This window comes from Pleurodeles waltl, chromosome 6 (genome assembly GCF_031143425.1).
Source record: "Pleurodeles waltl isolate 20211129_DDA chromosome 6, aPleWal1.hap1.20221129, whole genome shotgun sequence".
NCBI lineage: Eukaryota > Metazoa > Chordata > Amphibia > Caudata > Salamandridae > Pleurodeles > Pleurodeles waltl.
In genome coordinates, this window is record NC_090445.1 from 667,744,032 (window position 1) to 667,816,120 (window position 72,089).

Below are 72,089 nucleotides of genomic sequence, written 5' to 3' on the forward strand. Positions count from 1 at the left end.
GAGTCATAGCTCTTTCTGCAGCAAGTTCAGTATCCATCAGGAGTATAGCTCCTGTAAAATTTGTCAGCATGTTATCCACAATAGTAGACAACTTTTGAATTTTCATAGAATTCAAGATAACCCCTACTGATGGGATTATGGCTCCAAATATATCACCAATGACAGCCGCCACTGATTCTCGTTTTTGTCTAGAATGTTGTAATTCAGACGTTTTAGGTATTTGTTTTAAGTCATCAATCTGGTATATCTTGGGAAATACTATTCCCAAATAACATGTCCCATACCATACCTTAGGAAGACGGTAATATGCATTTAGTCCACAAATATAATAGATTCCAGGGATTGCTGGATCTTGTCCATTTAACATAAAGGTCCATTTACTCTGAAACAAAAACACATGCCTACATTCACTCGTACCCACAAACAAATTGTCTTGATTGTATTTTGGTCTGTATATACAGAGTCTACCTACGTGTAATGCATCTATAGCTAATTTGCCTTGTGTTTTAATTCCAGTATAAGCATAATCATTTGCATAAGTACGTTTTTCTAGGCCTTTTTCTAACCTTTCTTTCAGTGCTTTGCGTCTATCATCTGTGTGATCTAAAAAGCTTTTCTCTACAGGAGACAATAAGCAAGTCAAATTATTGCGATGTGCATAGGCAGTTCCAAATGTAAGTGTTGGCTCAAAGAATCCTCTAACTATTTTAATATCATGCTCTTTCGCTAATTTATTTCGGAATTCAATCACAGGCACAAAAGAAAACACAACATCCAAATTTGAATAAAAATATTGCACATGCTCTTGATTATAGAATCTTGTTAATAGCAAGCTGCAACTAATTCCATAAGTAAGAGGGAGGCTATGATAAGTGACTCCCTCCTGCACAGACGAAGGAATTTTAGTACATACATAAAAATCTTTTGCATCCATAGTTTCCACATACTCATTTAATAAGCGATAGAAGACATTAGTAGAAAGTTCCCCTTTTGCATTAGTTCCCTCATGCATATGTCTTGCGTCTTGCTCAAATCTCTCCCACGGTGATAGTTTAGTAGTGGTAGTTTCAGGTTTCGAAGTTGCATTAATAGTTTCTTTCTCTCTCCATGGCATTCCCACAATCACTCCCACAATCACTACTGCACGTACAACACCTATTATAAGACCTAACCAACCACACACCTTACTTCCTTTACTACTGTGAGCCATGTTTGTATAGAATCAGAATAGCAGATCAACAATCAACTTGAGAAGAAAAACTCTTTTTGCGTATATTACAGCGTCTTCACTCACTCCAGGACCCTTTTCGTCAATTCAGGTTAGCAGCTTGTCGTAATCCGGTTTCTTTAAAGTCAAATCCAGGTTTAGTGTCACTTTCCGGTAGTTTCTAAAGACTCTTTCTCTTTTCAGCTTTCACGAATTCAATTTTATCCAAATTTCTCCTTTGAATATCTTCAGGTACCGTAGTATTGGCCTGGTATTTCTCGATCAAAGCAGAATGCTAAAAATTCTTGTTGCCATTCAGAGGTTGTAGCATATGCCCATTCAGGACCTGTATATCTCCTGTTTGCTATTCTCTTCCTTTTCAGCCTTCGTTCACCTTGTTGTTCTCCTTCACTCAGATCATCTGCTTGTGAAGTATCACTTTCTTCTATTATTGTCTCGTTTGATACCTCTCTTATTTTAGGATGTGACTTGTCTGGCCAATTATCGCCTCTGTGTGTCTTGGTTCGATGTTTCCCTTCAGGACGTTGGACAGCACCCTCCTCTTGTGATATGGTGTTTTCTCTTGACGGACCTGCAACTGGTTCAGGAGACTCTGACTCGTTTTGATTTGTATCTACAATTTCTCCGTCTCTTTCGTATTCCTCTTCTATGCTGAGTTCAGGCTCTAAATCGTATTCGTCTACTTCTGGGAGAACCTCTCCTTGACTTAGTTCTCCTGCTGCCTCAACTGAGATAGGCACTCTGGGGAAGTCTCCGCCGCCCGCCAGACTTCCCCCACCAAAATACCGCTCCGCGGTCGAAAGACCGCTGAGGGTATTTTGGGATTTGCCCTGGGCTGGCGGGCGACTGCCAAAAGGCCGCCCGCCAGCCCAGGGCAAATCAACCTTCCCACGATGACGCCGGCTCAGAATTGAGCCGGCGTAGTGGGAAGGTGCGACGGGTGCAGTGGCACCCGTCGCGTATTTCAGTGTCTGCAAAGCAGACACTGAAATACAAAGTGGGGCCCTCTTACGGGGGCCCCTGCAGTGCCCATGCCATTGGCATGGGCACTGCAGGGGCCCCCAGGGGCCCCGCGGCACCCCCTACCGCCATCCTGTTCCTGGCGGGAGACCCGCCAGGAACAGGATGGCAGTAGGGGGTGTCAGAATCCCCATGGCGGCAGAGCGCGCTCCGCCGCCATGGAGGATTCACAGGGGCAGCGGAAAACCGGCGGGAGACCGCCGGTTTTCCTTGTCTGACCGCGGCCAAACCGCCGCGGTCAGAATGCCCTGCGGGGCAGCGCCGGTCTGTCGGCGGTGCTCCCGCCGACCCTGGCGGTCAGAATGACCCCCTCTGTCAACTCTCTCGAACTCATTGACAGTTTGAGGGACAAGGCTGTTCTCAGTGGGCTCTCTGGTAGTCTCGGTCCCTTCTTGACTGACCTCTGATTCTGAGAGTTCTCTTCCTGAAGTTGGTGTACCGGAAACTTCCAGTTCCTCTTCAACAGGACTCGTTACCTTTTTTGTGTGACTGGCATGAATCCAGTTGGGAACCCCGGCACACTTCACGCAGTGGTGGTCGTCAATATTACTTGATACGGCCCCTTCCAGCGCGGTTCAAGACACGACTTTCTCACGTGCTCCTTGACAACCACCCAATCTCCAGCTTGCAGAGAATGTCCTGGTTCGCCAATTGGTGGCAACGTGTTAGCTTCCACCTGGTGAGAGAAAGAGCGAATCACGTCAGCCAAACCTTTGCAGTAATCCAACACCATATCATCTGTAATATTCACTAGCGCATTTGCAGGTACCGCTGGTAATCTCATTGCTCTGCCCATGAGGATTTCATGGGGGGACAGTCCCGTTTTCTTATCTGGAGTGTTTCTCATAGACATCAGTACTAGAGGTAAAGCATCTGGCCACTTCATGTTTGTTGCAGCACACATTTTTGCTATTCTTGATTTTAAGGTACCATTCATCTGTTCAACTAGTCCTGATGCTTCAGGGTGATAGCTACAATGCAGCTTTTGTTCAATGTTGAGTGCGGCACACAGAAGTTTAATCACCTCATTGTCGAAGTGTCTCCCCCTATCTGATTCTATAGAAACCGGAAACCTGAACCTTGGTATTAATTCTCTGAGTAGTAGTTTTGCAACTGTAAGACTGTCATTCCTACGTGTGGGATATGCCTCAATCCAATGACTGAAAACACACACAATCACCAACACGTACTTCAATCCTCCACAAACAGGCATTTCAATAAAATTCATTTGCATTTTGTTGAATGGACCTCCAGCTCTCCCAATGTCGCTCAAAGTTACCACAGTTCCTTTTCCAGCATTCATCTGTTGACAGATGACGCACCTGTGGCAAGTAATTTCTGCTGCATGTCTGAATTTTGGATTGAACCAATCAATCTTAAAGGATCTGATCATGGCATCTCTTCCTAGATGGGCCTGCCCATGGTATAACCGTGCAAACTGTGACAAAAGACTATTTGGCAGAACCAGTTTTCCCTCTTCTGAAACCCACAGGTCATCTGCTCTTTGTACACACTGCATTTTCTGCCAGGAACGTTTTTCTTCTTTGCTAGCACGAATTTGTAATGTCTTTAGTTCATCTAAGATATCAACCACTCGTAATGCTAGACTTAAACTCGTGTCGTTTTTGGGTTGTGGTAACAATTCCCACTGCTCCTTAAATGATATACAGTTTAATGCACAAAATCTTGCAACTTGATCTGCATAGCTGTTTTCCATTGACACAAAGTCTTGTGACCTGGTGTGAGCACTACACTTTACCACAGCAATTTCAAGAGGTAACTGAATCGCATGTAACAAATCTCTTATTTGTTAAACCATTTTTCACAGGAGAACCAGAGGAGGTCATGAAACCCCTCTGTGACCAGAGTTGGCCAAAATCATGCACAATTCCAAATCCATACCTGCTGTCAGTATAGATAGTGACTTTCAAATTTACAGCTGCGTGGCATGCTTTTGTAAGAGCTATTAATTCTGCCACCTGTGCAGAAAACACTTTCTCGAGCCAGGAGGCTTGGACAATGCCAGTTATGGTACATACTGCGTAACCGGCTCTCAATGTTCCTGCTGAATCTCTTAGACAGGACCCATCAACAAACATAATGCAATCATTTTCTTTTAACTGGGTATCCTGTATGTCTGGGCGAGGTTTGGTACAGAGCTCAGTCACCTCAAGACAATCATGCTCAAATTCTTCCCCATCTTTGATTTCTGTATTTTCATTGGGAAGTAAAGTTGCCGGGTTCAGCACAGTGCATCTCTTTAGTGTGACATTTGGTGACCCCAGTATAATCGTCTCATATTTAGTGAGTCGTGCATTTGTCATGTGTTGTGTCTTAGTTCGTGTCAACAGAATCTCAACTGAATGTGGAACCATTACTGTCAGGGGGTATCCCATAACTATGCCTTCACATTGTGAAAGGCTTTGACCAACTGCTGCAACTGCTCGCAAGCAACCCGGTAAGGCTGCTGCGACGGTGTCCAAAGTAGCTGAAAAATATGCTACAGGGCGATTTGCATCTCCGTGGACCTGTGTTAAAACAGACAAAGAACAAGCATCACGTTCATGACAGAACAACAGAAAAGGTTTTTCATAATCAGGCATTCCTAATGCTGGAGCCCTGCACATGCATTCCTTCAATTCTAGAAATGATTCAAGCTCCTCTTTTGTCAAAGTGATTGTGTATGGTTCGTCCTTGACTTATTTTCCTGTCAATTTTATTAAAGGTTTTGAGATGATCGAGAAGTTGGGTATCAACTGGCGACAGTAGCCCACCATTCCCAAAAACATCCTGACATCTCTTTTTGTTGTTGGGGGATTCATCTGCAAAACAGCTGTTATTCTTTCCTTTGATATTCTTCGGACCCTTTCTCAATCAGATGTCCCAAGTATTTCACTTCTTTTTGACAGTATTGCAACTTTCTGGGTGATACCTTGTGTCCATTCTTTCCCAGATGATTTAACAATGCAATGGTATCATATTTACAACTGTCTCTGGTTTTAGATGCAATCAGCAAATCGTCAATGTACTGCACAAGAGTCAAATTAAAAGGCAGCACAAGAGGTTCCAAATCCTTCTTCAATATCTGATTGAAGATGGACGGTGACTCAGAAAACCCCTGAGGAATTCTGCACCAACTGTACACCTTATCCAGGAATTTGAAACTGAACAAAAATTGACTGTCTTCATGAAGAGGTATTGAGAAAAATGCTTGTGATAGGTCTACTACAGTAAACCATTCAGCATCACATGGAACCTGGAACATTATTACTGCTGGGTTAGGTACCACAGAGCAACATTTTATCACAATTTCGTTTATTTTTCTCAAATCCTGCACAATTCGAACCTTTCCACAGGGCTTCTTCAAACCCATAATGGGAGAGTTGCACGGACTGCTCAAAACTTCTTTCAGGACTCCCTGTCTGAGAAAATCTGCAATTATTTGTGATACCTCAATGAGGACATCTTGGGTCATGTGGTATAATGGCACTTGTGGGAATGCTGCATTCGGCTTTATTTGCACCTTGACTGGTTCTACTCCCTTGATTAACCCTACTTCTTTCCCAGTCAAATCCCACACTTTCTCTGTTACAGTCCCTTGTAAGTCAACAGGTAGGTCGATCAAAGTATGCATTGGGAATAAAGTAATCAAAGGGTAATCTTCATTAGTCTCTCCTCCTTCCTCTATGAATTGACTCTCATTTCCCTCATCGTCACTGTTTGTCTGTACCTCTATTCCATCATTGGAACAGGTAATCGAACATTTTGTCTTACATAGTAAGTCTCTCCCTAGTAAAGATACTGGGCTTGAATCGCATACAACGAATCTATGCAGGCCTTGGAAACTTCCAATTTCAACCTGCACTGGATCAGTAATCGGATTTGTCAGATATTGGTTTGCCACACCAACCACTCGTATGGTACGCCCTGAGAGAGGTAATCTCAGGACTTCTGCACTTCGAACTGTAGAGCGTGTAGCTCCTGTGTCGACCAAAAATGAAACCTTATAGCCCATTACTTTTCCCTCTACATATGGGCCTCTCTGATCCACCTCTAAAGATGCTGCAAGTTTGCACTCTTCACTGTCTGAGCTGTCATCTGACCAATCCCCATTCATGCCACTTTCACCTCGTAATGGGAATTGTTGCACAGTGTTGTTTTGGTTGGTTACCTGGCCTGTGACCTGCTGAGGAAGCATAACCTGTTGCTGTCCCATCGGAGCCATGGGTAATTGCATTTGCTGTCTAGGCACCATAGGAATCTGCTGCTGCATTGGTTGCACTGATACCGACTGGAAACGCGACATTTGCATCTGCTGCATGGGTTGTACCCCTGGCATTTGTACCAAATTATTCTGAAAATTCCGGTTTTGATGTCTCATTTTTGGACCTCGTGGATTTTGTAATGTACCGACATTAATGCTTTGCTGAACTGCACCATCCTGCACCATATTCGGACAATCCCGTTTCCAATGCCCCCGCACGGATGACATGGTGACATCTTTTTCACTCCCTGACCGTCGTTTTGAATAACAACATTATTCATGTCCGAACCACGGTTCACAAACCCTCGACCTCTGCCTCTCGGCTGTGCCTGAAACACACCATTCATTTGCAGTTGTTGCTGTATCATTTGCTGAGCTCCATTCCCCTGTATTCCAGCTTGTACAGCCCTTATCTGCATCACCATCACTTTCTCCTTCAACTTTTTCTGCTTCAACTCAATCTCATCACTACAGTATTTTGCATACTGTAACACCTCATCAATCGGTTTAGCTTGCCAACAAATCAAATGATTCTTAATCATCTGGCTGACTTCCGGCCTCAGCCCTTCGACGAACCTAAACACAAGATGATTCATGTCCTTCGGTTCGATAGTCTCAGTACCACTGTAATGTTTGAATGCTTTCAATAATCTCTCATAATACGCATGTATTGACTCTTTAACCTCTTGAGAGGTCCGGTCGATTTTCTGCCAATCGGTCACCTTCGGCGACACCTTTTGTTTCAAAAACTCAATTACTTTATGATAATATTTCATCACCTCTTCTGAAGGTGCTCCAGTCACCTTATCTCTTGCCGGCTCCTTCATGGGCCAATCTACCCCTCTCTTGCACTCGAGCTACAAATCTGGCGGAACAATAATCTCGAACAAAGTATTCAAGTCTTCCCAGAGACACTTTGCAAGCTTCACGAACCTATCCGTCTGTTGATACCACTCGATTGGCTTTTCTCTTAGCCTAGGATAATCATTTGTAAAGGACAAAATGTCTCCTCTAGTCCATAGCACATGCACTAAAACACCACCAGCTGTTTCTCGCATAGGTAAGATTTTCACTGTACCTAGATCAGGTGTGGTCCCAACTTTATTCGACCCTGGGCTATCCCCCTTTCCCTTATCTCTTTTCTTTGCCCATCGGCCTTCCCATTTCTCTAATGCACCCCAAATCTGTGCACTTTGCAACAGTTCTTTCAGGTGTGCCTTCATGTCTGCAGATCTCATGTGTTCAAAATCTTTAGAGTCAAAATCTAATCTGAAGCTTCTTTTCAAATGTTTAGTGTTTCCAATATCGATATTGTATTTATCTGCCAAATTCGCTAATCTCTGATGTACTTTGCTCACCTCTTTGGTAATCTTGGGCACAAGTACCTCAATTCTGCCTCAGTGTATGATTCCAACCTATTTACTCCCATTGTTCCTTCCACTAACTCTGCAGCTTCTGCCCCTAGTCGTACAAAATTCAGGTATTTATTTTGTTTTTCTTTTTCAGGTTCAACTGTAGTCTTCTGTGAGGTGCAAGTTTTCTCTGACCACTCATTTAACTGTTGTACTGAAAAACCCTGCAGTGAAATGTTCCCTGCATGTATCATTGGAGAATGTGAGGTATTCGTACTCATAGTTTGGGGAGTCAAGACTCCCAACCCTGCTTGACGCATCGCTTCGAGAGATGCTCCTACTGGACTAAGGTCCATCAAGGGTCTCGATTGTTCATTTACTTGTTCTCCCGGGCCATTATCTGTGGAGTTCTCATAGGCCCTCCTCTTATCGCTTCCTGAGTCATAACTTCCTGTTCACATGTCCCTGTTTTATCCTGTGCATACAACGGCACCGGGGGACCAACAGTAATAGGTAGCGATATAGCGGCAGGTGTCTGACCTGGTCCTTAGCTTCTTGGAGCTGCAACACCATAGGTCTGCTCCAGTGTACCCGGTACAGGTACTAACGGTGGTCCTGCTACAGGGTTATACAGGAATCAGCTGTGGTGGTTGAGACACTAGCTTCGGAGTCGACTCAATCTGTATTAACCTTGGCTTTGTATATATCGGGTCTGGCGGCACTACCAAGTTTGTAGTAGTCTCAAGCACTGGGACATCAGGATAAATTCTTTTTATCTGCGGTGGAGGCTGCAACTGTATCGGCAAGTCTGGTGCAGTGGGTACACTGACACCATTCTGAATCGAGGTTGTATCGCTAGTCTGTACCGTATCAGTAACTCCCTTCTCCTGCGTCTGGTTCCCAGGATCCAAGCTAGTACTTGGAACACTGTCACTCACCGCATACGGTGGCGGACGATCATGTAACAATCTATCCATGAATTCCTCATCATCTGAATCATCTTCCTCTTCCCAGGACCTTTTATTCTCTTTAGTTTTGCCTGAATCTTTGTTGGTTTTGCAGGAGGCTTTCTTTCCCTGTGTCTCTTCTCCCTGTGTTATTGCCGGAAATAACTTCAACCCATCTACAATTCCCCTTCTCCACATTTTGCTCTCATTGTCCCATCTAGCTTCTGCATAGGATTTTGCCGCCCTTTTTAGTCTTCTCTGAAACTTTTCTTGTCTATGTTTAATAGCCATCAAGTCCCAGATCGCCAAAGCCTCGTATTGTGCTGGTCTTGGAGGTGGTTTCTGCGTACTTAACATCCACCTTAAATTTTCTAACACCTTTGGATTAAATGTCCCATGTTCTGGGAACGCTAGACACCCCTCTTTCTCTGTTAATTTGCGCCATTGTTTCATCCATAAACAAAGTGCAACACCCTTTTCTTCCATAACTGTATAAGCTGGAGTACCCTCAGGTGGTGTAGGTTCCGCATCGGTTGCAACAATATATACGTCTCCTTTTAAAGCGCTTTTGAATGCCTTGACAAAATTCATTTTTGCAATTCTTTATTTCGTATTTAATCAGAAATGGCTTAGTTCCCAGGACGCTCTTCACCTGCCCTTTCTCAACCTATTGCCTCTCACGGACAGCAGCCAATCCGTGCGCGACCCCTCTCGAAATCTGACCTATCTCAGCGCGGCACCACTGATGTCACACTCACACGTACTGCAGCTGACAAAGTCTTGCGGCTCGTCCACTCTTCACTGAACCCTTACAAATCATACAAACTAATGCAAATTATTGCGAGCACCTTAAAATGACAATACAAATCTGTCGGTTTACTACAGGAAGGGTAACACATTCGCTTCAGAACTTTACAGAGATTTCACTTGAAGCCTCGGCCGCTACTCTCTCCTTCTCAGTTCCCACATACGCAAGCAGAATTCGACCTGCAAATCCTACTCTCGACTTGTCAATGACTCCTTCTAGTGCACTTTAGAATTTGTCAAATCTCCATCGAAGGTTTCACACATACGTCATAACTCAAGCTCGACTTGTCAACCACGCCCGATTGACCTATTAAACCGCACAGATCACAACATAAACCACATTTATCATCATACTCCGGAGTCTTAGACCTCAACAGGTCCGTACACAACAACCAACCACGTGGATAATTTTGAGCAATAAGCGCAACATTCACATGAAGTACGCCGACTTCTCTACTATCATACTGTGGAGTACGCCCACTCCTGGTAAACAACACTTAATTTGGCCTAAATACACGCAAATTTTCACAACCACCTGCAAGATGCATAAGCTTAGGTAGGGGCAAAGACCCTAACCACACATACTATGGTGCCGAGAACATTCCCAACTCATTTAGGCAGGCTCCGAGATCCCGGGAAAGCCATGGCGAACCTAGCAACCCATCATATCTCCAAATTGCATTGTCACAGAAAAACAAATTAAACAATAAAACTCCGTCCTAGGGCCCCCAAGGGCCAAACCATCCTCTGCTACCAGAACTGCTAACGCGTCCGTCTGTGTTAATTTTATACACATCGGGACTCGTTTTAGGCCGATGAATCTTTGGACCCAGTGGTGAGACACCGTAAGGCGAGACAACTGATCAATACATCAAACCATATGTCAATAATATTGTTAACATATATCACCACAATGTATTTCACTTTAGACATTAATAAATCTTCGACGCAACCATGACCTTTCAGTCATGAATAACCACACCTTATCGAAGTTTTGTGAATTTTATTCCCTATTGATTACAATCTAATAGCAAATGTGTTAATCTCAAAACCAAGAAGCAAAGAACATTATCACAAAGCGGCGACTATGATAAGTTTTCATCAATGCAAAGATCACAAATATAAGATAATCATATGAAGATAACAAATCAAAATACATAGAACCTCCTAAAGGTTAGTTCAGCATAGCACCGTGTCAGTCACGTCAGTAACGTCAGTCAAGATGAACACCTCATCTAACCACTAAATTAGCATTAGCATGTTGGGCTTCATGCAAAACAATTTAGAACATCAATTTGGAAAAACGTCTAACTAAGGTCTCTAATCAAAACACACAGCAGTTGGTACCTAGAAAGGAAAGGCAAAATAAATGAATTTCCATTAGCAACGGTATATAATTACCCTCCTCGGAATAGGTCAGCATACAGGGTCAGTCTTCGTCTTCAGGACATCAGTTAGATCGCCGTCAGTCTATCTAAGCTAAGGGCAGGGGACACTTCCCTCATAAGGAAGAAAGTGTAATGGGGCAGTCTATGGATGAGGATGGTTTTGTCTAAGTGTCAAATCACCAAATAGAGTGACAGAGTTTCTGGATGCAATCAATATCATTCCCTACCTAATGCCCTTTGTTCCTTGTGTCATGAGTTTTTATCCCTTTTTCGTAATACATTCCCCCAAAATTCTATTGGTCAGTCACTACACCCCATTATCTGTAACCTATCAAATTATACATTAAGTAATGCATTTGTCATTTTATGATATTTCTTGTGCTTCTAATTGGTCTTTATAATTGACGTTTTTCGTAGGTGGCATATCCGGGGTTACTTCATTTTCTGGCACACACTTCGGGTCAAAAGTTCTCTTCTGCGCGATTTAATGTCCTTGGAAGTGTCCATGTTTGTTGCGAAGTCCATAATTTTTATACTAAAGCTGCTAGCATGCGGATGAGAAAATCTAGCATTGTTGCAAATAAGTAAAGAAAAGAACAATTGCTGGTTCATGGCCTTTTGCAAATCAGCATACTGGAGAAACAGAAAAAATACGCTTTAATATGAGAGTTACACAGCTAGTTTTCAACTCACGCTAACTTAAGGCTCATGGGTTCTAATAAATGCAGTCTTCGTACGTGTTAATATATTCAATTAATCATAGTACAAGCAATTATTTCTTACAGTCGACATTAGTTTACGCGTGTGAAAAATTCTCCGCGTTTAAAATATGTTTCAATGAATAATATTATTAATACAGCATTGTTAAATATAAGCATTTCACATCTAGAATAGGTAATATTGAAACTACGCTCTCTCAAGCTTATCCAGAGGCTATTGCTTTGCGGGGATGATGACATCACAGACCTCGGGGCCAGCTCTTTTATAATCGTGCAGCGTCCTTAGATGTGCCCGTTACAATGACGTTTTGTCCAGAAATGTTACTGTGACTGTCCAAAATTTGCCTTCTTGCCAGGTGGTCACTATAAAATAGACTGGGAATGAACAATCTTCTAAAGCACTTAGCTTAGGGCTGTTTTTTTCTTTTTTGGTTGAAGGTGGGATTCACCTCATATAATAATGATTCGTGTAAGGACGAGGGGCGCACATGTAATTACAAAATTCGGGTGCAATTAACCGTTTCCGCTCCATATGCATCTTTTCATTTGAAAATGCACGCTCACTGGACTAAAAAATGGCGGCTCACTCGAAGCCGCTCTCCCAGGATTCTAAAACCCGAATTACCCGACCAAACACATGAGCAAAAATATGCAACCCGATACGAAAAGATAACATGACTCAAACATTGTGGGTCACGTCAACTGAGCAGAGAATACCGATTGGAAGCTTGACGCCAAGCATGGAAATTGACGTACACATTGAACCAATAAACTTTTAATATGAGTAGATTTCACCAACTATCTTTCTTTAATTCGAACAGGAAGTCTAAAATTGACGAATCAGAGTACGGTAGGTGTATTGTACCGCCCCCGTTTCAAGTTTAGTTGCAGAGCAAAACCTTAATCCCCGCCTCACTTCTGTCCCGCGCTAAATATTCTGTGTTCATTGGTTCTTTAATAAGAGTGGCGCAGAATCAAACCAATAGCAAGCCAGCTACCAGATAACGGGTAGGACAACGGGTTAGAGTAGTCCGAGAACTTAGCACTGTTTCGGCCATTTTGTGACGCATCTGTTAGGAGGAAAACGAAACGATCAGCTACCGCGGAGAGGTTCTCAGGAGCGATACTGCGACAAAACCGAGGCTCGAAGAACAACAGAAAAGCCTTTGAGGCTTAACCCCGGTGAGACGTGATGGGCAACGAAGCCTGTTGCAGGGGGTGTTAATTTACTCTTTTAATGGGGGTGTAATGCATTTTAGCGTTCAGAGATCGGTGTAAGTTGGTGGTCGGATCGTGTTTTAGTACGTTCTGTCTCGAAACACGACTATAGTTTACGTTTTCGCGCCGTGGGCAAGTCTATTGCGTTTTGCGCTGCGTTAAGACCACGTGTGACGAACCGAAGGGAAACCAGGGTGCTTGTTGCGACCGCAGATTTTGTTTTTTGACTTGGGGTCTGAGTGATATGGCTTATATTTCCCGTGCCCGCTTTCGGTTTACAGTTCTGCCGTGTTTCCTTGTACTGAGCAGCGTATTTTTGCTGTGACGGTCTTGCATTGGCGCTTATAAAATTTCAGAACGGTAGAAGACTTGCTGGCTATCCACTCCCTCAAGGGCCCTTAAGGTTTCTCTTTCGACTCGAGCTCTTGGTCGATGTCTTTATGTTCAAATGCTCCAAGAGATCAAACTACATTTTTTTAACATTGCCTCGTTGTACCGTGTCTGAGTAGTAACACGTTGGTAAGCACATCATTCCTTGCAGACGGCATAGTCCATAACGTCACATCACTCCAGCTGTTTCATGGTAGTCTATACTCTCCACCAGTTGTGCTGTTGTGTTTTCTCCGATTTTCCTAAAATACTCGAGCTTATATCCGTGCTACTCTGACCTGTGCTGCAGATAAGGTTGCCATTGTTTTTCTTCTTTTTCAGTAAAGTTCTTGTCTGTACGTACAAACAGCAAATATAAATAGAAATTACTTGAGAAGGAACCCATGACTAAAACAGAAAATTGTTAGACAGGGTACTTTAGCCTTTTAACAATGTCCATACGGTTCTTTATCGTCATCGACTGGCAAAATGCTGATTAATACCAAAACAAAGACCATGAATCTCTAAAGGCAGTACCTCTTCCTACCCTCCCAATCACCTACAAAAAAAACTTTTTTTTTCTTTTAGAGAAACACTCTAATTATTACATCAAACTCTTGTGTCTCGCTCTTCGGCCCAATCCATATTTCTCAATTTGTGTGAAATTACTTCATCGGTGTGCCTCGGACGCACCTTACTGAAAACATACGAGGCTGTGTTTTTAGTATGGTTTCTGTCCAATTTTTTCTCTCTTTATTTCGTAGGTAGCGCGATCTCGCTGGGAAGTAGTAGAGCGCTTCGCATGACATCGACCCTGTTACATAGACAATTGCACTTTTGCCGGTTACTTGGATAATTGCCGATTGGTTTCTCCGCGAGCGAAGTTCTTTGCTTGGTGGCCCTCGGCTCTCTTATGTGGAAACTGTTTTACTTTTCAGTTTGTGGCAAGAATAGCTTTAACTCGAGGAAATGCGCAACCTATTGCATTATAATTGCTTGTTTTCGCTTTAAAACTGGATATATTTTGAAATGTGTACAGTTCATTTACAGTTAAGGTTCTGTTACAAAATATCCCGCAGCCTTTGCTTTCACGTTCCATGTACACCATCTAGATTGTCACAGTTCCCTTTAAAAACTTCTCTCACTTTTGCTGTCTGAAAGAAACGTAAATGCCCATCACCATGTTAAAAGGACGAGCAGCGATTGTCAAAAGGCAGAGCCCATTTGAGCTGCCTTTAAAACATAGCAAATGTGACAAGATACACAAACTGTTAATACTGTTTTATGGCTAATGACCCGCATGTGGGTCATAACCCACAGTTTTGGAAACGCTGCTTTACGGCATTCTATGACCATGATGTAGCCTGCTTACACTTACCCTTTTATTCCCTGGGAGTACTGGCTTGTTTTTCCAGGATTGTGTTCCTGTAGTTTTTGTTTTTTTATGTATCATAGGGCCTAGGTCTAGTGCCTACTTTGAATTGTCTCCAGTTGCCTAATGTGGGCTTAAGTTCTGGGTGGGTGTGTGACAGCACATGGTTAAGAACTTGAGGCAGAAAGCATCACACGTTTCTCAGTGTATGTCCTTGTGAAACTGCTGCTAAAGAGATGCGGCCGATTCCTAGGCAGAGTTAACAAGTGTGACCGGCACAACCAGTAGGTCTCAGCTATGCAAGAGCTATTTCCATTGGTTTCTGGTTTCGTTCAGCCATTTTATACTGTGGCGTGGTTGCTGTTCAGCATGGCTAAAAGTGGTGTAGATGAGTGACATGGAGTGTTGTAGAATGGAATGGCAAAGAGTTTAGTGGCAGTGTTGTGTATTAGAGTGGCATAGTTTGGAGTCGCGTGGAGTGGCTTACACTGGAATGCCAGTTAACTAGTGTATAGTGTTGCATATTTAAGTGCCATTGAATTCCGTGGAGTCGAGTGGCATGCACTGATGCCGATTGGCATGGAATGCAGTGGATGTAGATTTCAGTGTTGCCTAATAGGTGGTCGGTGTGTTAGAGTATAGGGCAGTGGCGTATGTTTTCAGAGTAGTGTGCACAGAAGAGTGCATTTGCATAGATTAACATAGTGTGTCGTGGCATAGAGTATAGTGGTGTTGTGATCAGAGTGGCGTACACATTTGAATGTTAGAGGAAAGCGCATTAGAAGGGTGGCACAGGGTAGAGGGCATGAAGTGGTTTAGTGTAGAATTCATGTTGTGATAACACACTGACATTGCAGACAACACATTTTCAAATAAAATGACCATTATATTTGCACATGCGTACTGTTTTACTAATAAAACATATACAGCGCACAGACAACAAGTCGAAATTGCATCGTCTTAGAAGACAGCACCTTGCATTTGCCCTTGGTCTTTGAATGTAGAGCAAATGTGAAGAGATGAGAACAAGATTTACAGGCCTGTTCACAGAAAGGGAGCACTTGACAGCTGTAAATGAGATTTGGCCAAGGGAAGGTATGAACTTAAGCTAGACAGGCTCAAAACAAATAAAACCAGCAAATAGCAAGAACAAGTGAGTTACAAAGCCAACAGCACGCAACTGTCAGAATGCATTCCTAGGTCAGCTTTCTGAATTTCCCAGGATGTGTTTGGTTGGCTGTGACCTAAAAATGACAGAATATTACTTTTCACAAAAGGTGCTGCATTATGCCGCATGATTTGCCTTTTTGCTGCTTTATTTGGTCAACCCTGCTGCATCCTTTGGTTCTCCTTTGCCACATATTTCCCGTGGCCCTGCTTGGGGGAGGAAGCTTACTGCAGGGTAGAGTTGGCTATGGTAATGAGCCAATGATCAAGGCTATAAACATCCTCTGTTATAAGTTACAACAACAAAAGCAGTAGGCCTGGCTTTCTTTCTTCACTGCCTTGTCTAAGTGTTCTGTTTTTTTGTAGGCAGTTAGCAGCTTTGATTGTTTCACGCTGCTTTGTGCATACCTGGTGCTCATAAGAGGGTATTTACAGTTCTATTTTGGTAATAAGGTAGGAGGTTGCCAAGAAGATTACTGTGCAATCCCAGCTGTCTAGATAACCTTTTGAGACTGGATAGAACTATCCAAATGGAACTGCTGGTTGTCTCTTTTCCAGTAGTGACATGGTGGAAAAGTTGTGTCCTAGCAGTCTTAAAACAAAAGTGTTTTGCTGTTAATTTTTTTGGATTGGCCTAAGTGCCCTTTTTAGTTCCTTGTTATGTGTGGCTTTCAAGACCCTCTATCGTTTTTCAGTTTTTGAAAGTCATAACTCCTTGCTATGACGTAACAACAGTTGCTAAGACTGGTTATCTATCACCTGTTATAATGTCTTAAAAGTCTTTCTGGCAACGGAGCTCTCCGAGAGCAGCTCAGTCTGCTGTGATATAAATTGTGCTGGTCTGCTTTGACTGGACACACAGCCACAGGAGGGGAAAGAAACCAGTGGATTTTGGTTAAGGATAGCAGGTAAGATGTTTTGTTTTTCACATCTTCATCAGACAGGGATAGGGCATCTTATGTATAGGTCTCCCATTCTCCTTTGTGCCGCACACTAGTTGAAGGCAGGGGCACATGTTTGTCGTGGCCATGGATTACGTAAAATCATAGATGTGTAAAGGTGAACTAAAGGGATATTTTTCTACTTAAGACTTCTGAGTGACATCAAAGAGAACTCTAGATTCACTCTCGTCTTCTTGACATCACTCAGCACTCCTCAGGGAAAAACATCCCCATAATTTGTTACCCAACTCTAAATGAGATTTTGGAGTTTCAATAGTAAGGATTACTGGTGCTTGCTCTGGGTGCATTCCATCTCTTTTTGGTAGTCTGCGCTGGCACCATGGGGCTAACCGTGTACAGATTCCCCCCCCCCCCCCCCCCCCCCCCAAAGGAGTGTTAAGTCCAAACTTCTAGGCCATGTCTTCTGAAAGGGTTGACGGAACATAGTTAATCTGACCTAACACCGCTAATTGCTTGTACCATAGGGAAGGACATGACTGGTAATTTGCATTGGATTGCCGCTCGAATTCGATGATTAGTCTCGGTTTCCAGTGGAAGTGAGCAAAAAGTGACTGGAATGTGTGAACTGTAGTAAATCGTAGATGGCAAAATTTAACTCGAGCATTCCAAACCTCACTTTCTTCTGTCACCGGTATAGGCAGCAGAAACATAATTAGGGTACCCTAGTTCTGCGTCGTAGAAAACTCAAATGGCAACACGGGTAAAGACACAAACGAGCTAAAAAGATTGCTTCCGGCATGCAATGCATATAGCAGAAGAAATGGATGTAACAGTGTGATTTGTGTGCCCTTTTCAGATGTAAAATAGTTCCCCGAGCATAGTACTTACTAAAAGGCGCAATGAAACGCCAATAATCCTCTAACATGACGTGAGAAAGAAATGCTGTTGGGACAAAGCCAAATCCACCACGCCTAATATAGAACTGGTAATCGTAAGCCTGCGACAACTGCACTGTCAAGCCAGCCCTAGCAACTGATAACCTTACGAAATTGGTGCATGTTTTTAAGGGAAATGGAAAGGGGGGCGGGGAGAGGTCTGTCGCCGTGTTCTTAGCAGATTGTGCACAAAGCAACATTGTCTTACCTTGTTTATTGCCTTGACCTCGTCTGCAGTTCATACCTATAGCTTGAAACACAATAATTTAGCATTGCCTTTCCTCTTGCTCCTTGTATCAACTACTCTAATATATGTTCTTTGCACGCTTTTAGTAAGTCTCTTCCACATAGACTGCGATGCTCATAGGGGATTCCTTGGGGATGAGAAGGGTTAGTAGGATGTTGGAGCGGGTCAGCCCTCTTACTTTTCCTGCAATTGGTATAGAAGAAGGCAGGTGGGTGGACCTCTAGGTTTGTCCAGTATGGAGATGAGCCCGTCCACTAACCTTGGCTACTGTGTCGTTCTGAGCAATAGAGGGTGGGATCAAGATGACCCCTATCTGACATTGGGCTACTATTGGTGGTCTCTGGAGTAACGTTGACTCAAAATCTTCCCCCTTCTCCTTTCACAGGGCAACAAGGTGATCGGCCCCCTGAATCCTGCTCACTGGAGCTCTCCATAGCCCCTTCCCCACCCACAGCCCCTCTGACCCATTTCTCAGGTGCACTTTTTAGCTACTAGTTCACCGTAGCCTACAAGCAGTCATGAAGCACAAGCACACGCCACACCCAGAGGGAGCTTCTCTGGAGTACCTCGTTCATAATTTTTCCCATTTTCCTCAATGGAATTGTTTGGGTGGTGTAATTTTCAAAAATGGATATTTATTTTTCATTTTTAATTTTTTTTTCCACAGAGGGGTTGCGTGAAGCATAACTACAGATTAAACTTCACCTTGTTTTCTGCTATGAGAATGTACGTAGCTGTAACTTCTGAAATCTTCCACACACCCCAGGTTTTCGGGGGTGCCGGAATCAGACTTAGGAAAAACAATGTTAGATTTGATGCATTTTGCAAATATTTTTGTTTCAGTGAGATTTTTCTAATATGGAATATTTTTATTTTTTTTTCTTTTTTGCAGTTTTTTGATCGTCAACTACAGTAAGTCTTCCTTTTATTTTTACATTTTTTTTTTTAAAATTTTTCCTGCCTTTTCAATTCCTTTTTATGGTTGTTGTTTGTTGTTTGCTGCTGGTGTCTCTCAATGACTTTTTTTTTACAGGCCCAATTTTTCTGCCACTGGTACAGTAACCACCTGTGATTAAAGTAGCGGGGGGTAGATTTTTAACAATTACATTTACTGTGAAAACATTTTCTACGTGCACCAAAAGGATATGAATCCCGTTTTTGAAGTCTGGCTTTAGAATGTTAGTTTTTTTTTTTTTTCTGCAGATTTTATTTTTTTTTCCTCTTTTTAATGTGCTCTGCTGGTATTGCTCCTGTCACCAAACCCCTTCTCACAAAGCCCTACCTCCCAGACATAGTCCACGTCCTAAGAGCCCTTCTATCTTCGTTCAGCCCTACACCCTCCCCCTTCCCATTGTAACAATGCCTCTATGGCCGTCTGACTATCTGCAAGCAACAGAACAGAGCATGGCCATTGAAGTGGACTATATCCTCGCCAGGGTGCTGGTAAGAGGGGTGCTCATGGGTGTGGGTTCTATGCTGGCTAGTTCATCTCTTAAAGATGTGTGGTAAAGGATTATTTAGAATGAGCTGCATTTTTTATTTGTATAATTAACTGCATGTGATTGTATTGTGAACTAGCATACCATTTTGTGAGTGAATGAAATTTGCATGTTGCACTTAAAATTGCCATATTAAATTCACTTGCTAGCAGGTCATGCATCACTTTCACAGTAGTGATTAGTTTTATCAGTTTATTACAGAAGCATCTGCTTATCCTCTAGTTATCACCTGTGTCTTTTTCATAAGTGAGTGTACAGTCCTAAATGGCAATATACCAAGGTTTTACCTCTGTCTGCCCATTCACATAACACTGGTGTAGTGTTGGAGGCAGGTCTCTACCACTGTTTGCTGTGCCATCTAAGAATTGTATCTGTAGGGGCAATTTTTTTAGAGCAGTCCCATGGTATCTGATATTCTGACACATCTACGGACAGATGTCTTCTCTTAAATTTCCTTGGGGTGACAGGCTTGGTCAGTAAAGTTGAAATGGCTCTCCATTGATCCTAGTGGGCACCTCAACTTAGGGCCCATCCTGTGCATACCATCACAGAGCTGTATTACCCGGTCTCCAAACCCCCCCCCTTCCGAATCAGTGTTGGCAGATTATATATATATATATATATATATATATATATATATATACTATTAAAATCTTCAGGACTTAAACCGTGTTGGTATAGCCACAGCAGTCCCTTGATCATTTTTAGCCAGTAGATCGTCAAAGCGGACTTCTTTCAGAAACAAGTCCATGAAGAATAGCAAGGCGTACCACAAAATGAATTCTTAGGCTTCGCCTGCCTGCTTGCCTCCGACCACTTTGAGCCACTCCCACTTCATATTAATGAGGGAACAACATGACAAAAGCCGAGGCTAAAGGCCTCTCTGAAGTAGCAAACTGAATGACGTATCACAGCTCCTAGTGGCCCACTTCCCTAAGATGAGCCTAAACCTAAGAAATCACGGGAAAAAAAACTCGGGGCCATCATTGATGATTCACTTTCCATGCAGGAACAAGTCAGTGACACTTATGGCAAATGCTTTGATATCTTTAAACTCTTAAAGTTTGTTCTGGTGGATACCGGTTGGTTGATTGGTGAATAACTACAGTCGAAGCTAAGTACGCACGTTTGCAAAGTTTAACAATTATGCTATCTGATTAGATGCAAATATTTGCAGAAGCTTGCAAGTTCGATTGGCTTTACTTTCAAAGTAAGATGTTCACACAAAAAAATGCAACTAGCAAAAACATGTTCTGCTAAATACTTTGAAATTCTAGGTACCATTTATTTGACACGCACAGTAAAGTGTGCTGATGCATGCTGTATTTCCAATAACGTCATAATGGAAAAATCAGTTTCAACAAGATTGTTTATTTTCATGTTTTCTGCAATCATTGGCAGAGCCTGTAGGTCTGACATTGGTGGTCAGTCTTTTGGTTTTGTCATTGCTGGTATTGTTTTGATGTGGCTTTGGTATTGTAAATATTTGTTGTTGTAGGTGTCGGCCCTCACCATTGTAACAAATGTTGGCAAAAATGTTCTGGTCTCAAAAAGCACATACTGCCCACAATAGTTCTAGACACTCCTCAAAACTACTTTGTGTCCTGATATGCTCCTTGTGAAAGTGCATATTGCTATCGCGCACAGTGAATCCAGCTGACATAAGGACTGAGAGAACTTTCATAAAAACAAAAGGTCTATTTTAAACACGAGACCCAATTAGGGCCCAATTCTTAACAAAAACCACCAAAGCGCACCTGTCGTAGATGTCTTTACATTGGTGCAGATCTATGTATTTCATGAGTACACAAGTAGATCAGAACGTTGTACTCCTAAAAAAAAAAATTGAACTGTTATTTTAACACAAATATGCAAAGGTGGGTTTGCTCATGCGAAAATCAATGGCGCCTTCCATCTAGCCACATTTTTTTTTTTTTTTCCTCTCCCCACCCTGAAGTTTTACTGCTGCCCATGTCGTGAAATAATTGCCAACGTTTCTCAGTGTGGGAAAAGATTACAAGAGAGCTGGTGAAAACCCTTGACTAATGCAAGTTAGTAAGTTGCCACAGACTCAAAAGGGACTTGCATCCTTGGAACTGTTGCTTACCGGTACCTCAAGTCTTAATATGTAGTTCTGCTGTAAGGTGACAAAGTAAGGAAATTGCTAATAATAAAGCCCTGCTATAGTATTAGCCCTGGCAGAGTCACACTCTGAAGTCGCTGGAGGTTTGGGACTGCTGCCTTCCCTCCTTGGCTGACCTTAGATGAGTTAGACTGCTGACCTAACTCCACTCTGTGGCAAGGCATCCCTGATAGACACTCAGCCATGGGCACTTCAGGGCTTAACCTGGAGCACACAGGTCCAAGGCAATCCCTCCTTGTCTCTAGGGGGAGGGCCTCAAGGCACTTTCCGAGGCCAAGTAGGTCTTTCCCACAGGACTGTGAAATCTCAGCCTGGCTCAGCTCAGCCAAAAACATGTTTGTAATGTGCTGTTTTGCATTCTGTGGCCAATAAAGCTTTGTTATGGAGACTGTTAATGGGTAGCGGTCTGTCCTTTGTTTGGGCTGAATGTTGTCGGTATTTCCAGAACTGTATTGGGTGACCCAAATTTTAACCATATTCATTCACCCATTACCTTGGAGGTACCAGTTGGCTACATATTCAAGTGGTGAGGAATCTGCAGGTCTGACTCATGGCAACAAGTTACCTTTGTGAGAACTTTGGTGGACACTTATCTACATGAAGTGTCCTCACTGGCCCATCTATCTCATGGGTGGGTCCTGCAGTTGAGGTGTCACTGGCATAAACTATTTCACATTTTCTATGTACAGCTCAGCTTCCTAGAGGATATAAAAGGAATTTAATATTCAAGTATATGGCATATTCACCAGAAAAGATTTACAGAAGATAAATAACTTGATGTGATTGCGAACAAAAGTTTGCTGGAGGTTGATGATACCCAACACAGGTTAATTTGTGAATGTTGGAACAGTTTTATTATACAAGTACCAAGTAACAGCACACTTTGATTGTTCAGAGTGATAACACTCTAGTATACAAAGAAAATGATGAAATGCCTGGACAGTTCACTTACCCTAAACTTGGACATGTTTTATTTTCACTTGGTGGAAATGAGTGAATTATAGTTTTTCAGCATGAATCATTTTCTAAATCCACATGCTGTGCATTATTTTGCCATATAGTGGATGGGTCTGGAAAGTTGTGTTCTAGTTGGCCATTACTTTGGAGCAGCGTTGACCATCATTTGGTGCTCAGTGTGTCCTCTGTGTGGTGTCAGACGGTGTGGCCTCCATCGTCAGAATTTTTTCTGCCATTGGGTGTGGAAGCACGATGGAGGAGCACAATTTTTTTTTTAATTGAGAAAACATAATTTTTTCCTGTTAAAAAAAAAAAAAAAAAAGGAACTAGGAAGACTGTTAAAAGGAGACATCGAGAGGAGAAGCCCTGCAGTGCCCCACCGGTAGACACTGCAGAAAAAAACGTGTGGCCCCAGTCTGGGTCTCCGGAGGTGGGAATCGGACCCACCACCAATGGAGAATGAAGCCAGAGGTGGCAAGTAAGGGCCATAGATAATACCCCTTTTAAACTTTGCCCAAAGTGCCACTACAGGTTTGCAGAAAGGGACCCCCACAAGGTCTGCAACCTTTGCCCAAAGACTGCAAGGCCTGTGCAGAAATAGTGCCAAAAACGAAAGGTACGATGCAGGCTAAGACTAGAACACTACACCATGTCTCAGAAGTAAGAGTCACTCTGGCACCAAGGCCTCTTGAGCGACAAGGAGAACGTGGAGACGGCAGAAATAGCAAGAGGGGGGACTCAGACGTCAAAATATTCGAGGGGGTGGGGGACATCAAGGGGCTCTAAAAAGGTAAGACTGCTGAAAGGCTCGGACCCCAAGTCCTCAGCCTCTGTGCCAAAAACGGGCGATGGCCGAAGGTCAGCAAAAACAGCCGAATGGATCCTGACTAAAGGATACAGGAAGCAAGAAAGCAAAGTCGAACGGGCCAGTGAGAGAAACCCACACGAGAGGCACCAGGCCAGAGCATCAAAGATGCCTGAGCGCGCAGTCCCCAAAAAGGAAGGCTTTGACGTAGGATGAAGCAGACCAAATGGCACGAAAGAAAGAGAAAGCTCGACGCAGAAATAACTGCTGCCTTTCAGAGAAGAAAGGCACTCGATAATGATTCCTTGAAAAAATTTCGCATCCTCGCAAAACTCAGGCCGGATCGGCGCTAGATGGCGGAATATCAAGGCCATCTCTACCTGATGATGATCTAGCCATGTACAACAACCTGGTGAAAAGGGATGTCACGCCTGTGGGGTACAGCTCGGAGGAGAAGAAAAAAGGATCCTGCTCCCTCCTAGATACACTATTGCCACCCAAAAAGGGAAAACTTGACTTGACCATGCTGCCCAGCATCCTTGATCAGGACAAGGCGACCTTTAGGAAACCGTCCAGCGCAAGAGCATTCACACCCAGAGTGAACAAAAAAATAAAAATACAAATACTCCACACAGGACCCTAAATACATCAAGGTCAATGTCCCTGCAGGCTCCATTATTGTGACCACTGTGAGGAAGAGCAACAATGCACCCACCTTTGCGGGGTCCACCCCTGAGAAGAAAAGTAAGGGGCTGGACCTGGTGGGTAGAATTCAAAAGGGAGTCTGCCACGCAATGGAGGATAGTGAAATCCAGTGCCTTCAAACAGTTACGGACACCAACAATGGCAGGAAATCGAAGACCTCATTCAACACCTCCCTGAGGATTACTAAAAAAGAGCCAGGGCAATTATATCCTAAAAAGGAAGGGCATCGCAAATACATACCTAAAGTCAGTACAAGATGCAATAGATACGGCTAGCAGACAGATGTGCACAGGTAACACCCCAAGGAGGCACGCCTGGCTCGGGATTCAAGTCTGAGATGCAGGCATCAGTAATAAACATGCCTTTCACTGGGGACACCCTATTGGGACAGCCAGTTGCTGACAACCCCTCCCCAATTGCCCCCGGGGTGTGGGATCATCAAATAAGTGACTTGCAGATCAAGGACACCCAACGCACCACCAGTGGTGGGGCAGAGTCAAGGTGTTCCTCCAGTAATGGAGAAATGTCACCACAGACGAATGGATCCTAAATATCATCCGCTTCAGATACTGCATAGAACTAAACAAACTGCTACCCATATTTGGATCTACTACATATGTCCAGGGGCAGATGATCTCACTGAAAACAGTGAAGGATAAAGATGATGTATCCATTGGTGCACAGACGAGATGGGCTAAAAGACACACCCGGACACGGTGCTAATATACCTCACCCACCTGTTGCAGTGGCTTCACTTATACATCAGTAAGGGTACATCTGGCAGCAATAGTAGCATAGAATAGGGGCACTTCAGAATCCAGCCTCTTTACATCCACGATAGTAAAGAGATTCCTAGATGGATCAAAGCAAGTGGCCCCAGCAGATCCGCACCAACACCGTTGTGCAGCCTGAAGAGGGTTTACAAAATTGATGGCAGAATCATTTGAACCCATGCACAAATCTGATCAGAAGTCACTCTCACTAGAGAGCTAGTTAGAAAGGGAGTCTCTACTTTGACAGTCTGTTTACACCCTATCCAAGCAGGGATGCTCACCCCCTTGGTAGCTTGGCACGAGCAGTCAGGCTTATCTCAATCAATGTGTAAAGCATTTGCACATAACACACAGCAATACATTGGAAACTCTACAAAAGGACTCCTCAGCGTTTTTAGAAAAAATAGCCAATATTTAGCTATGTAAAACGAGACCAAAACGACTATCCCAACAAACGGTTTAAAGAGAGACATTTTGTAAGAATTACTTAAAAATATGGTTCTTTGAAATCGATAGATCAGTGTTGGAACTAGGGTCTTCGGTTGTCAGGTTATCTTCCCCGGCCAAGCAAGAACCCTCTCTAGTCAGAGTAAGTCACACACAATCCAAATTATCTTGTACCCTCCCTCTGGTAGCTTGGCCCTGAGCAGTCCGGCTTAACTTAGAAGGAAATGTGTAAAGTATTTGTGCAATAACACAATATAAACACAAATACACCACACATGTTTAGAAAAATATAGAATATTTATTGTCAAAACGATAGTAATTTGATAAGTATATGTTAAGATATCACTTTTGAGAAAAAAAAGCGTTAGTCCTTAAAAAGCAATGTTTCTTGCAAGCACAAAGTACCTGGTTGCGTTTAAGTTCTCTGCAAGGGACCACAGAGGAAATGCGTGGGAAACGGGTAGGTTTGTGTCGGTTTCTCCGGGTGCGCACAGGCAATGCATTGATATTTTTCCACGCAGGGAAGGCTTTGCGTCTATTTCCAGCACGCTGACTTGGATCCTCTTCGGGTTGCGGGTATTTGGACGCCCCAGGGACGATGCAGAGAAATCGGAGTGCAGGGCAAAGTTACAGGAGCTGCGTCGATCCGGTGGGCGATGCAGGGAACTTTGTCGCACAGCAGGTGCTGCGTCAATTCTTAGAGGAAGTCTGGCTGTGTTGTTCATCTCGGCTATGCGTCGATCCAGAGGGCCGTGCGTCGAAGTTCCGGTTGCAACAATGATACTGCATCGATCTCCACTCGGAGCCAGTCTACGCTGGTCCGCTTTGGGCTGTGGTTATTTTCTCATCGCGGTGCACGCTGTGCGTTGTTTCTGGCAGACACCATCTATTTTTGCCGCACAAAAAGTTATTTGCAGAGGTGAAGTCTTTTGGCCCGGAGACTTAAGGAAACGGGAAGCAAGCTCAATCTAATCCCTTGGAAAGAACTTCAGAGTCAGGCAGCATGGCAGCAGTCATTTATTAATAAATAAAATAGCCAGGTGAGTCCTTTGGGCAGCCAGGCAGTTCCTCTTGGCTGGTTGCAGTTTCTGGTTCAGGGTTCTTCTCCAGTGGTATCTTGTCCAGAAGGGTCAGAGGCCCTGTTTAAATTCCCAAATGTGCCTTTGAAGTGGGGAAGACTTCAGAGAGTGGCTTGGAAGTGCACTATGTCCCCTTTCAGTTCCATACTATTTGCCACAGTCCCAGTAGGGGGTGTGGCAGTCCTTTGTGTGAGGGCAGGCCATTTCTTTGACATGTAAGTGCAAAGGCCTCCACCCTCCCAGCCCACGAAAGCCCATTCAGTATGCAGATGTGTGCAGGTGTGCCTGAGCATCCTGTGCTTGGGGTTATCTGAGTGAAATGTACAAGGGATTGTAAGACGTGGATTGTACGGCACAGAAAGATTTAAGTGCAGAGAAATGCTCACTTTTTAAAATTGGCATTTCTTAAACAGTAATATTAAATCCAACTTCACCAGTCTGAATTTTGTATTACCCTTCAGGCCATACTAAATATGACCTTGTTACTCCTTTCAGATGAAAACCTACCACTCTAAACAGTAAGAGGGTAACCTTAATGTTAGCCTATGAAAGGAGCAGGCCTCACATCAGTGTAAAACAAATTTTGGAGTTATAAACTACACAGGTATGTTCCCTGGTAGTGTAAATGTCCTGCCTTTTACCTACATAGCACCCTGCCCTATGGGTTACCTAGGGCATACCTTCGGGATGGCATATGTAGAAAAAAGGGAGTTTAAGGCTTGCCAGGTACTTTTAGATGCCAAGTGGCAGTGAAACTGCACACACAGGCCTTGCAATGGCAGGCCGGAGGCATGGTTAAAGGGCTACTTATGTGGGTGGCACAATCAGTGCTGCAGGCCCACTAGTAGCATTTAATCTACAGGATTGGGCACATGTTGTGCACTTTACTGGGGACTCGCAAGTAGATTAAATAAGCCAACTGGCTATGACCATGTTTTAAGGGAGAGAGCATGTGCACTTTAGCACTTATTAGCAGTGGTAAAGTGAGTGGAGTCCTAAAATCAGCAAAAGGTTTCCAAAAAGTAAAGGGAGACAGGCTAAACGTTAGGTGTGACCCTGCAAAAAGGCCATTTCAAACACTCAGTCTGGGGCTATCACGCCGTCATGAACAGCAAATCCAACAGTTCAGGCCGGCTGCGGTGTCGCGGACCAGCTATGGTGTCAGGAAGACTCCGAACAGTTCCTTGGAAATGCAGGACGTCATGATCATCGCGATGCAGTCCGGAGTGTGGCGTCGCAGGCTTCCGTACCAGAGGTCTGTGCGGGGTGATGACTATAAGTCAGAAGCACTGGCGCTGATGGCGTCTGGTCTGCGGTACGATGCGACGTGCTGTGCCCATGGGGTCACAGTGCAGGCAGTGGCTTTATCCTGCTGCATCAGTGAGACCAGGGCTGTGGTGTGACATATAGTGTTTCTGGGTCACGGTGCAGAGAGCGGCGTCATTGCTGAAGTGCAGTCATTAGTAGACCCAAGATGGCGACACAGGGCATGCTCCGTGCACCACCCACAGGTCGCAGTGCCGACAGGGGAGTCTGAGCTGGAGTCAGTGGTGTCGCTGTGGTACGGGATGGTTCTTCGTGTATCTTATGAGCAGTGTCCTTAGGCCACAGTGCAGGCCGTGGTGTTGGTGTCCGTTTGGAGCTGCGGTGTCGGTGATGCCAAGGCTGCAGAGGGCCCACAGGTCACCAGGGTTGTAGTGTGAAGTGGGGCATGGCTTTGTGTGGCGTCGTCCGGTCAAGGTGCGGTCAGCAGAGTCGTTGGCGGCATTGCTGTGGTTTTTCTTCTGTCGCAGCACAAAACAGTTCCCAGTGCTGTAGGCAGATGAAGCTGTAGTTTTGGATATCCCTGAGACTTCCAACAGGAGGCAAACTACTACAAGCCCTTGGAGAAACTTCACAAGCAGGATACACAGCAAAGTCCAGTCGTTGCCCTCTAAGTCAGAAGCAGCAACTGCAGGCCAACCCAGCGGAACACACATAGCAATGGGGCAGTACTCCTCCAACTCTTCTCCTTGGCAGAGGTTTCTCTTGATCCAGAAGTGTGGGGTTTGAAGTCCACTATTTATACTAGTTCTGGCATTTGAAGTAGGCAAACTTTAAAGGAAAGTCTCTGTTCACAAGATCCTGCCTTGCCAGGCCTAGCTCCAGATGCACTCCAGGGGGAACGGAGACTGCATTGTCAGGGCAGACACAGCCCTTTCAGATGTAGGTGTCTGCTCATACCTTCCCATTCTAGCCCAGGAGACTCATCAGGAAATGTAGGCTACACCCTAGCTCACTTTGTGTGCATGTAGGTCTGACCCAGACGTGGATTCTACAGGCAGGCATAGGCACAGAATGGTTAAGCAAGAAAATGCCCACTTTCTAAAAGTGGCTTTTTTAAACAATCTAAAAACCAGCTCTTATTACCCAAGCTCTATAGCTATATTCCAGCCTTGCTCATGACCCATCAGTATAACTTAAGCTTGCTTGTCATGAGGAAAAGGGGTTCTTTGCTGCTCATATTTTGGGAGGGAAATTTTCCTGTTGATCAAGGTACCCTTAGTGGATTTAACCTAATGTATATGATTTTCTGTCTGCATTGATGGGGCTTATGGCAGGTGGATTTGACTGTCATGAATTTACATTTTTGATCTAGTTTTAACTTTTAAAATGTACAGCTGTACTTTGCGTTCTGCCCATGCCACTTTGTCTTCACTTTGGTGACCAAAGGTGGTCAGTGCGGCTTCAATTAAAAGGGCCCGGTTTGTTATTTGCAGCTGTGACTAGAATGCTGTAGGCCAGTGGTTCCCAACCTGTGGGCTGGGGACCCCTGGGGGTCCGCGAAGCCTCCTCAGGGGGTCCGCGGCTGCTTAAATAAAACATTTAATAATATTAGGTCCCAGCTATCAGTAATGACTCCTCGAGGGTCCCTGTGTTCCAATAATGATTTAGTGGGGGTCCCCGGGCTCCAGTATTGATAAAATGGGGGTCCACAGAAGTCAAAAGGTTGGGAACCACTGCTGTAGGCCACCTTTAACCTAATCTTGGGCGGGACGGCTGGTTCATTCATTATTTGCCCTCGCACACACGTTCCAGTCTTTTTTTCCACCAGGCCTGAAGATTGCGTCCCCGGTGAGAAACGCGATGGCGAGTAACGTCACCAATAAAACGGACCCTCGGTCCCTCAACTCCCGTGTCTTCATTGGCAACCTGAACACACTGGTGGTAAAGAAGAGTGATGTGGAGGCCATCTTCTCCAAGTATGGCAAGATAGTCGGCTGTTCCGTGCACAAGGGATACGCCTTCGTCCAGTACGTGACTGAGCGCAATGCCCGCACAGCAGTAGCTGGCGAAGATGGTCGCATGATTGCTGGGCAGGTTCTTGGTGAGTATAGTCACGGGGCCCCATGCGTGTTAAGGTATCAAGAATTCTGCGAACATTGCAGCATTTTCATTAATGGTGTTATTTCATCAGGGATCCCCCTCCACGGTCTAATCAACGTGTTTTGCTTCGTGGGTGAATGTTTCTTTTGAGGTGCCAACTTTTTAAGTAGTAAACGGATCAAAGTCCTTTGATATTTAGCTTTGCTCCCCTGAAAGGGGGAACGTGTATTCAAAGAGCCTCTCGGTGTTGGATGCCTGGATGTGCAAAAACTGGTTACGATTTAGTCCCAGTAAAACGGTTTTGTTTGTTGGTCTGGAATTGGGTGCTTTTTCAAGAATTCTTGCTGTCTCAAGATGTACTGTACAACTAGCTCTCTGAAGACTTAACTGTTTAATTCTGACGTTTCTCCTACAGTGTTGGCATCTTGTAAAACTCAATCCACCATTGGGTATATTTTCTTTTTACAGACATCAACCTGGCAGCAGAGCCCAAGGCTAACCGAGGAAAAAATACTGCAGTAAAGAGGACGGCAGCAGATATGTATGGGTCAGTACCATAACAACCCAATGATTTCCATTGTGGCCATTTCACACTACAGTGTTCTGTTATAACTCCGTGAGACTATTCCAGACAACATCCTCTGCTTTAGTCTGAATTTCTTCAGCACTCACTAAATCTCAACAGATTACGGGGGGCGGGTCAACATGACCTTTATTTGCAGCCAGCCCTCTCCGGGCCTTGCACTGTGTGGGTGTTTTTTAATTCTATTGTTTTACCTAGTGGTAGCCTCGTCAAGCTTGGTTATAAAAACCGGCACACAACCGTCACTCATCTTGAGCATTTATCTGGTCGTGCATTGAGTGGGTGTTTAAACAGATGAGGTTTTATGCCTCCCTGCATCACTTGAAATGTAACAATACTGCCGTGCTGGTACTCCAGGTGAGAGATTGTACGCTGCTTAGTGATGTATTGCCTGAAGGTGTCTGCTGTGCCTTTCAGACAAGGAACAACAATGCTCCTTTCTCTTACAGATCATCTTTTGACCTGGACTATGACATACCACGGGAATACTATGAAAGGTATAGCGTTACTCCAACTGTTTTCTGAGTTTTGATCTGCGTTGATTTCTCTCTTGTTCCACTCAGGCTAAATGGTTACTTGCCAATTATATTTCTAGGCCTTCAGGATAACATTTCTGGAGTAGTTATTTTACCCTTGCGTGAGCGTGGTAACATTTTGACTGGTTTTGGCTTTGACTTTGTTGTAATGGCCTAACTTTAAATGAACACCTAGGACCAACGTAAGCAGTCAGTTAATTTTGCTTTTGAAACCAGTGTAGCGTATGACTGGCCATCCCCTCGTTCTTACGACTGTTTTTACCAACTTCAGTAAATCCTGTATTTGTTTTTCGGGGGTAGTTTGTTATATAATAATTTAATGCGCAGGGTACTTTAATTAAAGAATTTGAACTCTTTCCTCCACCCCTCGCTGCTTTTGTCTTGCTCTCCAGCTATCCAGCCACCCGTGTGCCGCCACCACCGCCCATTGTCAGAGCTGTGGTACCATCAAAACGACAGCGGGTGTCGGGAAATACCTCCCGCCGTGGCAAGAGTGGATTCAATTCGAAGAGTGGACAGCGTGGATCTTCTTCTAAATCTGGTAAATGTACGTTATTTTTAGTAGCAAGTTGTATTTAAACTAACCATTTACTTGCTGTAGATAGGTGAAATTTAAGTGTTGCTGAGATAGGTGAGATTTAAGGGTTGCTGGGAAGGTGTCCACAGCTGCCCATAATTATTTTTAGGGGCTCCAGTTTTATGCTATTTATGTTTGACACTTTTTCTGTATTTATCCATATTTATTTTTTGCCTCTTATTGGTACTTTTACATATTTTACTTTTGTGTTTTGAAAATAAATCGAGACGTAAAATGGTATATTTCCATACTTGATAAACTTGCACTCATGCTTTGCTATCTGTTAGTTTTAACTAATTAAGCAGCCAAATATAACCAAACACCATACCCACAGGTAAGTGTCATTGTATACAAATATTTAACATATGCCTGTATTTAAAAAAAACGTAATACAGTTTTTTTTTTTTTTTTTTAAACCTTTCCATGATGTCTGTGTAACTATTGACCTAGATTTCATGATGGACAGTCACTCAAAAGATCAATTTTCAGTATTTTTACCGCTTTAAATAATACAGACCGGAAATGCTTAGTTTTATGTCTTTCTTTAAAAAAAAAAAACTGGGAGCCTCAACTTCTCGGCTTCAAGTTTAACCTCAAGTAATTCTGCATTAAATACTTAATTCCTACGTGGTTGCCATAAGAATACCATTCGGATGTTTTTGTAAGTAAGCAGTGTGTACTTACAAAGGAAGATATAGTCGATACGGAATTCATCACTGGATTGGCAAATGCAATATTCTCTAAAATGGGTACTTGGTATTCCTGATAGCAGTATGTAATCAGCAGGGCATAATCATTACGTGAAGGGTCTCCACTCAGCACTTCGTACCGGCTGTAAGCAGTTAGGTAATCTTTAATTGTCACTGTTTACGGATTGTTTACCTATATGATATTGAGGAGTGCATGTTAGGACTGTAATGAAAGATTTTGGGAAATGGAAGCATAGTTCTCCTGTTGTCATGAGCTAGCTTTCTGCCATTACTCCTTTGGGGATAACTTGTGGCTAATGGCTATACAAATTTTAGTAAGAGATTGCTTGGTCATTGAGATACACTCCTTCTGGGCTCTACCTGGTTTGAAGAGCCTACTTTCATACAGGTCCATGATTTTTGTGTAAATTTTGGCTTAGTAGAAAATATTTTTCGTATAAACCATATATTTTGGTATAAACTAAGCACGGTGGGTGTAGGAAGATGGCCTGGTGTGTGGTGAGTACCTAAGGTACTTACAGCTTATACCAGATCCATGTATCCCATGGATACTCAAAGGACGGCCCGCGGGCCCCTCTGACCTTTACATGCGGCTCTTCCAGCAACAGGAGCACTGGGCAGCTGTTTGCTCGACTCTGCACTAACAATAAAAATATGAAATACACGCACAATTATTTATTTCAAGCTCGTTTATGTTAAAGAAAGGAAGTAACTAGGGACTCCTGCACTTGACTTTAGAAACACCTTCATTTTTAAAGACATCTTGCAACACAAGTGTAAAACTAAGACAGCCTCTTCAAAATTAAAGTGTATTTAGTTAACATGCAGATCATTTTCACCTTAGTACAATTTATTTTATCAGTACATTGAGATCTATCCATTTAAAAGTGATAGTTTTCAAACTTAAATTTGGAAACATTATTTATTTCCCTTACCCTGAGAACACCACAGATAGTAAATTAAAGAGACAAGTCACTTGGTATGTGCGTTTTATGGGTGGCCTGGGTTACTATCGTACATGAACAACATTACACTTTAATAAATCAAACATAGAAGCAGGTTTTGTGCAGCGCACACCATGAATCATGTATTTTGCAGTCATCTTAAATGTGATAATGCAGAAGAAATAGGGAAAGTGAGATTAAAAAATTGCCTAGGATCTCCCAATTTAGAAAAGTGGGTAAGCCGGGATTAGTTCCAGGTTTTCTGGGTTCCCATTGTTTATTTCAGCCACTAGATGTATATAATTTGCTTTTCCTACATCTACCTTGCCACCAATCTCCCCAGCCACCCCACCGCCACTGCCCTGGCATCAATGCGGCCCCCAGGCACGTCACAGACCAAACTTTTTGGCCCCTGGGAAAATGTTTGCGAGTACCCATGATGTATCCCCTCTTACTGAAGTGTAGACAGGCTCTCGAGAGGTAGCTGCGGATGAGCAGCCAAGGCTTATCTAGAGACCTGCAAAGCTACAGAGGACAGTGCAACTAGCAATAGACAATCGTAATAGGGGCAGCCCAAACCATATACTAAAACAATGGAATGCAAATGCAGTACCCCCCACATAGGTAAATGGAATTTATAGAGGTGATCTGGAGGAAATAGGGAACCCCAAAGATAAGTACCACAGTGCCCCCAGCGACCAGGAAGAAAGGGGTAAGTTACTGGATTTTCCTCCAAACCAGCCAAAAAGGAGGGAGGGGTACCCCGGGTACCATAATCTAGGGGGTATCACTGTGCCAAGGGTGGGGTGGGGCAAGCAAACCAAATTTACAGGGGGGTGTTTAAGCAACCAAATTTACAGGGAGAGAGCATAATCAATGGGGTCCTGGTTATCAGGATCCCAGTGAAAAGTCAAACGCACTGACAGCAGGCAGAAAATGGGAGTAACCATGCAAAGAAAGACGGTACTACAGGGGTGCACAAATACCACTAGCTGCAGAAATGTTGACCAGGTATGTAACTGCGATTTGAGCTCCAGTTTTTGTTTTTGTTTTTATTATTATTTTTTTTTATTTCAGTAAAAGGAGATGATCTGCAGTCGATCAAAAAGGAGCTTAGCCAAATAAAACAGAAGGTGGACTCTCTACTCGAGAGCCTTGAAAGGATTGAAAAAGAACAGGCAAAGCAGATCGGTAAGTATTTCCACCTTTAAAAAAAAAAAAAAAAAACTTTCTTGGGATCAGCAGATTACCTTTCATCTAGTCAAAGAAAAAATCTGAATGTTCACTTAACCGTAAAATATTTCAATTGTGAAACACATATAACCACAAGGCATCGAAGTGCTGTCAATCAGAAAAACGGAGAATGTTCCACAACAAGGTCTCAAAAGTCTACAAGGAGCATACCAGTTGAAAGCGGCCCGGCGAGAACATGAGCCCTGCTATTGAAGAGCCTTGTAGACCATGCCAAGGGGCTTAAAGATCACCTGCGCTCTCACTGACAGCCAATGGAGAGTCTTCAAGCCATCCTTTAGAGATGTTTTTGGATGCCAAGGACCAACTGAATGGCCTTTCTTGATAACTTGAAACTTATTTGGCGAATATGGTTGGGATTTAAGTTAATTGAATTTAGTAAAGGCAAGATGTAATAAGTTATTTTGACCACTGGCACCTTTAACTCCACAGGAAGAAGGGAAATCATTTCTTTATGATCATAGTGTGAGGCTGAGGTAATAAAAAAAATAAAAAAAGAAATCATCCAGGATAATGCGTCGTTACTTAGGTGACTTAGTAGTATCTACAAAAAGTGCATCATTGGAAGCTTAAGGAATGTGGAGAGCAGAGAATGCAGGAAGGCAATCCTACAGTGGTAGCGTTTTAGCTAAAGACTAAATAGAGCCGGTCATTCGTTGTCCGACCTAATCATCAAATATAATATAATATAATTATGGAGTGAATATAGCTCCAGAGCAACAAAAAAAAGTCCCAATTAACAAAGATGTTTGTACATTTGTGAATGAAAATGACGAGATGCACTAGTTATTGAACAAGCATGGCTATTCGTTAGGAGTGGTAGAGGAAGCTCCATGAGGTGGCTAATGCTTACTGCATCATCCTATTCCTCCCCCACTCACCAAATTAGTGTGGCGTTGGCAATACGGGCAGTGGAAGAGGGGTAGGGTGGAATGGGACGGGCAACACACAGTGAGGGGAGTGGAACAAGAAGCATTAAAAGAGGGTAAAACTAAGTGCCATGACGCAGCCTGCGCCCAACCCACCCAGTAGCTGTTGTAGGCAAGGCAGTAGAAGGGTGGAAGGAAGAAGCAACCGGGATTGGACGGTTATTCCTTGTATTTTAGGTTTAGACACATTTTACTGGATTACCACATTACCACTCGCTCTCACTAGCTGTCCGCGCTGCCGCCACACCAGCACTGATAAGTCTACCTTTTTTGGTGGGAGCGAAAAAGGGAAACTATTATGCACGGTCGATAGACTGTCTACCTAACAGTCAACCATGGATATTTATCAAATGTCCTGACTGAGACACAGCGCTGGCATGGGAATCCTAAATTTGTTGGTAGACCATTCCCTGTTTCATTCAAGTTTGTGACTTGAATGCCAGGTCACCAAACCACTAGGAAGAGGCTGGATAAACTTTCTTCTTCAGACTATGTTGGCAATACTTGCTTTCTGCATCATTTATTTTTGTGAGGGGGTTAGCTATGCTATATAACATTTCTTACACCATCAGTACAAAAAGACACATTTATGTTATTGTTCGCACTTGTCCTTTCAAAACATTTTTTATGGCTGGGAAAGAGATTGCATATGGGTCATTGGGTGGGGAGGAGAGTGAGTGGTATAGATGGTCGATGTTGATTTATATTCCTGCAGTTTCCGTAAATGTGTTGTATCCGACAGTGGTACATTGGTGATAAAATGTTTTTTGTACTTGCAGATGTTAAGGTGGAAGATGAACAAGGCAATTCGGGTAAGAAAGATGAGACGAATGTCAAGATGCAATCGGAGGGAGGTGACTCGGCTGAAGAAGGTGACCTGTTGGATGAAGATGACAACGAGGAGCATCCAGACGGAGGGGTAAGGTGGCAGCAGAATCCGATTTTCATTGTGACTAAATATGTGGTTGGAGAATGCGGTACCATGCACACTTGTGACTGTTGCAGTGTTGTTTTTCATAAAGCAGAACCTTAAAGATGGAGTAGTGCGCTCTGAGAAGTGTTGGCAAGGTGCAAGGCCTGAGTGTGTGCTTCCCTGAAATAATGTTTTGTTTTTCATTCGTGATTAGACAGAACGGAGCACGGCAAGTCACACTTCCCCATTGGGGGAAAGTATTCTGCCAAACAATTTACTCCTAGCAGGACGCAAGTCTAAAGCAGTTCACTGAACTGGGAGTGGGGGGGGGGGGGCTATTGCTATGCTAGCATCTCTCCCAAGTAGTTACACCTGCTGTCTTGCTTATAACATTTACTTTATTTTTATGTGCCTAGTGTGAGGCGTCCAAAGAAGAAAAAGAGGCAGAAGAGGGAGAAGATGATGGCGACAGTGTCAATGAAGATGAATCTTAGAATAATGAACTTTTCGTCACTGCTGGCTCCCTTTTTAATCTATTGTCCACCTCCCAGCACTTGTCTGGTGTCTGCCATCTGGTCACTTTTTGCACAGTACTATTCATGTCCTTTTCGTTGTCTAGTAGCTCCCCTGGTTTACCCCGGTCAAGTTTTCATTTTGATAACCTCTTTCAGACTTAATAAAAGATGTATGGTTTTTAAGTTGTGGTCATTTTTTTTATTTTGTCTGTGGGTTGGACAGCCTTCACTGCACGAGAGAACTCTCATCACAATGGAAATTTTACTGCATACTTTCAGACACCTCTCCTCGCAAATACGGCGTACAAACTCAACTGGTGGTTCGTATGGGTCATTGCAGACTACATCACTGTAAAAGATGTATTTGAGTCAGAGGCGCCAAATTCATGAAGGTTCCGAACCCCTGTGATATTTATAGCAAAGCAGGAGCTTTAGCAATTTTGAATCCTGGGTTCCCACTTAGACAATTCATACTACTGTCAAGGTAGTGAATTGCTGATTCGCCTATTGTTTTCAGGCACACTTTGAAGTATGTGGTTTCAGATGTTTTGTGGTTGTTAGGCCTATACGGTTCTTCAGTCAGGTTTAAAGATGTGATATGGCAGGTTGCTGTGTAGTGAGAGAATAGACTACCAAGCAGACGCTCTCATTTGTAGGTGTGGACTGTATTCCAGACAGATCTGCCATTGGTGTGTTATATACACTTTGTCACCTTTATAGTGACAGAAGCCGTTAATCCAGTAATGATTAGGCCAACGACATCGATATGCGGTTATAGGATTACAGCACATCTAGAGCCTGCAAGAGACTTACTGCACTACTCAATGTTTCAGACACCAGCCTGTTAGTTCCTTCACTGGTGCAAAGGGTCTGGCCGTGTCCATGCTCTAACAGGAAATTGCCCCTTTAAAGGTCTGCCCTGACCAATCTGAGCACTAAAAGCCTGGAAAAGTGAGGTGCAAGGGTGTATAGCCTCAGCCAGGTAAAATGGAATAGCCCTAATGCTCCTGTTAAAGTCCACGTTTAATAGACATTTTCATAGGTATTGATTCACTCGTATGAGCGCTGACATAGAAAACAACTTGCTTTCATTGTACAAAGAGTGGAAGATATAGATTTAAATGGAGGCCTGGGTTCTATCCATAGGTACAGTAGGCTACATGTTGTGTAATGGATGACTCGAATGCACAGGCAGGGGTCCCCTACTCTTACCGATAATGGAGAATGCACCTTTTGCCTCTGCTCGGTGTCGCCACAAGTTTGCCCAGAAGGAGAATCATCCGGAGAGGAGGGGGTTCACTTCAAGTGGATACTCGACATCATCCTACATGGCTATTGCATAGAATTGGTCAAACTCCCACCAGGGTGAGAACCGAAGAAAAACACCCCCAGGGAGAAGAAAAGACCTGTCTATTACAAGCGGTGAGAGGATTTTTTTCTTCCCAGAAAAAGGTACAGAGTGCCTCAGAAGATCAACCATGAAAATTACTCAACATACTTTTGTTACCAAACCAGAGTCGTCGTTGCAGCCTATACTAGATCTCCATTTCTTAAGCAAGTTAATAAAAAGACAAGTTCAAAATTACAACAGTAAAATGTCACTGCAGCTTCAGCAGAGAGGCTATATAGGGACCATGGAAAGATGCTCCTCTATTCATCCCAATGAACAATAAGCACAAAACAAATGTGCTTTGTAGTAAAAACACACTACCAATACAATATGCTGCCATTTGGAATAAAAGCAGCACCGATAGTGGTTTAGTAATGCTAAGCAATAGTTGTGGCGTACTAGAGAAGGAAAAGGAATACACATGTACCCTTACCTAGATGACTGTCTCGTAAAGGTGAACAGGAGCAGCATAAAACCGTGCCAATACGCCATAGACTGGGTTTTTCTATAAACAGAAAAATCGCCACCACACCAGAGCAAGATCAGCTCTCCCTGGGAGCAAGAATCAACACTACAGCAAAAGTGTAGTCTTACAGTGAGGACTGTAGGGAAGGTGTTGGAAATGCTCGCTTCCTGCATACCACTAGTACCATATGTAAGGTTGCACATGGGACCAATACAGGATTGTGTCTATAGGAAGCGGTCACAAGCTACAGGGAGCTGAGAAGATCTAGTGGTTTTCACAGTGCAGGAAGAAGTGGTGTGGGGAAACAAGACTAATATAACAAGCTGGTATCGCCAACTCCAACAGGGACATCACTACAGACACCTCGCATATGGGATGAGGAGCTCATGGGGGGGGGGGGAGAAAGAGCCATTATCATGGGGGGGGGGGGGGGGGGGGGTCGTCTGGAGAGCGGAAGAGCCAGTACACCACAGGTTTACTGGAGCTAAAAACAATGTTCCTACCCTTAAACTTTCAAGAAGCAACTTTCAATCAATACAAATTTAAAGGAACAGCAATGCAGACAATCACTCGTTGCTTCACAGCGGGTCAGACAGAGCTGATTCTCGGGTCTAAAGGAGATGGCACACAACAATGTGCAGGGACTTCCAGCATTACAATAGCTGCTTTCCATGCAGGGGAGGCAAGATTCTCTACACAGAATAGCGCAGTGTAGCAGCATGCCCCATAAGGCAGTTCAGAGATGAAGAAGTTCTATGGCGGTTCTCAGAGAAGCAAGAAGACCCACAGCAAGAAAATAGTACACAGCCAAGTGGGACAGATGCACAAGGTGGTGCCAGACATCTGACCTCTTTCAGGACAGGACTCGAGACATTGCAGTTATCAGGTACTTTGCACCAGAAGGCAAGCTACCCTGTGCGTTAAAGGTGCATCTGGCATCGATAGTGGCTTGCACAAGTGGATAAATGGGAAGAAGCTCATTTGCTACACCAATGAGCAGAAGTTTTCTGGAAGGGGCTAAAAGAATTGCTCCACCAAGGAGTGCACCTTCTAGGAACCTAAATGTAGTGGTAACCCACATAATGAGAGAACATTTTGAACTGCTCCACAAAGCCACCCTAAAATTAATCACTCTTCAGCCTTTCTAATTGCAGTGACATCTCTCTGGAGCAGAGGTCTTCAACCTGTGGGGTGTGACCCTGGGGAGGGGGTGTATTCCTCCAGCAGATCATTAAAATGCATTATCTGAGTCATCCAGTCTCTTGTACTGTGCCAATGAACCTCGTGCTAAGGTGTCCGCTTCCTGAATGAAACGCAAATGTGAGCTAGGAGTTGATCTGCAAATGCAAAGGGTAAAATATGCAGATGTAAAGGATGATTGGGAGCAGGTTATGGCTTTAATTGATGGAATCCCTCAAAGCTTTGTGATGACAGATTTGCTTTTTTTTTTAGTGGTAGTGCAAAGAGTTAACCTGACAGTTAATGTGTGCTTTTAATTGTATATGCATAATGCTTACTAGAGGGGTTGAAGGGACAGCTTTTAAAAATGTTTATTGTACATGGTCTGATATTTCTTAAATCTACATTTTGGAAACACCATTTTATCTTAGATCTGGTGAGTTTTATAGTGGCCTATATTGTACTGTGTAATGCAAATATAAAATAATGACTTGCATATTGACAGTGGTTCCCGTCACAGACTGACCTTGTGACAGTAACAATACACAAGTCACTATTTTCCACTGCACCAACCAAGATATAATTCTGTGGCTCTCTGGTTACACAGAGACCTCTGCAGTGCATTACCTAATAGATTTCATAATGCACTACAGTACATTTCCCAATGATTAACAACTTTCCCTCATTTATTTTTTCATTAAAGCGGTTTTATGTGTAGCTACCTAACAGTGAAATATCTTAAAAAAAAAAAAAAAAAAAAAGAGTATTTTGGGGCATATTTGAGAGGCTTACACCGTCTCAGCATCACTTTATTTGACATTCTGGCCGCACAAGCCTCTCAGTCATATATGAGGCGACACAAAGCCATCCTGGTTGACTTTGCATGGCCTTATAGATCTGGAGTAAGGCAAAGCAGGAAACAATAAAGGGGAAACCCATCATGAAGAAAACCAGCGTAAGGTGTATTACTCCAAGCAATCCAGATTGCACAAAACGGCTAGCATTCAGATTGCAACGAAGTCGAACACATTAGACCTAAAAGAAAGGCGTTACAATATTCTTCCTGGCAAATGTTCAGTTAAATTATGTATGGTAGGCAGTACGCATGTTCATAAAACATTACTGCATCAAAGTGCAGGTGAACAGGGATGCATAAGTGGGACTGAATTCTGAAACATTTGTATACAAGCTCAACCTTCTCTCCAGCCCAGCTTCCACAGTGCAATCAATGCACAGCATGTGAATCCAGAAAAGATCTACACTACAAAACTACCTGTAGGAGTAGTTTTGCAGCTTGAGAAACTTCCTGAATTCACGTCACCTGCCTCCCTCTTCAGAAAACGAGGCAAGCAGAAGTTAACAAGAGATTTATACCATATACAAACAAGAGAAAACAAAACACAAAATAAATAGATGGTTGTAGGGGTGGGGGTGTGGGGAAAAGTAAGAATTGGATGATGGCGACTGTAGGAAGCTGGCCTTGTATGTGATGAGCACATATGGTGTTATCACCTTATACCAGGTCTCCCTATTATTGAAGTGTAGGCAGTGTCTAGGGAGCCTGCGTGCTAGAGGTAGTTGTGGATGAGCAGGCAAGACTTTTCTAGGAGTCATGTGAAGCTTCTGCAGTACTACTAAAGTCACACAGCACTTACACACATGAAAACTACCCAGTGTTATAAAAATAAAGGTAATTTATTATAGTAACACAAATACTAAACTACTGTATTGGTAATCCCCCAACTGGAGTTAAGTAAACACTATTATATACACATTAGCAATCAGTAAATAGCAAAAAAAGGCAATGGGCATTTGTAAAAGCAATAGCAAATAGTGAGGGCCAAACCACATACTAAAAAAGTAAAATGCGAAAGGCAGTTCCAATTAGATTGTCCTCAGCAGCTGGGAGAGTCACAAGACGGTAGTCCCCACAGGCAACCCTCTGGTAGCAGGCACAGGAGTTGCGGTGAGGCCTACTCAGCACACCTGAAGAAAAGCCCCGCATCGCTGGAGCAGCAGGAAGGCGTGCTGGGGGTGGGGGATACACGGAACCTGAAGATTCCTTGGAGGAGGAACAAACACGCCTTTGTAGCTGCAAGAGTCTTGGTGCACAGGGGCACTGTCCTGCAAGGAGAGGCAAGGGATTAACACCGTCTAAGTTGGACAGCTGGTCGAGAGGACCAAGTGGACTACTCCAGGCCACCACCTGTGATGCAGGATCCATGCAGTTCCAGAGGAGAGGATCCACGCAGCCGGTCGTCATTGCACTTGGTGCCTACGGATACAGGGGAGTGACTCCTTTACTCCAAGTAAGACGACTCCTTACCTCTTGTGCAGGTCAAGGGCTTGTCGCCCTCCGAGGATGCAAAGTTGTTGCAGTTTGCTGGAAGGAGTCGGAGAAACAATTTTGCAGAGCGGATTCTTCGCTGAAGTTGCAGATTGTCAGTTCCTGGAGCATCCAGTTGCAGCCCCGGTGACCAGAAGATGAAGTAAACTATGCACAGGAGTTCTGCTGGAATCTTGTATGTCGAATCTGAGGACCCACCCAAGAGGGAGACCCTAAATAGCCCAGGAAGGGGGATTGGCCACCTAGTAGGGTGACCACCTATCAGCAGAGGGTTGTGACGTCACCTACCTGACCTGGCCACCCAGATGCTCCCAGGGACCTCTGCCCACTTTGGATTCAAGATGGCAGAATCGAGTGGCCACCTGGAGGAGCTCTGGGCGATGGACAGGGAAGTGGCCACTCCCCTTCGTCCTATTTCGTGCCAGAGCAGGGACGGGGGGAGGGTCCCTGGAGTGGTGCAAACCGGTTTATGCAAGGAGGGCACCAAATGTGCCCTTCAAAGCATACCGGTGGCTTGGGGAGGCTACTCCCAATCCACTCCCCCCCCCCCCCCCAACTATGTAACATCTACTTCCAAGGGAGAGGGTATTACTCCCTCTCCCACAGGAAGTCCTTTTTTTCTGCCTTCCTCTGCCAGAGCTGTTCAAGTGGCAGGAGGGGGGAAACCTGTCTGAGGGGTGGCAGCAGCGCAGGCTGCCTGGAAACCCCCCCCCCCCCCCCAAAGGCTAGTAGACTGCTGGGGGTCCTCTAAGGACCCCCCAGAGTACATGGGATCATACAAGCAATACATGGGTAAAAATGGCTTCCCTGCACTTACGAAGTCTAGTGTAATAAAGCTGGAGTTCATAGGGGCCAGTCTGCTCATGCAGGGTGCCCTCACACACAGGTACCTGCACCCTGCCCTCTGGGCTAGGGGGGCCTACCATAGGGGTGACTTGCCGTGACCTGTAGTGAAAAAGTGCATGCACCTTTTCACGCAGACTGCAATAGCAGGCCTGACTCTTTTTGCATGGGCTTCCACGGGTGGCATAATGCATGCTGCAGCCCACAGAGAACCCCTGGTGTCCCAATGCCCTGGTTACCTAAGTAACATATACTAAGGAATTATATAGGGACACCAGTATGCTAATTGTGGGATGTGCAAAGTTGTAAGCAACCAAATTTAGAGGGCGAGAGCACAATCACTGGGGTCCCAGTCAAAACATACTGACAGCAGGCAAAAAGTGGGGAAAACCATGCCAGAAAGAGGGTACATTTGACATCAGTAGAGGTTGGACGAAGTGCCAAATGGTGAGAACAGTCATTTCCCCCCCCCCCCCCCCCGCAAAAAAAAGGAATGTAAAGAGGACCAAAATACAAGAGGAGAGTTCTGGACCAAACGACTTAATCGCAGAATAATGCTTTGCCTCTGGTGACTGCAACAGTTACAGGAGCAGTTCCACATCTAGGAAAGCTAATGGGGGTTGCTCTAGATTTAGTTGGGATTTCAGCTGAACGGTTTATACACAGAACATGTGTTTGGCATGTGTGACTGTAGATATACATGCTCTGCATACTCCTGTCTAGTGACTGAGAGCCCTTCAGGGCCTTACTTTGATGTTCCTCCAGCCTCTTTGAAGATCTGCTGCTGGTGATCGAATGCACACAGTTGAACAATTTTCCTCTCGCCCGATCACAAGCTGACTGAGGCCTGCAAGTAATTCAGGTCAAAAGAAGACACTCTGTGACTGGAACTCACCTTGAAATGTAAAAGACACTCCTGACATCTTCAGCGAGGAACTTGCCCAAGAGCAGCCTATTATCGAAGAAGAGGCCTTCTCTCTGAACGACAGCTCTGACATCGACATAGACCTAGGGATGCAGGAAGTTCCATTTGCTCAATGGGTGAGTACTGCAGCCCATGACTCCATTCCTCCACCCAAGCCGACCACATAATCTTTGGCACAGACAGTTCCATCTGAGGTCACGGTCTGATCTGGAAAACTGCTTCGGATGCCCTGCCCTCAGGTCCGGCTCTGGAAGGACAGGCCAAGCCTTTTGGCATCGACCTCTTAGGAGCAAGAGCGGTCCTCTGCGCCAACTTGATATTTGGTGCCATCCCGGCAGTCAACTTCCTCCACCTCAATGCCGATAAAGCCTCACACTTCGAAGCCCAAATCCTCAGAACCGAAACCCTTGGAGCTGAAAGACACTAAAGCTTCATTGGCTTCCACGTTTCCTATCAAACCTATCTTGGAAAAGCTGGACATTCTACAGCGAAAAATCCAAATAGAACTAGTCGGATTATTGTTACACCCTCTACCTCTATAAAAGAAACTGGCATTTGAAGAGGCACTGCATGTGCCCCTTCCTCCCAGGAAAAAAACTAAGGACAAGGCAGTCAACCACTTCCTTCCAGAACTCTCCCTCCACCACTTTCATCACCCCCTCCGTGTTCTCAACGATTGTCACCACCCTAGGACCCCGTGGACATTTCTCTGCTGGGGTCACTACAATCTGAAACAGGTGGGTTAGGGGAGGGGAGACAAGGGGATCTTGGCTCATGAGATATGTACTACACAGATCACAATGCTTCAAATAAGCTTGATCTGTACCCAGCTTGTCCTTCCCTGTCTGAAGACGCAGCCTCCTACTAGGAGGTCATTGTGAGGGTGGCAACTTTTCACAGTGTAGAACTTCAAAAGGAACCACTTGAACAAGATTTCCTTTTTGACACCTTAACTGCTACACACAGACATGCAGTATCTCCCCATGTTAAAGGGCATGATGAGCCGCGCAGAGAACATTTTTAAGGACTCTGTTATGGTCAGGATCATCACTCCTCGAGTGGATAAGAAACATAAGACAGCTCCATCTGACCCTATTTTTATTCGGGACCAAGTGTCACCAGGTTCTATAGTTACCACTGCTGTGCTCAAGAGAGCCAATTCTTAAGCTACTACACTGCCCCCAGAGAAAGAAAGTAAGTGTATAGACACTGCGAGGAAGAGGGTTACAGCTCAGACTGCCAACCATTGGCAGATTACCAATTCCAAGGCCCTCTTGGCATGATAGTACAGATCCCACTGGGTCGAAATGGAGGAGCTCTTTCAGTACCCCCTAGAGGAACACAGGAAAAAGTGTCTACAAATTGTTACAGAAGAGCAATCAATCACTAATACCTGAGGATACTGCAGATCGAGAATCAGCGCAAACATTCTCTTTAGGTGACTTGCTTAGCTGTGTTCTGGTTTTAAACAGGAGGTCCAAGTTACAGGGGTACCTACAAATCTACCTCTGTAGAGGCAGCCACCTCACAACAGAAGCTGAGTTTATGCACCAAAGGTTACTACACAGGTTTTTTCGAAGGCGGCAGCAACCAGGGTAGGGGTGAGGGTGCCTCCTCTCACGTAGCAACACCCTCTGCTGAACAGTGACTACCCTATCCTCTCTCTCTCTCTGATCACACAACACCTGTCGGGGGCAGCCCACAATATTTCCATCCAGTTTAAAATACCATTACCACAGACAAGTAGGTAGCAGCCATTATCCAACATGGCTATTGTCTGGTGCTCTTTGCCACCCCCCCCCCCCCCCAATATTCCAGCTCACTCAGTTTAATGCAGGAACATCAAACACTACTCAAGCAGGAAGTCCAAGCCATTCTCTTCAAAGGGGCCATAGAACATGTTCCTCTTCAACATCAGGGCTTAGGGGTATACTCTCTCTACTTCCTAATCCCCAAAAAGGACTGGTCATTAAGGCCAATCTTAGATCTCACACCTTTAAACAAATACATCCTATGAGCTCTTTCACAGTCACCTTACAGGATGTCATCCGATTGCTCCAAATATGCAACTTCATAACAACACTAGATCTGAAGAACGCTTACTTCTACATACCAATACAACCAGCCCATTGCAAATACTTAAGGTTTGTCATAGCGGGCAGACATTACCACTTAAAGGTACTTATATTCAAGGTAACTACTGAATGTGTGCACCAAATGCCTAGCAGTGGTCGTACCTCATCTACGAAGACAAAATGCCCATATGTACCTTTACCTAGAGGACTGGCTTATCAAAGCCAGCACTTCTCATTGGTGATAACAACTCAGTTGACAACAGATCTTCCTCACAGCTTAATGTTTAGTATCAGCATTCTCAAGTCTCAACTGCAACCATTACATATTCAACCATATTTAGGAGCAATCCTAAACATTTAGGATTAGCCTACCCCAATTCTGCACAAATTCTAAACTTTCATGCAACATTGCTCCAGTTTCAAACAAACTACCAACTCACATTTAGGATGGTTATGCGTCTACTAGCTGTGATGGCTTCATGCATTGCAATAGTTCTCCACAGAAGGGTACATATGCGACCCTTACAGGAATGTGTAGGCTCCTCAGGGGTCTCAGTCTCAGTATCAATTGAGGGATCTAGTGTTGATAGACCGCCGCACTCACCGTTCTCTGCAATAATGGAACACCGACAGCCTGTTGAAAGGGTGGTCTTTTCTTGCCCCTGTACCCCACCTCACTCTCACAACAGACACATCAGAGATAGGATGAGGTGCATGCCTACTAGACCTAAAAGTACGGGATCTCTGGGATGCCAAACAGAATCTCCATATCCTGTACCTAGAATGTCCAGCCATTCACCTAGCGTTAAAAGCATTCCCTCCTCACAACATTGTCTTAGTCTGCACGTACAATATGACAGCCATGTATTATCTGCAGAAACAAGGAGGGACATAGTGTCCACAATTATCACTTCTGTTGCAGACCATTTGGAAATGGGCTGTTCATCACAACATTCACCTGCTAGCAGAATATCTTCCGGGAGCTGACCACTTTGGAAACCTGTTCAGGAGGATGCAGCAACAAGTTCACAATTAGGAACTCCACCCTCATGCCCTCCAATCATACTTCCAAAAAGGGGGCGGGGTGGAGGGTGTTCCCCAAATCGACCTTTTGAGGACCCTCATTGTTACTGTTACTGCTGTGATACTGACACAGGGGGGAAGCTTTGGAAATGCTAAACATCGCTGGGGGACTACATTCCCCATCACCCCATGCTGTCAGCTGAAGCCACTTTGATGCTTAAAAGTGCATTGCAGTCCTGCAGCATCTTGAACCCTCTTTGTTACTGTTGCCGCTGCCATACCGACAAAGGGGGAAGCTGTGGAAATGCCAAAAACTGCTGGGGGACTTCATTCCCCGTCACACCTTTCTGCCAGCTGAAGCCCCTTTAGCACTTAAAAGTGCGTTGCAGTCCCTTGTCATCGGGGACCCTCGCTGCTACATTGTTACTGTTGCTGCTGTGATACTGACAAAGGGGGAAGCTGTGGAAACGCCCAAACATCACTGGGGGACTACATTGCCCATCACTTCTTGCTGCCAGCTGAAGCCGCCTTCGCACTTAAAAGTGCATTGCCGTCTCGTCTGCCTGTGGCTGGGCTGGGCCTACTCTCTAAGGCCTGCCATTAGGGGACCAGAGAAATCTATTGGCCTGCCCTTTAGTGGCACTGTAAGATTTGAATCCTGTTTTGCTTTCATAGTTATAAGGAAGCGTAAAAAAGCAGGGGGTGGTTCTACCATGTGCCCATCATTTTTTATTGATAGCATGCTAGACAGACGTTGGAATTATTGCTAACAAAATTGAGTTAACAGAGCGCAGCCTCTCCTTGGACTACCATGGGGTGTTGCCTTCTGTTCTCCCCGTTCATGCTCACCCTGATGCAGATAGTAACATACCTCTGCCTTTGATTGAGGGGGAGGGTGGTGGCCCTCTGCAAGTGTCAGTTTTCCCCAGTAATCACGTTGACATTGCTGATAACATAGAAGTTGAGTCCATGGCAGGTAATTCTATATCAGGACCGGAGGCTCGGATTATGCTATCTCTTTCTTTACTGAAATATTCACAGCAGCCAAAGAAATCACAACAAACAAAAAACTACATTTCCCAAGATGTCCAAGTCCTTGCATCACATGTACCAATCACCTAATGTGACCTTAGTCCTTATAAGTCTTAACCTCAAACGTCATATCCACTTTCTTTGCTGGTTCGCAGCAGATAAGTAACTTTTGTCTCTCGTTATGTCTTACATTGTATGCTTTTATTCAATCTATAATTGTATTTGCTGAATTTTTCAAGCAACGCGATTCCACTCGCTTTTCCGGTTTAGATTAAGGTATTTTCGGCTTCCCGCCGAGTTTTGACACAGATTTATGACCCCGGTTCTGGTGGAGTGAAGCGGGAGTGTAGTCTGTTTTCTATGGCAACGAAGGTTGCCATGCGCGCGTGATCCTGACGAGCGGATCTCCTTTCCCTGTGCTTCTCAAGGAGATCGGTTCGTTTCTGAGCGGCGCGCAGGGCATCGAAGTTTGCTTTTTTGAAAAACAGAGAGTTACGGCACCTCCCTGACGCCCAGCTTAAATCCTTGCTGGGTTGTAAAATTGAAATAAGGCTTTGCCTAGAGTTGATTACAGGCAGCTTCCTCCACATTTACATTTGCATTTGCTTTATATATATATATATCTATACCTTTGTTTATATGTTTGTACATATTTATATATATATATTTATATACATCCTAAAGTGCCTGTAAGGGTTTTTTTCACTCCCCCTTTAATTGTTCTGACTGTGTTGTGAGTCTATTAATAATACCTATGGCTCAGTGGAGTGACCAGGATGCAGGGTACTACCCTGACGATACTGACAACCAATTGGAGGTGAATTTGTTTGAGGCACTAGATTCCAGAGTGCAACAGTCAGTTAATGATGCCTTGGTGAGAGCGCTTGGCCCATTCTCAGAGCAATTGTTAGAATATGCCCAATCTCAGGGCTGGATGGCTGGCAATGCATCCCCCCTCTCTGAAGAAACTATTCCTAAGGTACCCTCAAAGTCCAAGACTAAATCTAAGAACCTGGTAAGGGATGATCCTTCTGGAGATTTACATGCAGATATGTTTGAAAAATTGCATAAGAAAAGGAGTGCAGAGCATAATTATAGCACTCGACAGGATTCTTCCTCTTCTGGGGATTCTGACGTTCCTGATTCGGATGACTTAACCGCACCAGCTCCCAGTAAAAAAGCCAAAAAACAGCCTACGACCCTTCATTTGTTAGACTTTGACCCTTCTGATATTATGCACCCTAGGTCCTCTAATTGGGTTCCATCTTCAGAGGGTGCTCAATATGTGCACGCAAACATAAGAAAAAGTTTTGATAAGGAGGTTCGCTCTCGACTTAAATGAGGAATGCCCTAGAACAGATCTGGACAATAATGTGACAGACACTCCAGAAATTGACCCAACTATGGTAAAATTTTTGAAAAAATACGCGAAGGATTCCAAAAAAGGTTTAGACAGATCGTGGCGCCTCTGTCAAGATAAATTACTTGATATGTCAGGCCCACTAACAAAAGCTGTCGCTTCCAAGGAGTCGGACACCCCTGTTAACATGGACATCCTCTTAGGCTGGGCTCAGAGAGCGGTGTGCCTGTTGGGTAACACTAATTGTGCTATTTCCATCTAGCGCAGAAAGTCTATACTCATGCGAATGGACCCTAAATTAGTAGACTTGGCATCGTCAGAAGCGGGCCCGGCGGCCGAAGGCCTCCTTTTTGGCTCTTCCTACATTAAAGAACTAGCAAAATTTGCTCTACCTTCTCCACCCTTGATAAGGCTCAGTTGTCCCTCAAAAAAGTTTTTAGGAGAGGCCTTTTTATCAGGGCTGGGCGTTATGCCGGACGAATGCCCGGCCGAGGTAGTTTTGTCAGTCCCCAAAACTATTACCCGAGAGGTAGAGGTAACTGGTCCGGAGACCAAGCAGATACCACGCTCTATCCTTCCCGCCCCCGAGGAGGGAGGTCCAGATTCCGCCGGGGACACCGCAGAGATCAACAAGGAGCTATTCAAGACTCCAACTTTACCGGTAAGCATTATTCACCATTCACAAGTTATGCTTGGAGGAAGAGTGAGACTGTTTGTGGACAAATGGAAAGAGATCTCTGGGGATCCTTGGGTTTTTCAGACTGTGACAGGTTTTCACCTGGAATTTATCAGCACCCCAATCCAATTATCCCCTCCTGTAAATATGAGTTTTTCCCAAAAAATCAGAATTTTATAGATTTAGAGGTGCAAGCTTTATTAAACAAAGGAGCAGTAATTTTTACAACCCCTCACCCTTCTGCAATCCCATCTTTGTAGTAGACAAGAAGGGAGGAGGTCATCGACTGGTGGTGAATTTAAAAGACTTCAATTCTTGGATAGTGTACAGACACTTCAAGATGGAAGGGATTCACATGTTGAGAGATATCCTTTTAGAAGGAGACTGGATGGTTCGATTAGATCTAAAGGATGCATACCTCTCAATTCCAATTTTTGCCCCTCACAGGAGATTCCTTCAATTTCAGTGGAAGGGTCATTGGATGGAGTTCACAGCTCTCCCATTCAGCCTGTCTTCGGCCCCATGGCGTTTCACAAAACTATTGAGACCAATGGTGGAATGGTTGAGAACCAAGGGTGTTCGTCTTATCATATATCTGGACAACATCTTATTGATGGCGCAAGACTCCCTGACTTTGTTGACGCTTTTGAATTGGACAATAAGTCTGTTACAGGATTTAGTTTTCCTTATCAATGCGCAGAAGTCATTGTTGAAACCATCCCAAGTGATAGAATTTTTGGGTTTCAAGATCGATTAGATTTACTCGCAATTGATTCTTCCTGCGTTAAAAATTTCAACATCAAGAGTGAGTTGAGATCAGCTTTACTCAGTCCGACAATTTCTCTAAGGAACATTGCTCATCTGGTGGGCCTGTTAGCCTCCTCCATTCAAGCAATTTTTCCTGCCCCCTTGCATTATCGAGCTCTCCAGAGACTGAAGATCCAATACTTGAGACAGGGTTTGAGTTACTCAGCTTTGATTCCTCTGACCCCAGAGGTCAAGGAAGAGATTCAGTGGTGGCTCCACCACATGGAAGCATGGAATGGCAGGGCCATATTCGGATCTCATCCAGAAATTGTCATAGAATCAGACGCCAGCCAGTGGGGTTGGGGAGCCTGCTGCGGCTCGGTAGTGACAGGAGGCCGTTGGTCAATGATGGAACAAGATCTTCACATCAATTGCTTAGAATGTCTAGCGGGGTCCTTCGCGATAAAGAGCTTATCCCCGCTCAAGACAGACTGCTGCATTCTTCTGAGAATGGACAATATTTTGGCAGTACGTTATGTCAACAAGTTGGGGGGAACGAAATCCAGAGTTCTTGTGGAGATAGCCAAGGAGTTTTGGCATTACTGTTTGAGTCACAGGTTAGTAGTACTGGCAGAATATCTTCCGGGAGATCAGAACACATTAGCAGATTGGAACTCCAGATACCTGACGGATCCCAGCGATTGGAGACTGGATCCAATGATTTACCAACAGATAGTCCAGGAATGGGGATTGTTGTGAGATAGATCTCTTTGCGTCTTGCCTCAACACTCAGATCCCGAAGTTCTACAGCTGGAGACCAGACCCACAGGCTATAGCGACAGATGCCTTTTTACAGAATTGGTACCCTGTTCTGAGTTATGCATTCCCTCCATTTCTCTTGATCCCCATAGTCCTGTCTCAAGTTCGGAGGCAGAAGGCAGATCTGATCCTGGTGACTCCATTGTGGAAGTCTCAGCCTTGGTTCCCTATTGCACTTCAATTAGCATGTGCTCTGCCATTGCTCATTCCTCCTCGTCAGAAACTGTTGTTGAGTCCGGAGGGCCTTCAACATCCCTTGATTGTATCGGGACTCTAACGTTGATGGCATGGAGGGTTTCAGGTCAAGATGGAAAATCCCAGGACTTTCGCAACAAGCTGAAAGCTATATCAAGCAGGCCTGGGCAGCTAGCACCCACAAGAGATATGCTTCTGCATGGCGTAGATGGGATAGTTGGTGCAATGGAAGGGGTATTAATCCCTTGGAGTCAAGTATTGATTTAATTATCAATTTTTTGGCTGAATTAGCTTCTTCAGGTCTGGCCTATAGGACGATCAATAATTTTGGATCGGCAATTTCCTCGGGTCATATACACATTGATGGTAAACTGGTAGGTGAACATCCACTGGTGTGTAAGCTGTTGAGAGGTATTCGTTTTTCGAACCCCCCCCAAGCCAAATATTCTGTTCTTTGGGATGTGAACATTGTGTTAAAATTTTTAGATTCTTGGCCCAGTAACAAATATTTATCCCGCAAACAGCTTTCAGCCAAGCTGACTATGTTGCTATGTTTAGTCTCATGTAAGAGATGTTAGAGCATTAGACTTATCTGGTAGGATTTACTCTCCGGAAGGTGTTACCTTCAATATTTCCAGGAGAACTAAGACTAAGTGCAGGTCAGTATCCTATCCTTGGTTTCCAGACAATTCAAAGTTATGTGTGGTACAGTGTCTTAAAGATAATGAAGTGGTTACAGAGGAGTTTAGACAAAACATGAATGGGCAAGTCTTAATTGCTTTACAGAAGCCATTTAAGCCAGTTTCCTCTGCCACTCTTGCGAGATGGATAAAGTGGCTAATGAATGAAGAAGGTATTGATACCAGTCATTTCGGTGCTCATTCAGTTAGAGGAGCCATGGCGTCAAAATCATTTACTCTAGGTTCTAGTCTGGAGGACATTATGAAAACAGCAGACTGGTCGTCTGAGGGTACTTTTCGTAAGTTTTATTTTCAGCCTGTGCTAGATGTGGCCTCTGTTATGGGTCAGCTTTGAACTAGCATAATCCGAGTCTCCGCTCCTGATATAGAATAAAAGAATTTCTAGCTTACGAGTCAAGAATTTTTAATTCTATTAAGGACACCGAGGCGAGGATTATCCCACCCTCTAATGAATAAAGGTATTTGTATTTATACGTTTATGAACCCTATTCATTTATACCCTCCCAGTGTGATATATTGGGGATTGATGTGGGAAAGTTTTGTGGTTACTGTTTTTCTACCATTGTGATATTACCGTCCTGTATTTATCACTTATTTCAGGTTCGGATCAGAAGAATTCTTGATGGTTTCATCCCAGTATCTGCGTTTTAAAAGTTCATTCCTTCCATAAGTAAGAAGCCGACTTGAGGATCAGTCTGGTTTATCTTTCGTTGGACGTTCCATTCCAGGATGAGGTTCCGTATCATCCATTGCAGAAGAAGGTCGTTGGAAAAGAGTTTAAAGTTATTGGTTTGATCAAAAAAGAGGATATGACGTTTGAGGTTAAGACTTATAAGGACTAAGGTGATTGGTACATGTGATGCAAGGACTTGGGCATCTTGGGAAATGTAGTTTTTTGTTTGTTGTTATTTCATTGGCTGCTGTGAATATTTCAGTAAAGAAAGAGATAGCATAATCCTCGCCTCCGTGTCCTTAATAGAATTGAAAATTCTTGACGCGTAAGCTAGAATTTTTTTTATTCTCAAACCATGCATCCTGCCCAAAACTTAGCGGTCAAGCGGAAAAAACAATTAGGAAGGAATGTGGTGGCAAAGCATAAACAGCTTCCCTCCCAGCAGTGTAACAAAAGACAGCTCCAGTCCAGGTTTCAACCTTTACTACAAACCCAGTTCTCTGCAAGTCAGATATGTGAGTCCCTGCAACAGGACGCCCTGCTGTTTGACGCCCTGTGTGAAAAGCTCAGTAACATTCTTGACAGGAAACAAAAGTCACTCTCAGACCGCCTGGATTAGATTGAGGGTTTCTTGGGTGAAGGCGTTTCAACACCCATTTATGAGCCATGCTGGGGGAAAAAGTCAGTGGACCACCTACACATGAACATATAACATAATTTGCGTGGTAATCTTCAGAAAGGGTGTGAGAGCTCCTATGTATGCAACTATGAACTCAAATTCAACGTGGATCCTGTGAGGTCAGTAGTTTCAAAACCTACTGCTGACCCCACTTCAGCTCTTGCTAAACAATTGCTAATTCACCACCTGATAAGGAAGTCGAGGGTCCAGTCCTTGTCAGGACATTTTGAGTTTTCTCCCTGCAGCCTGTCCGTTTGTCTTAATTCTGGCTAGGGTTTCCCCCGTTCGATCCAATCAATAGGAGTCAGGGGACCAGCTTCAGAATAGGGCCGCTCATTGGTTGAGTAAATGCAAACACTTAAATGCTTGGGGACAAGATGAGATAATAATGGTGAGGAGGGTAGTCTGGCTTGGACAATCAAGGAAAAACATTGCGGGTGACTGTATTGTCATACATTTCTGAAGGCCAGTCTGTGTAGGGAATATCCTGTGAAACAAAGGATCTTAAATGTTCTAATGAAATTAAGGCACCCTACCCCTGGGATATTTCTATAAACCACCTATTGGGTCAAGCGCTACATGACCAAGTGCCTCATGTCCTCTGTACAAATATAGTTTCCCCGCTCAGTAATTTGGAGAATGTAGAATGACTTCATGGATGCTCTTTAGCGCCACAGCCACTAATCGCTGCCAGTGCATTAGGGGAGAACAGCAAGGCATTGTCCTCATTGGGCTTGGGGGCAAATACTTGTGCTGTAAATGCTGGCTCAGTAACTCGGCCTGGGTCAAATTTTAAGTTCCCTAGGATTAATGGAGGCAGACATGGTACCTAGCAGGGATCCGCCAAAAACTGCAAAATGAGACTGATTGTCTTTTGTTCAGAATTTTGCTTTGATTTGTTGTCAGGAGACTTAGGTCCTTGACAATTAGCTATCAATGGGTTCAAGTTTTATTGTACCAATGCAACACCATCTGTTGCTGGAAGAGGTAAAGGGGGCCTAGCAACCTTCGTTTCCTGTACCATTAGTAACCTGAAATTCCAAATACTAGCACCAAGATCATGGTATCGATGTTGAATTCTATTTTTGCCAAAACAGTTTAACATTCTTTTAATTTTTATTTCAATTTTTTCTCTGCACACCCTATAAGCATTTGTTGATGACCTGGGGAAGTTGATCTTTGAGTATATAGACAAGGGGAAAACTCATACATCAATCATATGGGCGGGTGATTTTAACATCTCCAAACGTCTGTGTGATAGGGAAGCACACATGTGGCTTTACTAGTATTCAGGATTGTCCTAGTCTCCCGTTATAGTAAGAAGACTGCTGGATTTTGGGTGGCAGCACTACTTGTAGGAAGCTGGCCTAGTATGTATTGAACACCTATGAGGTTATCACCTTATACCAGGTATCCCCTATCAGTGAGTAGTCAGAGTCTAGAGGTAGCTGTGAATGAGCAGCCAAGACTTATCTAGGAGACACACAAAGCGTATGTAGTACCATTGCTCTCATGCAGCACCCCCACACATGAAAGAACCACAGTGTTACAAAAATAAAGGTACTTTATTAGTGTACCACAAACACCAAAATACTATATAGGCAATACCCCAACTGGAGGTAAGTAAATACACTATTACATAAACACATTAGGAGTCAGTGATTAGCATAAAAGCCAATAGAAAACAGTGAAAACAATAGTGAGTACTGAAGGCCCTGGGGGGGACCAAACCATATACTAAGAAAGTGGAATGCGAAAGTCGGGCCCCCACCCAAGGAAGTAGAATCAATAGAGGGGAGCTGGAGGAACTAGGAACCCTGAAAGGTAAGTGCCAGAGTGCCCCCCAGCAACCAGGAAAAAATAAGGAAGTACCTGGTTCTCCCCAAACCCACCAAAATAACTTCAGAAGAGGATTTTGCAAGACCCAGATGACTGCAAGAAACCAAAGGTGGATCTTGGTAGAGGAAGACATGTAAAGGGAGGGGACCGTGTCCTGTTCACGTTGGAGTGTCCGGTTTTGGCAGGAGCCACTACCCACACGTCTAGATGCAGGGCCAGGTCGATGGTGAATGAAGACAGTTAGCAGTGCAGCACTGGAGCAGCTGAAGAGTTCCTGAAGTGACGCAGTCGACATCCAAGCTGGAGGGATTGCACTCGGTCAGTGGTGTGGAAATACCACCAACAAACCTTGGCAAAGTCTTGGATGAAGAAATGCAGAGTTGTCAGGGACCAGCAAGGTGAACCTATGGAGGGGAGTCTCGGGTGACCCTCAGCAATGAGAAGAGACACAGGAAGAGGAGTCAGCCCCCACAAGCAGCAAGCACATGAGTCGTGTTGAGGCCCATGCAGCACATCTAGAAAGGAGTCCCACGTCGCTGGAGAAGCACACAGAGGGCTGTGAGTCAAAGGGAAAAGTGCTGGGGACCGGGGTTACACGGAGCCTGAAGGTCCCTTGGAGGAAATGTCAGCAAGCCTTGGTAGCTGCAAGAGATGCAGTGCACATGTGTATTGTCCTGCATGGGCAGGCAAGGGCTTGCCTCCACCAAAGTTGGACAGCTGGTAGAGAGGACCAAGAGGACCACTCCAGACCACCACCCTTTATGCAGGATCCACGCAGCTCAGAATAAGAGGAGATCCACACAGCCGGTTGTCGTTACAGTTGGTGCCTGCGGATGCAGGGAAGTGACTCCTTGCTTCTCATGCAGACTGGAGGCTTGTCGCCTTCAGAGGATGCACAGCCAGGGAAATGTTGCAGTTGCTGGAAGGAGCCATGAAAACAATGTTGCAGTTGCTGGAAGGAGCAATGGAAACAATGTTGCAAACAGAGTCTTAGTCATGGATACAGATTGTCGGTTAGTGGAGGGTCCAGTCGTAGTTCCAGTGGCTAGAAATAGAGGTTGCAGAGGAGTCCTGCTGGAATCTTGCAAGCTGAAACTGAGGACCCACCCAAAATGGAGTCCCTAAATAGCTCTGGAAGGGGGATTTGTCACCTAGCCTGGTGACCACCTATCCGAAGGGGGCTCTGACGTCACCTGCCTGACCTGGCTACTCAGATGGCCCAAAGCCTCTGCCAACCCTGGAGTCAAGATGGCAGAATCAAGGGACCATCTGGAGGAGCTCTGTGCACCACCCTTGGGGTGATGATGGACAGGGGAGTGGTCACTCCCTTTCAGTTGTCCAGTTTTGCGCCAGAGCAGGGACTGGAGGTCCCTGAACTGGTGCAGGCTGATTTATGTAAGGAGGACAAAAAATGTGCTCTTCAAAGCATACCAGTGTCTTGAGGAGGCTACACCGTTCAAGCCATGTAACACCTGTTTCCAAAGGAAATCCTTTGTTCTGCCTTCCTGGGCTTGCACTGATCAAGCAGCAGGAGGGCAGAAACCTGTCTGTCAGGTGGCAGCAGCTTGGGCTGCCTGGAAAACCCCAGAAAGCTGGTAGGAGTAATGCTTGGGGTCCTCTAAGGAGCCCCCAGAGTGCATGGAATCATACCTCCAATACTGGGAACAGTATTTTACGGTATGATTCTGACATGTTTGATACCAAACATGCCTAGTTTCGGAGTTACCATTATGTAGTTGGACATAGGTAGTTACCTGGTTACAGGTCTATGTTCCACTCTATAGTCCATTCCCTGTAGGGATATGGACCACCTCAGTAGTTTTGGATTTTCACTTTTTTTATCTGTTTTAACCATAAAATGGGCTTGTGATCTGTCTGAACAAGGAAGTGAGTGCCAAACAAGTATAGCCTCAGCTTCTTCAAAGCCCAAACCACAGCAAAGGCCTCCCTTTCTATAGCTGACCAAAGCTTTTTCCTGGTGGTCAACCTTCTGCTCATAAAAGCTGCAGGTTGGTCCTGGTGCTCTGTATTAAGTTGTGACAAAACTGTCCCAACCCCTACCTCAGAAGCATCTGTCTGAACTATGAACTGCTTGGAGTAGTCAGGGCTTCCTAAAATAGGTGCAGAGCACATGGCCTGTTTAAGATCTTCAAAAGATTTTTGACAGCTGTCCATAAAACTTTCTTGAGCATTCTTTTTGAGGGGAGGTCATTAAGAGGGGCTTCAATGGAGCCATAGTTCTTAATAAACATCGTGTGTAACCCAATGAGGATTAAAAAGCCTTTTACCTGAGTTTGAGTGGTAGGGGGCTTTCAATCCAAAATGGTTTGAATCTTCACCTGCAATGGTTGAATCTGGCCTCCACGTAGCAGGTGGCCCAGATATACAACCTTCCCCTGCCCTTTCTGGCACTTTCTGCAGAGCCTCCAAAACATTCCACAGGTGACCCTCTTAGGTGGAGCTAAGGACAGCTATATAATCTAGATAAGCTGCACTATAGGCTTCCATTCCTTGGAGGACTGAATTCACCAGCCTCTGAAATGTGGCAGGTGCATTTTTCAGACCAAAGGGTACCACAGTAAAGTGATAATGCCCTCTAATGGTTGAAAATGCTGTCTTGGATTTAGCATCATTTGATAATTTAATCTGCCAATAATTAACAGTTAAATCAACTGTGCTCAGATACTTGGAAGATGCCAGTGTATCTATTATCTCATCTGCCCTAGGGATAGGATGATCATCTGTTTTTGTTACAGCGTAGAGCCCTCTATAGTCATCACAAAACCTAATTTCTCTTTTTCCATTTTGGGAGTGAGGTTTTGGGACAGAACCACTGGACTAGCCCAGGGGCTGGCTGAGTGCTCAATGACACCCAGGGCTAGCATCTTCTGAACTTCAGATTTGATGCAGTTTCTGACATGGTCAGGTTGCCTGTGAATCTTACTTTTTATTAGAAAACTGTCCCCTGTGTCAGTGGTGTGTTCACACCACGTTTTTTGACCTGGTGTCAATGAGAACAGTTCTGAAACTGTCCCAGGAGATTCCTGCAGTCTTCTTTTTGTGACTCAGTGAGGCAGTCAGCAAGGACTACCAAATCAACTGAACCATCATCTGCAGTGTGGGAGAAGTCAGGGAGAGGGTCACTTTCTTCTTCCTGTACCTCATCAGTGGGCATGAGCAGGGTAATAGCCCTGTCATAGTAGGGCTTTAGGCGGTTCACATGGAGCACCCTGAGGGGGCTACTGGGAGTGCTGAGGTCTACCAAGTAGGTAACCTCACCCTTTTTCTCCACTATTGCGTGGGGACTACTATGCTTGTCCTAGAGTGCCCTAGGAGACACAAGCTACAGGACCCACACATTCTGTCCTGGCCTGTATACAGTCAGCACAACCTTCTGGTCATGGCATTGCTTTTGCAGCTCCTGGCAGGCCTGATTGTTTTTTGTGGCCTTCTTCATATACTCGCCCATCCTTGATTTGAGGCGAAGTACGTAGTCCACTATGTCTTACTAGAGAGGTTGCTCCCAGCCTTCTCTTACTTGAGCAAGAGGACCCTTAACAGGGTGCCCATCGGAAGTTCAAATGGGCTGTAGCCCACACCTATCTGAGGGACCTCCCTATAGGTGAAGAGGAGGCATTGCAGTAGGACATCCCATCTCCTCCTGAGTTTTCCAGAGAGTCCCATGATCATGACTTTGAGAGTTTTATTAAACCTCTCTACCAAACCATTGGTTTGGGGGTGGTAAGGGGTGGTAGACGTACAAGTAACACCACATTCCTTCCACATGGCTTTCAGGTATGCAGACATAAAGTTTGCATCTCTGTCTGACACGACCTCTTTAGGAGAACCCACTCCTGAAAATATTCCAAGAAGAGATTTGGCCACAGCAGGAACCTTAGTGGTCCTAAGAGGAATAGCTTCTGGGTACCTGGTGGCATGGTCAACCACCACCAGAATTAATCTGTTCCCAGATGCTGTGGGAGGGTCTAGGGGTCCAACAATATCAACCCCAGCACTCTCAAAGGGTACCCCAACCACTGGAAGTAGAATTAACGGAGCCTTTGGGGTGCCACCTGCTTTGCCACTGGCTTGACAGGTGTCACAGGAGCGACAAAACTCCTTTGTGTCTTCTGACATATGGGGCCAGTGAAAGTGAGAGACAAGTCTGTGCCAAGTTTTGCTTTGCCTCATGTGGCCTTCCAGGGTAATGTCATGTGCTAGGGTTAACACAAATTCTCTGTACTGCAGAGGGACCAACAGCCTCCTGGTGGCACCAGATTTGGGGTACAAGAGGTTGCCTTCCCAATACACCTTGTGGGTGCCACTGACATCCACTGCCTCTTGAGTGACAGCTTGCTGCCACAAATCCTCCAGTGTGGGAGAAGTCTTTCGTGCCCTACTGAACTTCTCCTTGGAAGCCCCCCGCACCCAAGACCTCACATATGTCAGCTTGTAGCTCCTCTGGTGTAGGTTCTGCCAAGGGAGTGGATTCTTCCCCCTCTGGGGTTGAATCCTCATTGGAGGTGGGAGTAGTGGGCACCTTTATGCCGTTCCTACCTTTAGGTTTGGGAAGTTCTTGGGGCCTTGTTCAGGCTCCAAGTCCCCCTGGTCTTTTTGTTTCTTGGCCTGTGCTATAGTCGAGGCAAAGGTATGCCCTGGGATGCCCAGCATGGATGCATTGGCCTCTAACTCCACTTCAGCCCAAGTTGAAGTCTCCAAGTCATTATCTAGCAGACATTTTACAGGTAGAGCAGAGGGCTTAAAAACGTTTTTAGGACCAGTCTCCCCCCCCACCCCCCCAAAATTAACATCTGCCATAGAGTGGCACCCAGTGTTGTTATGTGCATCAGTCACTTGGTACGTGTGACCAAGTAGGTGTTGCTCAGGAGACACCAGTTTTTCAGTCACCATGGTGACACTGGCACCTGTGCTCCTGTAGGTCTCACCCTCAACACCATTGATTAAGGGATGCTGCCTGTACTTACCCATATTAAGGGGTCAGGTAGCTAGGATGGCAAAGTCCAAGCCCCCAGCAGAGACCAATACAGCGTCAGTGGTCTCTCTGACTAGTCCAGATCCCATTGAAGTCCTCAAGGTGAGTCCAGCTACACTTTTGGACTGATTACTACTTGTGGTGTTATCACTATTATTGCTATTGTTAGGGGCACTAGAGGTAGAAGTGGTGTTAGTAGTGGTGGTTGGCCTGGTGCTTTTCTACCTAGGGCCTTTGTTTTTACAAACATAGCACCAAGGCTTTTTAAAGTTGGAGGAAGAGGAAGAGATTTTAGACCCTCCCCCAGAAGAGTTTTCAGGGCTTGATCAAGACTCTTACCTTTGTCTTTGTCCTCACCTTTGTCCTGATACTTACCTGCTTCCTTTTTCTTGTGGTCACCCCCTGTATGAGCCTTTCTGCTCACCTTGGTGTGGACCCATTTGTCTACCTTCTTTCCCAATTCTTGGGGAGAGGTCAGATCAGAGTTCACCAGGTACTGATGCAACAAATCAGACACACAGTTGTTCAAAATATGCTCTCTCACAATTAAGTTGTATAAGTCCTGATAGTCACTGACTTTGCTTCCATGCAACCTGCCTTCCAGAGCCTTCACAGAACAGTCCACAAAATCTACCCAATCTTGGGAGGACTCCTTGGGAGGCACTCCTAGAGGCCCTACAGGGTGCTTCATGTGAACCGCCTGAAACTCTACTATGACAGGTCTGACATGACCTTGCTCATTGCAACAGGAAGGGACAGGAAGGAATGCACCTGCCACATTCCAGAGTTTGGAGAACAAAGTTCTCGAAGGCCTGGAAAGCGTCATTGCAGCTTATCTTGATGATATAACTCTCTTTAGCTCCACCTGGAAGGATCACCTGGTCCAACTTGGGAATGTATTAGAGGCCCTTCAGAGAGCAGGCCTCACTATCAAGGCCTCAAAGTGCCAGATAGGGCAGGGAAGAGTGGTTTATTTGGGCCACCTGGTAGGTGGAGTCCGGATTCAACCACTACAGGGCAAAATCCAGACCATTCTGGATTCAACTGCCCCTCCCACACAAATCCAAGCCAGAGCCTTCCTAGGCCTTACAGGGTACCACAGAAGGTACATTAAGAACTATGGCTCTATTGTAGCCCCCTTAAATGACCTCACCTCTATCAATCAATCAATCACTGCATTTGTAAAGCGCGCTACATACCCGCGAGGGTCTAAAGGTGCTGGGTGGGGGGGTGCTACTGGTCGAAGAGCCAGGTCTTGAGGAGTCTTCTGAAGGCCAGCAGGTCCTGGGTCTGTCGTAGGATGGTGGGGAGAGTGTTCCAGGTCTTGGCGGCTAGGTAGGAGAAGGATCTGCCGCCGGCGGTGGTTTTTCGGATGCGGGGGACTGTGGCGAGGGCGAGGTTGGCTGAGCGGAGGCTTCGGGTGGGGTGTAGAAGCTGAGTCGGTTGTTGAGGTAGGTGGGTCCGGTGTTGTGCAGTGCTTTGTGTGCGTGGATCAGGAGCTTGACGGGGAGCCAGTGCAGGCCTCTCAGGTGGAGTGTGATGTGGCTGCGGTGGGGGACATCGAGGATGAGTCAGGCCGAGGGTTTCTGGATGCGTTGGAGTCGTCTCAGGAGCTTGTTTGTAATTCCTGAGTAGAGGGAGTTCCCGTAGTCCAGTCTGTTGGTGATGAGGGCCTGGGTAACGGTTTTTCTCGTGTCGAGGGGGATCCATTTGAAGATCCTGCGGAGCATACGGAGGGTGTTGAAGCAGGACGCGGAGATGGCGTTGACTTGCCTGGTCATGGAGAGAGTGGAGTCGAGGATGACCCCCAGGTTGCGTGCGTGGTCCGTGGGTTCCGGGGCTGTGCCTAGTAACGTGGGCCACCAAGAGTCGTCCCAGGCTGATGGGGTGGGACCGAGAATGAGGACCTCCGTCTTGTCTGAGTTCAGCTTCAGTCTGCTGTCCTTCATCCAGTCGGCTACGGCCTTCATTACTCAGTGGAGGTTAGCTTTGACGGTGTGGGGATCTTCGGTGAGGGATATGATCAGCTGGGTGTCGTCGGCGTAGGAGATGATGTTGAGGTTGTGTTGTAGTGCGACGTGGGCGAGGGGGGCCATGTAGATATTGAACAGTGTCGGGCTGAGGGAGGATCCCTGTGGGACGCCGCAGATGATCTCGGTGGTTTTGGAGTGGAAGGGTGGGAGGCGGACGCTCTGTGTTCTGCCGGAGAGGAAGGATGTGGTCCAGGCCAGGGCCTTCTCTTAGATACCGGCGTCATGGAGGCGTGCTGATAGGGTGCGGTGGCAGACCGTGTCAAAGGCTGCTGATAGGTCCAGGAGGATGAGGGCGGCTGTTTCTCCTTTGTCCATCAGGGTCCGGATGTCGTCAGTGGCGGCGATGAGGGCGGTCTCGGTGATGTGGTTACTGCGAAAACCCGATTGGGAAGGGTCCAGGATGTTGTTGACCTCGAGGTAGTGGGTCAGCTGTTTGTTGACAATCTTCTCGGTCACTTTTGCCGGGAAAGGGAGCAGGGAGATGGGCCGGAAGTTCTTGAGGTCCTTGGGGTCCGCCTTGGGCTTCTTCAGAAGGGCGTTGATCTCGGCGTGCTTCCAGCTTTCTGGGAAGGTTGCTGTCTCGAAGGAACAGTTGATTGTTTTCCGCTGGCTTTGTTGAAGACGTGGTGAGGGCAGGGGTCCGATGGGGATCCAGAGTGGATGGAGTTCATGGTTTTGATGGTGTCTTCGTCGCTGACACTGGACCAGACGGTCAGGCGACTGGTGCGAGTGGTAGTCGCAGGGGTGGTGGACTCGGTGGTGGGTGCGGGGGGTCAGACTTGAAGGTGTTGTGGATGTTGGTGATCTTGCGGTGGAAGAAGGTGGCCAGGGAGTCGCACAGGTCTTGAGATGGCGGGATGTCATTGGTGATGGAGCTGGGGATGGAGAGTTCTTTCACGATGCTGAAGAGCTCTTTGGTGTTGTGTGCCCTGTTGTCTTGGCGGTCCTTGAAGGCGGTCTTCTTGGCGGTCCTGATGAGTTGGTGATGTCTGCGGGTGGCGCTCTTGAGGGCTGTGTGGTTGTCTGGTGTTCGGTCGTGGAGCCATTTCTTCTCCAGCTTCCGACAGGTGTGCTTGGAGATCCGGAGGTCCTCTGTGAACCAGGCGGCTTTCTTGTTGGTGTGGTTGGTTGTAAAGGTCTTGAGAGGGGCGAGGGTGTTGGCGCAGTCGTTGATCCACTGTGTGAGGTTGGTCGCGGCGGTGTCTGGGTCGGTTGGTGGTCTCAGGGCGAGGGCGGTAGTCAGTTGGTCCTCGGTGACCTTGCCCCAGCAGCGGCGTGGTAGCTGTTGGGTGCGGTGGTGTGTGGTGGGTTTTCTGAAGGTGAAGTGGACGCATCTGTGGTCGGTCCAGTGTGGTTCGGTGGTGTGGTTGAAGGAGATGTGGGGGCTTGCGGAGAAGATGGGGTCGAGTGTGTATCCAGCGGCGTGAGTGGGTGTCGTTACGAGCTGTTTGAGTCTGAGGTTGGCGAGGTTGTCGATCAGGGCGGTGGAGTTGGCGTTGTTGTTGTTCTCGAGGTGGAAGTTCAGGTCCCCGAGGAGGATGTAGTCCGTGGAAGCGAGGGCGTGGGTGCTGATGAGGTCGGCGATGGTGTTACTGAACTGTGGGCGGGGTCCGGGAGGTCTGTAGATGAGAGTTCCTCTGAGGGTGGTGTTGGGGTCGGTGTGGATCTGGAAGTGCATGTGCTCGGCGGTGGTGAGGGTGTCATCGGTGTTCGTTGAGATTTTGATGGAGTCTTTGTGGATGATGGCAATTCCTCCTCCCACTCCGTTGGTGCGGTCTCTGCGGGAGATCTTGTAGCCCTGTGGGATGGCTATGGCGATGTCTGGTGCTGAGGTGGCATTCAGCCAGGTCTCCGTCAGGAAGGCGACGTCGGGGCGGTGGAGTCTAGGAGGTCCCAAAGTTCGATGGCGTGCTTGCGAGCGAACGGGTGTTGAGGAGGATGCAGCGGAGGTGGTTGGGTTCTCTGGCTGGTGGTGTGGAGGGTTGGATGCTGGTGAATCTGCAGTTCCGGCAGGTGAAAGGCCCCTGGGTGCGTTTCGGGGTGGCCCGGTAGCAAGGGTGGTCTCGTCTGGTGTTGAGTGCGTGGAGGGTGCTTGTGTCGTAGTGCAGTCTGGCGTTGCGGGGGTTTCGGGTTCCAGGGGTTCTGGTGCTGGGTGCGGTCCAGGCGCGGACGGGCGCAGACGGGCTTGCCTTAGGCGCGCCTTCGGCACACCAGCGGCGCGCCCGCTTCGCGGCCTCCATATGAGGGCAGAGGGAGGGAGGAGCAGCTGGGAGGTGGGAGCGGGGCAGCCAATGGGAATGAAGGGGGCGGGGCAGCAGGGGCTCAGCAGCAAGGGAAAAACCTGGGGAAAAAACGGCGGGAAAAGACGGCGGGAGAGGGACAACAGAGCACAGGGGTACAGAAAGCAAAACACAGGGGCACAGAATGAAAAAACGAAGTGGCACAGAAGCCAAGCGCAGGGGTACAGAAAAAAGGGAGCGAGTAGTCAGGCAGCAAAAGCGGCAACGGAGGTTCAACCCACAGGGGGCTGCGTGGCAGATGGGGGGAGCGACCTGCCTGGTGACAGGGTCAATGGTCGCTCTCTACCACCGCTTCGCGGCCTCCATATGAGGGCAGAGGGAGGGAGGAGCAGCTGGGAGGTGGGAGCGGGGCGGCCAATGGGAGTGAAGGGGGCGGGGCAGCAGGGGCTCAGCAGCAAGGGAAAAACCTGGGGAAAAACCCGGGGGAAAAACGGCGGGAAAAGACGGCGGGAGAGGGACAACAGAGCACAGGGGTACAGAAAGCAAAACACAGGGGCACAGAATGAAAAAACGAAGTGGCACAGAAGCCAAGCGCAGGGGTACAGAAAAAAGGGAGCGAGTAGTCAGGCGGCAAAAGCGGCAACGGAGGTTCAACCCACAGGGGGCTGCGTGGCAGATGGGGGGAGCGACCTGCCTGGTGACAGGGTCAATGGTCGCTCTCTACCACCGCTTCGCGGCCTCCATATGAGGGCAGAGGGAGGGAGGAGCAGCTGGGAGATGGGAGCGGGCGGCCAATGAGAGTGAAGGGGGCGGGGCAGCAGGGGCTCAGCAGCAGGGGAAAAACCTGGGGGAAAAACGGCGGGAAAAGACGGCGGGAGAGGGACAACAGAGCACAGGGGTACAGAAAGCAAAACACAGGGGCACAGAATGAAAAAACGAAGTGGCACAGAAGCCATGCGCAGGGGTACAGAAAAAAGGGAGCGAGTAGTCAGGCGGCAAAAGCGGCAACGGAGGTTCAACCCACAGGGGGCTGCGTGGCAGATGGGGGGAGCGACCTGTCTGGTGACAGGGTCAAAGGTCTAAAAAGATGCCCAAGAAACCTTTATGGACAGCTAGCTGCCAAAAAGCTTTCAATGACCTCAAACAGGCCATGTGCTGTGTTCCTATATTAAGAAGCCCTGACTACTCCAAGCAATTTATTTTGCTGACAGATGCTTCCGAGGTAGGGATAGTGGCAATATTATCTCAGTTGAAGGAAGAGGTGGAGGATCAACCGGTAGCTTTCATTAGCAGAAAGTTGATCCCTAGGGAAGAGTATTGGTCAGCCATAGAGAGGGAGGTCTTTGTTGTGGTCTGGGCGTTGAAGAAGCCGAAGCCATACTTATGTGGCACTCACTTCCTTGTTCAAACAGAGCACAAGCCCCTCCTATGGTTAAAACAAATAAAAGGTTTGTAGGAAAGTCCTCCTTTTTGCCCTGGTCACCCCCACACTTTTTGGACAGGTACTTTTGGTTACTGACTCTTGGCTGTGCCCTGGTTACTGCTTACCAGTCCCAGGGCCAGTGCTCTGTGTAAAGTGGAAATGCAAATTAGGCTAATTAAAATTGGCTAAGTCAACCTACCTATAAGTCCCTAGTATATGGCAGGGCATGTAGGTTTAGGGACCCCAGCATGGGTAGTGCACCCATAGGTGCACTTCTGAGGTGCCCAGTGCCTTGCTGGCTGCTTTTAAATTAAAGTTATATGCAAATTCGACCTTGGAATTACAAGTAGTTCCAAAGTCTTAAACTACCTTATTTGTACATATAAGTCACCCCTAAGGTGTGCCCTATGTGCCCCTAGGGCTGGGTGCCATGTAGCTATAAGCAGGGACCTTATAAAAGTAGCTTTTATAAGCCCTGGTGAGGTAAAAACAGCCAAATGTGTTTTTCCCTCATTGTAGTGAATGGCCTTCATAGGCTAGAATGGGGAGACTTTATTTTAATTTTAAAAGTTCCCTTAAGTGACAGATACCAAGAGTTTGGTATCCAATTAATTGTTATAATAAATCCCACAACCTCCAGTTGTGGGATTTAATATAACTTGTTCAGGTAAAACGTTTTAAACTTTACCTAAAAAGTTGCCAACTTCAGCCCTGCATTGTTTTTGCTGCTGTGCTCTGATTGGCCAGGCTGCCTTGATGAGGTGTGAAGTGGCCTGGCTTCACACAAAGAGATGTGGCTGTGGGAGGGGATCTCCCCTCAGCAGATTATGAGGCAGGAAGGGGGAGGGCTGCCAAACTGGTCATCAAAGGCAGAGAAGGACATTTGGAGCAACCCAGCAACACCCCCATATCCTGCAACCCCAGACTACTAGGTGCCCCCTTGATTAGATTAGGAGAGGGCAGGAGAGGGGTGTGTTTATGATTTTTAGCCACACCAGTGGGTGGGCTCAGCCAGATGTAAACTCCAAAAATCATTTTCAGCCATGATGGATTTTTTGGGAATGTTGCCTCCTGGGATTGATTTTTGCCACACTTCCCAGGAAGTGGTCATCACAGGGGGAAGGACTCTGCACCTGAGCAAGGATAGAACTGGCAGACCTGCACCCACACCTCAGATCCCCATTAGATTCCAAGGAAGAACCAAAGGAGAAGAAGGACTGCCCTGCTGGACCCCTGGCCTGCATCTGGAACCTGCACTCTGAAGGACTGCACCAGCTGCACACCTGGGCTTCACCACAAGAAGGTCTTTGCCTGGCTTCAACTGGTTCAAGGAGAGACTCCCTGTTTGCTACAGGTGAAAAATTGCTAACCAGAGTCCCCTGCACCAATTCCTAAAGAAATCAACCAGCTGACCACTGCCCAGTGGCCAAAAAGGAGTTTGTGCCAGGTGCATTCTGGGAGTTGTAGTCCACACCCCAAAGGATCATCTCAGAGCTTCTGGACCGTTTGGTTTGAACTGTGGACCCCAAAAGAACCTCAAAGGAACATCTGGGAGAAGATCCAGAAGTTTGCAGAAGTTTGGAGAACTTTTGAAAAAAAGCTCTATAGAGGGACCGACCCGCCACAGCAACTCTAGCCGGCTTGCTTCAACCGTGACCCGGCCTGATTTGCAGGTTCGTCCCGGTGAATAAAATCTCCAAAAAAGAGACTAAGATCGAACGTACAAAGTTGTCCGGGACCTCCCAGCCAGCGCATCCGAGGAGGGCTCCAAGGACGTCGGATCAAGATCCAGGTTTACCTGGTCGAAGGATTTCCACCTCGAAAAAACGACTAAGTCCGAAGGTAAAAATCTCCACCGAGGATTCCCGCGACGCATATCTGGAGAAGAGTTCCAGGAGGTCGGATTGGACTGGCAGGTTCGTCCCGCTGAAGAAAATCTTCAGAAAAACAACTAAGTGCAAAGGTAAACTTTTGACTGAGGCCTCCCGCGGGCTGTAGCCACGCCGGGCTCCATCGCGTTCGGCCTTAAAGACTTTGCCCCGGTCGAGGTGCAACCAGATGACCCGATTGGCGCTTTTTGTTTCTAGGCGCTAAAAAAACAATAATTCTTTAAAAATTCATATCTACGGTTCCCCTTATCCGATTTTATTCGTTTTTGTGTCATTTTAAAGATAAAAGTATAATCTATTTTTATAACTTGGTTTCGGATTTTTAAACTGTTTCCTGTGTTTTATTTAATTACTGTTTTTTGATATTTGAATGCTTTACACTCTTTCTCCTAAGTTAAGCCTTGTCTCTCGTTGCCAAGCTACCAAGCGTTGAGCTGGGTTTAATTTACTGAGACCTAACTGGACCTAAGTGAAGGTTAGTGGCCTGTTGCTAAGTGTAGGCACCTACCTGCCCTTACCAATAACCCATTTTCCAACAAGGTTGAAAATCCCAAACTTTTGAGGTGGTCCGTATCCATACAGGGAATGGACTATATAGTGGAACATAGACCTGGGAGTAACCACTCCAATGCAGATGGACTCTCCAGCTATTTCCATTTAGACAATGAAGACTCATATGGGCAAGGTTAGTATTATTGTCCTTCGTTTGGGGTGGTTATGTAGGAAAGTACCATCTTTTTGGAATGGTTACCCCCACTTTTTGCCTGTGGTCAGTGTAATTTGACTGTGTTCACTGGGATCCTGCCAGCCAGGACCCCAGTGACTGTGCTCTCTCCCTCTAAATTTGGTTGCTTAGGACTTGGCACACCCCACAATTGGCATACTGTTGGCCCATATAAGTCCCTAGTATATGGTACGTAGGTACCCTGAGCATTGGGGCACCAGGGGTTCCCCATGGGCTGCTGCATGTATTGTGTCACCCATGAAAGCCCATGCAAAATGTCTGAATGCCTGCCATTGCAGCCTGGGTGAAAAGGTGTATGCACCCTTTCAGTACAGGTCACTGCACCAGGTCACTGTAAGTCACCCCTATAGCAGGCCCTCCTAGCCCAGAGGACAGGGTGCAGCTACCTGTGTGTGAGGGCACCCCTGCAGGAGCAGAGGCGCCCCTACAAACTCCAGCTCCATTACACTGGATTTCTTAAGTGCGGGGAAGCCATTTTACCCTGTGTCCGGCTACATAACTCCAAACCTGGGTATGTTTGAAATCAAACATGTCAGAACCATACCCCAATACTGCTGCCAGCATTGTTTGTATGATTTCATGCACTCTTGTGGCTCTCTAGAGGACCCACAACATTGCTCCCCAACATTGCTCCTAATAGTCTTCTGGGGTTTTCCAAGCAGCCCGTGCTGCTCCCACCCCTCAGACAGGTTTCTGCTCTCCTGCTGCTTGACCAGCTCAGGCAGGGGAAGGCAGAACAAAGGATTTCCTGTGGGAGTGAGAGGTAACACCTTCTCCATTGGAAATAGGTGTTAAATGGCTTGGGAGGGGTAGCCTCTGCAAGCCACCTGTATGCTTTGAAGAGCACATTTGGTGCCCTCCTTGCATAAACCAGTTTGCACAAGTCTAAGGACCCCCCGGTCCCTGCTCTGGTGCGAAACAGGACAATGGAAAGGGGAGTGACCTCTCCCCTGTCCATCACCACCCCAGGGGTGGTGCCCAGAACTCCTCCAGGTGGCCACTTCATTCCACCATCTTGGATCCAAGGCGGGCAGAGGTCCCTGGGAGCATCTGAGTGGCCAGATCGAGTAGGTGACGTAACAGCCCCCTCCTGATAGGTGGTCCCCCTTCCTGTGCTATTTGGGGTCTCCCTCTTGGGTGGATCCTCAGATTTGACGTGCAAGATTTCAGCAGAACTCCTCAGCATCGTTTACTTCATCTTCTGGCCACCGGGACTGCAACTGGACCCTCCAGGAACCGACAATCTGCAACTCCAGCGCCGACTCCACTTTGCAATATTGTTCCTTCGGCTGTTTCCAGCAACTGAAACATTTCCTTGGCTGTGCATCTTCTGAGGGCAAAGAGTCTTCAGCCTGCAGAAGTAGTAAGAAGGAACCTCCCTTGGAGTGAAGGAGTCACTCCCCAGCATCCATAGGCACCGACTGCGTGGATCCTGCATCACAGGCGGTGGTCTTGAGTAGTCCCCCCAGCTATCCAACTTGGAAGATGGTAACCCCTTGCCTCTCCTTGCAGGACAGTACTCTTGTGCACCGCGACTCTTGCAGCTACCAAGGCTTGTTTGTTCCTCCTCCAAGAGATCTTCAGGCTCCGTATAGCCCCTGCCCCCAGCACTCCTTCCTGCAAAGCACAGTCTGCTGCTTCAGCGACGTGGGCTTCCTCTTCAGGTGTGCTGAGTGGGCCTCACTGCAACTCGTGCCTGCTGCCTGTGAGTCACCTGTGGGGGCTGCCTCCTCTAGTGACACTCCCAGCTGCTGAGGTTCCCCTCGGGCTCCCCTCCTTGAGTCAAGTCCCCTGGATCTTGCTGGTGCTCTGCCGCAAACCGTCTCAGACTCCTGCATTTTCCAAGGCTTGTTGGTGGTTTTCAAGCACCACTGACTGACTGCAACACAACCGCCGACATGGGACATCACTTGCATCACTTCAGGAACCCCTCTTCTGCTCCTATGCTGCACTGCTGACTTTCTTCATCCACCGTCGACCTGGTGCTGCATCCACAGAAGGGTAGGTAGTGGCTCCTGCCACAGCCGAACACTCCAACTCAAACTGGACTTGGTCCCCTTCCTTTGCAGGTCCTCTTCTAACAGGATCCGCCTTTGGTTTCATCCAGTCTTTTCTGGGTCTTACACAGTCCTTTTCCAAAGTCCTCTTCCTGGTGTCAGAAAAAATAGGTACTTACCTCTTCTCTCCTGGTTGTTTGGGGGCACCCTGGTACTTACATTTTTGGGGTTCTTAGTTCCTCCAGCTCCCCTCTACTGATTCCACTTTCTTCGGTAGGGGACTGCCTTTCACATTCCACTTTTTTAGTATATCGTTTGGCCCTCCTCTAGGGCCCTCACTCTTTACTATTGCTTTACCAATGCCTATTGCTTTCAATACTATTTCCTGATTGCTAATGTCTATATAATAGTGTGTTTACTTACCTCCAGTTGGGGTACTGCCTATACAGTATCTTAGTATTTGTGTTACCATAATAAAGTTCCTTTATTTTTGTAACACTGTGGTTCTTTCATGTGTGTGGTGTGTGTAAGTGCTGTGTGACTATAGGGGTACTGCATTAGCTTTGCATGTCTCCTAGATAAGTCTTGGCTGCTCATCCAGAGCTGCCTCTATAGTGCCCTGACTTCCTAAACACTGCCTACACCAATAGGGGATACCTGGACCTGTAAGTACCTTAGGTAGCCACCACACACCAGGCCACCTTCCTGCTACATCTGTCGGCTGAACCCTTCTGGCTAGCTAGCAGCACCTCACCAGTATCAAATGAGAAGGTGGTTTGTGGTAGCCTATAGCATGACACTCATACTCCTCAGGGAAGTCGTAGTAGAACATATCATACCCCTTTACTCTCAGCCACACAAGTCTCATACATGCAAAGACAGACAGAAGCAGAATCTTGGTTCAATAGATTTTATTGAAGCAACTACATTCTATGTAAAAAGGCATGAATTGCGATTCTGAGGATAATGAAACAATACTATTACAGCAGTGACCAGGAAAGTGAAACTTGGGAAGAGTCCCACCATATTGTCGAAATAGCGCACCAACTATCCCTACCTACATTACTTAGTTTCTACATGAGAGCACTAGCAGTGGCAGTCCTAATCTGCCCTTCTAATCCCAGGAAAGAAGC

General features: G+C 45.8%; 1 protein-coding gene across 4 annotated transcripts; it reads left to right on the top strand.

Moving 5' to 3' along the window:
• Positions 1-12,737: 12,737 nt before the first annotated feature.
• On the top strand, positions 12,738-36,850 carry HNRNPC (heterogeneous nuclear ribonucleoprotein C). Of its 4 annotated transcripts, none has more exons than XM_069239064.1 (9): positions 12,738-12,907; positions 18,321-19,378; positions 29,438-29,710; positions 30,178-30,256; positions 30,742-30,789; positions 31,221-31,375; positions 34,137-34,250; positions 36,019-36,158; positions 36,569-36,850. In XM_069239064.1, exons 3-9 carry the CDS (start codon positions 29,470-29,472, stop codon positions 36,644-36,646), a joined length of 855 nt encoding a protein of 284 aa, XP_069095165.1. In that variant the 5' UTR covers positions 12,738-12,907; positions 18,321-19,378; positions 29,438-29,469; the 3' UTR covers positions 36,647-36,850. The 4 variants fall into 4 exon arrangements, with proteins under 4 accessions (XP_069095165.1, XP_069095164.1, XP_069095163.1 ...); XM_069239063.1 differs by having other exon boundaries at positions 18,828-19,378; XM_069239062.1 differs by having other exon boundaries at positions 12,742-12,907; positions 18,828-18,847.
• The last annotated feature ends 35,239 nt before the right edge of the window (positions 36,851-72,089 follow it).

What these genes read in the sequence shown, in the direction of transcription:
- HNRNPC (XM_069239064.1), top strand. Translation starts at nt 29,470, where the DNA reads ATGGCGAGTAACGTCACCAATAAAACGGACCCTCGGTCCCTCAACTCC. An exon ending in TTCTTCTAAATCTGGTAAAT is followed by an intron (nt 31,376 to 34,136) that starts GTACGTTATTTT and finishes TTTTTATTTCAG; the next exon opens with TAAAAGGAGATGATCTGCAG. An exon ending in AGAACAGGCAAAGCAGATCG is followed by an intron (nt 34,251 to 36,018) that starts GTAAGTATTTCC and finishes TTGTACTTGCAG; the next exon opens with ATGTTAAGGTGGAAGATGAA.